This window comes from Microtus oregoni, unplaced genomic scaffold (assembly GCF_018167655.1).
Source record: "Microtus oregoni isolate MIOR12 unplaced genomic scaffold, Mior012 000050F_000, whole genome shotgun sequence".
NCBI classification, from domain to species: Eukaryota; Metazoa; Chordata; class Mammalia; order Rodentia; family Cricetidae; genus Microtus; species Microtus oregoni.
Window position 1 is genome coordinate 521,694 of NW_024543224.1, and position 57,064 is coordinate 578,757.

A 57,064-nucleotide genomic window follows, 5' to 3' on the forward strand; every position below is an offset into this window, starting at 1 on the left:
CATTCCCTCCCCCATCCCCTCACCCTACCCCCTATCCAAACCTCAGAGAGGGTAAGGCACACTGCTTTGAGGAAGGACCAATGTCCTACATACTATATCTAGGCTGAGCAAAGATCCTTCCAAACAGAATAAGATCCCTAAAAGCCAGTACAAGCAGTAGGGATAAATCCTGGTGCCACTGCCAGTGACCCTGCAGTCTGCCCCAGTCATACAACTATCAAACACATTCAGAAGGACTAGCTTGGACTTATGCTGGTTCCTTCATTGTCTAGCTGGATTTGGTTAGCCCCCATTAGCTCAGGTAAGCAGGCAGAATGGCTAAGATAAAAAACATCAATGACAGCTTCTACTGGAGAGGATATGGAGTAAGGGGAACACTCCTACAATGCAAACTTGTACAACCACTCTGGAAATTAGTATGATGGTTTCTCAGAAAATTGGGAGTCAACCTACCTCAGGATCCAGCAATACCACTCTTGGGAAAATACCCAAGAGATGCCCAATCATACTCCAAAAACATTTGTTCAACTATGTTTATAGCAGCATTATTTGTAATAGCCAGAAACTGGAAACAACCTAGATGCCCCTCAACTAAGAATGGATAAAGAATATGTGGCACATTCACACATTAGAGTACTACTCAGAGGTTAAAAAAAATAATGACATCTTGAAATTTGCATGCAAATGGATGGAACTAGAAAAAATCCATCCTGAGTGAGGTAAGCCAGACCCAGAAAAATGAACATGGTATGTACTCACTCAAAAGTGGATACTAGCTGTAAAGTGAAGGATATTAAGATGGTAAATATTATGTTATGTGTGTTTTACAACTGAAAACAAAAGTAAAAATAAAGTTGAGTGAAACCATCAAAGTCAGCCACACATCTCATAACTACTTATTTCAAACACATTTACATGTTAATTTATTTTTTTTTATTTTTTAAATTTATTTATTTATTAAGGATTTCTGCCTCGTCCCCACAACCGCTTCCCATTTCCCTCCCCCTCCCCCGATCAAGTCCCCCCCCCTCATCTGCTCGAAGAGCAATCAGGGTTCCCTGACCTGTGGGATACATGTTAATTTATAGTAAAAAGCATATGAAACAAAAAATGAACTCTGAATGAGCTGGTGAGGCCACTCATTTTCATAAGTAGCTCTATAATTTTAAGTACTAATTTCATTCATAGCTTTCAAGGTATTTTATTGTTATATATTAATTCATGTCCTCCAAAAAGATGTTATCTTATTTATAGTATAGTCTTTAATAGATACGCAAGTTAAATGAAGGTATTAGGGTAGAGCCATCCAGTATTCTGAATGCCCTTTAAAAAAAACTATTAGATACAAGCATACATGCAGAGAAGACAATATAAAGAGACACAGGGAGAAGGTGGCCATCTACAGGCCAAGAAATACCTAGGAAAGACTTCTAGAACAGATCCTTCCCTAGGATCTTCAAAAGAAGCTAATCAACACTCTTATAAAATTCTTGTTGCTCAATCTATAAGTTAATCTAAAATAATTTTAAATTTTTCTCTAGAAAAAATGAGGCAAGTTGTAAACTCAGGAGAAAGTATTCAGAATACCAAAAAATAATATGTAGAATATATAAACAATTATTACAATTAAATAAGACAAAACCCAATTAAATGCAAATATATAAGTAGATGCTTTCTCCAAATAAACATATACAAATGGCATGTATGAACATAAAAATATACCCAGTATCATTACATTTAAAATGCAATTAAAACCACAATTAGGAGCTGGCAAAATGGTTCAGTCATCAAATATACTTGTTACCAAACCTGACAATCAGAATTTTATCCCTAGAACCCACATAGTAGAAAGGAAGAACCAACTCCTGATTGTTGTCCTTTGACTGCACATACACATACACTGTGGCACACAGACAAACACACACAAATGTAAAAAAAATTTTGCAATAAGCCTATTAGAATGACTAAAATTAAAAATAATTGATTATTCAAGATGTTAGTGAGGACTTAGAGTAATTGCACTACCAGTCAAAATATTAAATGCTATAACCGCTTTAAGAAAAGGTGTGGCAATTTCTTAGAAGTTAATCTTATACTGATTATGTATAACCAGAAATTCCTCTTATAGATGTTTGATCAAGAGAAATAAAAACTAATTCCCAAGGACATTTATGAAACATCAGAACCAACCCCATGCTCATATTACTTCATTGAAAACCCCAAGCACTACACAACTCAAATGTCCATTAAAACATGGATGTGGAAGTTCACAAGGCCTCAACACCACACAAAAATCTATAGACAACTAAGGAATGCTAAGAATGGGAGAAAAAGTCTTTCCCAGGGAAGAACATCACAACAATTATGTTATGCAATTGCAAATAATCAGCCCTGAAAGCACAAATGTACAATTAACATTATACAGACTCAACAAGTTGTATTATGCATTTAATAATGTACATGAATATATATTTTTAAATTTTTATTTATTTATTTTTCCATTAAAATATTTACACTTCCTCCCATCCTCTCAATTCCCTCCCGCTCCCCAACTCCCCCTCCTTCCTCCCCCTCCCTCCTTGAGAGGGGAGGGAACCCTGCCCTGTGGGAAGTCCAAGGCCCTCCCCCTTACATCCAGGCCTAGGAAGCTTTGCATCCAAATAGACTAGGGTCCCAAAAAGCCAGTACATGCAGTAGAAACAAGTCCCAGTGAAGGCGAAGGCGTAAGTCAAAAACAATCTCACACCAGTTTAGAATTATGATTAATAGAATGGTTATTTATTTAAAGGGGAAAAAACTTACAGATCACAGTCCCAGACAACAGCCCTCTGCGTAATCAGGAAGGGAGTCTAGTTGCCGAAAGCGGAGTAGGAAGTAAGAGAGAGCAAGAAGGGAAGTGGCCACATTTTTAAAGGGAGAGAGACAACACTCCAATGGGCTGGTATCTCAGCGGCTATTGGCTGGAGGAGCGGAAGGACCTCCTGTAACATCCCAGTGCCTTTATCAATGGCTTCTCAGTCAGCCGCCATTGTCAGCCACATTCTGAGAGTCTGTTTTGATCACATGCTCATTCAGTCCCAGTCCAGCTGGATTTAGAGAGCTCCCATTAGATCAGGCACACTGTCTCAGTGGGTGGACACACCCCTCGCAGTCCAGACTTCCTTGCTCATCTTCTCCCTCCTTCTGCTCTTCAACTGGACCTTGGGAGCTCAGTCCATTGTTTTGATGAAGAGTCCAAAAAACTCTTCCAAAAAACTCCTACAGCTGATAAATACCTTCAGTGATGTGGCACGATACAAGATCAACTCAAAAAAATCAGTAGCCCTTCTATACACAAAGTATGGAGAAGCAGAGAGGGAAATCAGAGAAACTTCACCTTTCGCGATAGCCACAAATAGCATAAGGTGTCTTGGGGTTACACTAACAAGGAAGTGAAAGATCTGTTTGACAAGAACTTTATGTCTTTGAAGAAAGAAATTGAAGAGGACACTAAAAAATGGAAAGACCTCCCATGCTCTTGGATGGGTAGGATCAACATATTAAAAATGGCAATTCTACCAAAAGCAATCTATAAATTCAATGCAATCCCTATCAAAATCCCAACAAAATTCTTCACAGATCTTGAGAGAACAATAATCAACTTTATATGGAAAAACAATAAAACCCAGGATAGCCAAAACAATCCTATACAATAAAGGAACTTCTGGAGGCATTACCATACCTGACTTCAAACTCTATTACAGAGCTATAGTAATGAAAACAGCTTGTTACTGGCATAAAAACAGAGACTTTGACCAATGGAATCAAATCAAAGACCCGGATATGAATACATATTAAATACATTTGTTAATATATATAATACACATATATGTATGCAACAACAATTAATCAAAAGAGAGGCCATGAATTTGAAAGAAAACAAGGAAGTTATATGAGAGTGTTTGGACGGAAGAACTATAAGGGGGAAATTATGTAATTATATCATAATCTTAAAGAAATAATTTTTAAAAAGATGAGTGAATAAGCAAACTCATACATCTAAAAATTGAGAACTACTCAGAAATAAAGGGGCATGTTATTGATATACACTATAATTTTGCATATTTAAAAATAATTAGACTATGTCAGAAAATATAGACAGAATAATGTATATACTATGTGAATTTATTAATATTAAATTATACAAAAGACTGAGCAATGGTGACAGAAAGATACCAAAGGTTGCTTCTGACCAAAGAGAGATATCTGTGGTATTGATTGTGAATAGGCAGGAGGAAACTTTGTGTGATAATTGATGATTAATCATTGTCATTCTCAATTCTGATAATGATTACCTATACAAAATTAGAAAATTTTGAACTTAAAATGTGTTCACTTCATTTTCTGTAAAATTATATTTCAAGAAAATTACCTTTCAAAGTAAGTAATAAAGGACAATATTATCTGTTATTGAATTTAATAATACAGGTATCCTTTGGTATTATTGTTGATCTGTAGAAGGTCAGTTTTGATAAACTGGTAAGAACAAAGTTGTAAATGATATGGAGTAAAGATGAATAAATAAATAAATAAATAAATAAACAAATAAATAAATAAATAAGTGGATATTCTGAATACAATTATTTCAGAACAAAGAGATAAATAACAGAATAATAGGGCCGATAAATGTTTTGAGATTTTATTTAATTACATTTCTCTGGTGTGGGAGTTCAACCCATCTAGCAAATGACATTTGGGCAATTCAACATGTCAAAAAGAAAACTCACCCCATAAGGGTTGGGGACAGGGTTCTGTTTTTTGTGGTTTTTGTTTTGTTTGTTTGGTTGTTGTTGTTGTTGTTTTGTCTTTACAGCTAAATAGAAATACCCATCTTCAAGAAGTCAAAAGACCTTGGACATCTAAAGAAGAAAGGAAAACTATTGCCAAGCAAAGAAAACTCTGACCTAGTGGTACCAATATTCCCTATAGGTTAAAATCTCACAACCTAAAAATTAATATCTCTTAAATTTTTTGAAAAGGTTGAAGTCACAACTCAATTAAAAATTAAAGCTGGCTTTAGAGTTAGAGTGTAGATCTTTTTTTCTTTAAATCCAAACAGGTTGTTAAAAGAAAAATTCAGAGTCTTTTTCTCATAACAGAAGAGCCACCTGGTACAGACAGAAGAAAAACCAAAATCTAGGAATTATTGTCCCAAATCGCTTTCTCCACATACTTATTTTTGACTCTTTTAGAAACTTTCTTTAGATATATTGCTATCTTAAAATTTAAACTTTCTGCTTTGATATTAATAATGTTTAAATTTTACACAGTGAACAATAAAGTTTCCTAACAGTGATCTCTGACATCTCCAGAAAGATGATGGGACCCCACAACAAAGAATCTACCTGGTATATATAATGCCATTGAGCCAATAAACACCACACAAAAATCAGTTTTGGACCACAAACTGCTCAGGACAATTCCAAGTTGGCTAGTTGATAGGGTTCACCTTTTTACACAACTCTAGCCAAAACTTCAGATAAGCCTTACCCATTACTCTGAGACTGGCTACATATGTTACAGCTAGTCCTCATGAGACTTAACCATTGTTTTAGTTTTTTACAGGAATACATAGAGATACTGTTACCCCCTAGACATCAGGAATCAATTCCAAGAACATGGCACCCTCTCTTCCAATATGTGGGATGGATGTTTTTTTTTTTTATTTTTCTCAAGGTTATGAATAATTGTCATCTGTAAGGGGTTGTTTATAAGCTGTTATAGGGTTGGGGCAGAGCAATAAAGATTAATCTTATTTAAAATAGAAAAATGGGGTATAGGTAAGATAGAATAATAAGGTAGATTATTGTATTTTCTTGTAAAATAAAATAGCAATAATCAGTTTTAGATAATTTGGATTGGTATGGATTCTTGTATATTGGTACAGAAGTAAAATTATTTTTCTATACCTGTTTAAGGTAATTTGTATATTAATACAAATTCAAAATTATATTTGCTATATTCTGCACATGCATCTATTTCTGTTTAAAATATTTTTGTATATTGTCACAAATATAAAATTAATTTTATCATTCTGTATGTATGTTTCTACTTCTGTTTAGGATGTTTTGTGTATTGATGCAAAATAAGGATTTTTTGATATATTACACTATACATTTATGCATCAATTAAGATATTTTTGTATATTGTTACAACTTCGAGGTAATTGTCTTTATATTGTACATCGGTTTACAGATCATTTATTTTTATAATTTGAAGCTTTAGTCTTTAAGCTATATTGGTTATTAATAATTACAGGTTAATAGTCACCCATATTTGTCATACTTATGTTAGTTAGATTTTCTAGATACACAAAGATATGTTCCTTATAGATAGGTAATTTTCAAACACTTCAAAGACCTACAGAATATGACGTTCAAATGTTTTAATAACTTAGAATTCTGTTAACATGGGAGAAAACTGCTTCTGGAAGCAGCAATCTACTCCTGAGAGGATGATGAACACTGAGGACACTCCATATGGAGTCTGTTTTCTTCCTGGTGAAATTGGCCTATTAGGCAAAGAACTGTGCTTGCATCTACTGCTGACAGTAGGCATGCTGTCAAATCTGGACAATCAGAATACAAGGAAAAGTGGCTGCTTAATCTTGCCAAGACAGGTTAGGACAGTCTTTCAAATTTTCCTGCTTCTGAAAGTGATCTGTCAGATAATCTAGGCCTATAGTCAAAATTGGATGTCCCAATGTTACAGAGAAACTTTGGCTGACTGTCCAAAAAGCCAGTGGTTTCTGTCATTTCTTGCGTCTTTTAGAAGTCACTTGCTTGCCCTTCCTTCTTACTCAGGTAATATCATTTTCTTTCTCAGATCTTTGATGGGGTTGAAGACTGGATAGTTAAAACTACAGTCATCTCATATCTTAGCTGAGGGCATATTAGGTACAAGACTTAAGACTCTTCCGCATAGAACAGCTATTGGAAAGGCTGGAGAGATGGCTCAGAGGTTAAGAGCATTACCTACTCTTCCAAAGGTCCTGAGTTCAATTCCCAGCAACCACATGGTGGCTCACAACCATCTGTAATGGGGTCTGGTGCCCTCTTCTGGCCTGTAGGCATACACACAGACAGAATATTGTATAAAATTAATTAATTAATTAATAAAAAACAAACACACATACTTAAAAAAAAAGAACAGCTATTGGAGTAATCTCTGAAATTTTCCAATTTCCTATGATCTGCACATTTAAAATGTGTTTCTTGCTTGATGGTGTTCTTGTTGTTTTTAGTTTCATTTTTGTTTGTGCTATTACCTTTTTTATCTTCTGGAAAATACTTGATAGTTGTTTTTATTGTATATAGTTTTATGTTAGGATCAGAACCTTCTTAATTAGAAAAAAAGGTGAAATATTGTGGGAGCTCAATCAATTTAGCTAATGACATAGATATCTGCTTGTCTCTGCCTCCTGAGTACTGTGAACAAAGGTGTTTCCCACCGCACCTGGCCTGATTTTAAACACAAAACTTATATAGTACCTTTACTGAAACTTGAACTTGAGACTTCTTAAATCAAAAAAGCTTGAGATCAAAATTGCTCCTACCTAAAAAGTTCTGGTTATGTGCCAGAAATGTGCATTTTAAAAAGTGAATGTCTTGTTCCATCTCATCCTTTCTAGTTTTAATCTACAAGGGTCAAACCATTGTTTTTCAACAGAATTTCAGGGAAGGTAAGTGACTATTAGTGACAGAAACTATTACTTAAAAAAGTACCAATTTGAAAGAATACCCTTATTTCCTTAACATTGCTCTTCCACTATTAGACAATACATTCAATAAGAGTGAAGAACAGGAAAGGTCAGGAACATGACAGTAGTCAATATCACACTCATTTATTCAAGTATTCCTTGCAAGCAAAATATAGGATAGACGTTGCTTGGGCATTAGCTACATTTATCATCTCACACAATGATTAGAATGGAACAGTAAAAAAAAGACAATCTGAATATCATATGGTAGGAATGTGAGTCATGTAACATACATTGATTGGAAATAGGACAGACTGTCTTAATCCCAAGTGCCTCTGATCTTTTTTTCTTGAATATGGCCTGAAGTTTAGTTGGTTCACTGAGGATTCTAAAGTCTTTCCTCACAAAACTCTTTCCTATAATTTTCACTGTGTCAATTCATAAAGCTTCCCTGCTTGTCATGGTGAGTCCTCATTTGTGTATATATTTTAAGTACTTTGATGTGTTATGTTTCTGGAAAAGTTACATGTAAAACTCCCTGTGAGTTCGAGGCCAACCTGGACTACAAGAGTTAGTTCAAAACAGGCTCCAAAGCTACAGAAAAACCCTGTCATGAAAAACCAAAAAAAAAAAAACCTTCAAGATATGATTACTATAAAAATGTAGTATAGAAAAGACTGTTGTCTGCAAGATCAATATTTAGTGACTGGTTATGATACAAATGACCTATTGATCTAATTTTTACTCTGGGCATTCCTAATTCTTTACATCTAATAGTTTGCTAATGATTACATAAGCCGTGGGCAATGAAGAGAACATATATTCAACAAATGTACATGCTAACATATTTATTCAAGGTCACTGGTAACTGAAACATTGTTTTAAAAACAAGCATTGCTTTTGAAGAATTGTTTCTTATTTTGTAACTTCAAAATTGGTGGTCTTCTTTCAAGAAAATCAATATGTACACAGAAAATCCAATTTACCTATTTATGTTCATTTTATTAACATCACAAGTTTTTAGAAAAATAACAGCGAGTCCATTACTCATCCTTAAGTTAATAGAACTCACATTCCTAATACTTATAGACAGACAGAGCTACTATAATCATAATTATAAAAAATTGATTCCATTTATTCAGTGAAGTAAAAAGAACAAAAATTTATATAAAACTAATATAACACTAACACACACACACACAGAGAGATGGTGGATAGAAAGAGTCCTCCCTCTTCTGAATCCAAAATGCACTGCTTCATCCTTTCATATAAAAAGTATATAATTTGAAAAATTTTAAATAAAACTGTTGAATTTTTGTTGCTATATTTTTATCCAAATACTCTTTCCTCACGCTATATTCACTCTTCCCTTTCCAAAACTAATATAGAAAATGCAAAAATATTTCTTGTGTGCTGTTTCATTTTGCTTCATTTTTACTAAGTAGTAATTGTGGAAATTAGATTCCAACTTCTTTAGTCTCTTCAATGTAGATGCACACCAGTAACTCTATGGGGTGCTTCCAGACCTTTAGCCTGAAGTATGGTTGATATACTCAGTGAGACTTGATTAGAGAAAACTCATTTTTTCCAAGTATGTATAAATTACAAATAGCTTTTTTATTAGAGGTGGGACTTTGTATCCACTCTCCCTTACTAGTGATGGGATTTTTGTCTAATTTAAACTTGTGTAGATCTTGTGCATGCTGGGCACCTCCATAGTACAATAAAGAAAATAAAAGGGGAAATCTAAAGAAAAGCTAGATAATGGAGGGTCTTTGTATTTCCAATGAGATACTATAGGTAATGTTATCCTCTGACTAGAATTATTATTCACTAATCATTAGCAATCTCCGAAAAAGAATGAGAAAATCAAAGTTGTGTGAAATGAAATAGTGAGTAGTTGAATATGGATTGATATTTAGCTATGAGTTTTGAGGAAATATATGCATTCAAAGTCACACCTAGCATTCTGGAGTGAACAACTGATTGGTTGTCCATTCACTGACAACCAATTTCTGAGTGTGACATTCACTGAGATAGGATTTAGAGGAGAGAGACAAACAGGTTAGGGAACAGGGGAAGTAAAATCTATTAGGTAGATTGGGAACTATTATTAAGTTTTACGTACCCAAGATGTCCAGTTGATACCGGGACTCAGGAGTATTGTCTGGGCTTACTGTATTATACATGAGAATCATCAAGATATGAATGACAGCAGTGTAATGGGGATAGCTGATAACACCAAGAAGTGTGTGAAGGATAAGAAAACAAAGTGCAGACCATAGGCCTATGCAACGTGTACACTCCAAAAGTAAATGAGCTGGCATAGAGGTGGGAAGCAAACCTGGTGAATGTAGTATCTTTGAAAGAATAGATTTTAGAAAAAAAAGGGTTAAAGGAGAGAATATTCAGAGTATGTGTCTTGCAGAGTTGAATTTTAGCAAAGGCTGAAAAGTACTTAGTAACATTGTTGAGAACTTTGTATGAAATGGAGAGATGGAGAATGATCATTCACTTAAGTCTGTGTGTGATGAGGAGGTTGGAAGTGTGGGGTTGAAAAGGGTGCTTTTTGGTCTCTAAATGATGGTAATAAAGAGTCAGGAAGCAGGGACCTTGTCGGGGCAGTGGCAGAGGTGGTGGTGGTGATGAGTAAGACGAGTTCATCAAAGGAGAAAAAGGATATAGCATAGTATATTCAAATCACAGGAAACTATCTGCTGCTGCTGCTGCTGCTACTGCTGTTATTTTTGCTGCCAAAGTATGGGGAAAATGATTGGTGAAGAACACAAGGAAGCTACATCTTTTTTTCTTTTTTTTAAATCTATTTATTTATTAAAGATTTCTGCCTCCTCCCCTCCACCGCCTCCCATATCCCTCCCCCTCCCCCAATCAAGTCCCCCTCCCTCGTCAGCCCAAAGAGCAGTCCGGGTTCCCTGCCTTGTGGGAAGTCCAAGGACCTCCCACCTCCTTCCAGGTCTAGTAAGGTGAGCATCCAAACTGCCTAGGCTCCTACAAAGCCCATACGTGCAGTTTTGATCCTACTACATCTTTTTTTCATAGCTAAGGCAAAAGGGGTGCCTGCCAGAGGAATTCTGTTTTGTCTATAACTGGCGACTTTAACTCCTGAGACTCAGTTGGGAGATGGTGGGGGAAGTTCAACTCCTCATTTATCCTGCTGATTATACTGACAGATTACTTGTGATGTCTTGCATCCTCTCGTTTTCTGGGATTATATAGTACGGCGTTAGATGTTTACCAGCTGTTGAGCCTACCTAGGGCAGACGTGACGACATCGTAGTCGGAACTACCACTCCCAGAGTGCAGTATAAGTCCTGGGAAATGCGGAGGGTAGGAAACGTCTCAGATCCCGCCCTCTAGCTTGCTCCCATTGGAGGAGAGATCAGGTTCCCAGGAGGCCACGCGTAGGCGGGGCCCTTTACACGGAAGCTTGGGGCGTCAGGTCCTGTCCTTCTTTCGTTTCCGGCAGTGGGCGACACTGGGAGGATCTGCTCCCCTTGGCCAGGAGGCCGAGTTTCCGCTAGAGGGTACCCGGACAGGTAAATGGAGTGGGACATTTTTGTGGGAGGTGAGGGCACACTTCGGAGAGAGAGCGGAGGGGTGGTGTAAACTAGACGGTGCTAGGTTGGAGCAAAAGGCAGGGCAAGTGTGACTTGAATTTTTCTGTTGTCTTCAGTTCTAATTGTTGAGCAGGTCCAGTTTGGGCAAAGTATGTTTTACACTGCTGAAGAGGTCTCAGGTTAGTGTCAGAACGCGCCATTTAAGTTGTAATTACAGGGTGGAAAATATTAAGTCTCTCTCAATTCGCGTTCTGCAGACTTTTCTATAGCCATAAAAACTCTTTCACCCATGTTCACCGACATCACTTTCTGCTTCGTGTTTTTCTCCTATTCATGCTTCCTTGTGAGTTCCTAGCATCCCCCTAACCCCCGTACACTCGTAACGGTATTGACATTGCACTTTCTCGTTTCCAGTAGGCAGTAGATCCCCACTGAAAACTATTGTTTGAGCGTATTACTGTTATTTTTATTGATGACCAATATTTACCAAATTGATCATGTACTTGACTCGTTGGTTACTATGACTCTGACTCTCATAACCAATGAATTATCAAGTCTTTTTCTTGGGATTTTATTAATCACACTATGACATATATCACCATTCTCTTTTGAAAATTCTTTTCCTTTGAATAGCTATGTCTTGAAGCAGTGTACTTAACATATATTTATTAAAAGGTGAATACATATTAAATACTCCTTTAAGTGCATGGGATGCATGGTAGTAAACAAGACATAGGAGGTGACTACTATAGGAACTTGCATGTTTGGGGAACAGGGATAAGTAGGAATAGTAAATCAGTATGGTCGTGTGTGTGGATAAATGTAAAACTTTAAAGGTAGTTGGTTTGACAGAATAAAATTCTATCCTGAGAAAGTGATAGGGATTGAGTTGGACTTCAAATCATTTTCGAGAAACAATAGTTGTGATAGCAACAGGAGTAATCTTTATCTGTTACTTGACTTTTTGTAAACACCCCTTCTTTTTAGTTGTCTAGCTTGACAGTGTTCTTTCTTTGCTATCTGTTGCAAGGTTATCCTACAAATTGCAATATACAACAACTTGTGGTTTATCTGCCATTGACTTATTTCTTGCTATGTCTCATACTGAAGAGTTGGTGACTGGATTACTATCAACAAACTGTCTACCTGAATTACGGAGGGAGTTTGGTAGTAAAAAAAAATTACTCTTCTTGCCTGTTTCTATAGAATATAAAGTTATCTGTTAGTTGGAATAATTTAAGTACACCCAGTGTTGACTTAACTGTTCAATAAATATTCTGTGCAAGGATTTTCTGAGAATTGGATAGATAAGGTAAAACAAACACTTTGACCTCTCTTTTAAGGAAAAAAATGTTAACAGTATATGAGGAAAATGCTGATACATAGATTTGTAACTAGTCATTCTTTGTCAGATTAGAATCACATAATTACATAATCTTGTTTTGAACAGTTTAAACAATTGTGGTTATTCTTAGGTTATTCATTCTCTACATCTTATTGTATTTATTTATGTCTGTCTCGCTCTGTATTATGATTCCTTTTATAGTATAGGAGTCCTTTTTACCTCGGTTTCATAACTCCGTTATCTACTGCTTTGACTGTCACATCCAGGCTGGCCTTGAACTCACTATATTGCTGAGACTTACCCTGAACTCTTCTTGATAGTCCTACCTCTACTTCCCAAGTGCTACGATCAGAGGTATGCACAACCACATCCAGCTACAACATGCTTTTCTAAGTCCAAACTATAGTAGATTGCCTCATAGCTATAAGGACAGGTCTCTAAAATCACTGAGGAAAAAGATGAGGTAGTTGGTTTTAGAAGTAGAAGAGGCAATTTGGAAGAATGTAAATTATATGGAAAATGGAGAATAGGATTGATTTGAGAACACAGAATACTGTTAATTGTGTCTTCCATAAAGCTATGTTGAAGTCCTGACTTTTGACACCTGTGCATGGTACCTTACTGCATATAGGATTTTGTAAATAAAGATGCCATGTTGGAGTATAGTAGACACTTGACTAATATGATTGGTCTCAAAGGATAGAAGGAACACAGAAACAATGTTATCTGAAGACAAGAGAGCACTATGTGACTAGATTGGCAAAGATTAAACTGCAAGCCAAAGAAGAATGCTAGCTAATTGCTAGAAACTAGAAGAACCTAAAGATTCTTCCCTACAGATTTTGTAGGGAGCATGGTCCTACCAATGTCTTGATTTTCACCCTCTGGCCTTTTAAGCTTTGAGGTGATAAAATTTTTGTCAGTGGTAATCCACCTGGTTTTTGATAATTTTTATGACTGCCACAGAAAACTAATTTAGAATTTTTAGCAAGATGTAAGTAGAATTGGGATAATGGCTATTGGCCTAAGTGATAAATGTCTAAGAAAATTAGGAGAAGCAGCACTGAGGAAAATCTGGTATTTCTATTATTTTGCCTCTCTATCTGGCTTATTTGATGCTTTTTCTTTCTGAATGCTACTTTATACAGCATTTCTTGGTTTGTTAAATAGTCACATAGTGCTTATAATTAGTCAATCTAGGTTTCCTTATTTCAAATACAGTGAGTGTTCTTTCTGCTATGTTGTTTATGTTATCTCAACACTCATCAATATGTTAACACATTCAATTGCAAAAGAGTTATAATGTGGTTGGGCAAGATTTGACTGTACGTGAAGTTTTTTTTAGTAATATATGACATCATTTTAAAAATTCCTATTAGTGACATCTGGAAAGAAAATAAGGTTTTTGTTGGTATATATGCAATGTTTAACAATGTAATTTTAATTTGGAACTACTTTTATTGTGGGAAAAATTTCTATTTTATACTATTTATTGCACTACTTCTCTGTAGCTTATATTCATTATTCCCAGTTTTACTCTCAAAAGTGTGCTCTTTATTCCAATACATATACACTTTATATAAATCTAAAAGATGTTTTACATTCCTTTTCTTTTTAAACTATCTTTTGTTTTTTAAGTCATCCCCTTTATAACATAATTTCCAAATTTCTCACATGTAGTCTCTCCCTTCTGTACAGTCGAGATACCTAGAACGAAATTCAGTGTTCTCTGTAAAGTATAACTAACATAGCATGGAATAATAGTAGGACTTAGAGCCAATTACCCCATTTCCTAATATAATGTAAGATTATTTAAGCATTTTAAACAGTTACCTCATGCCCTTGGTTCATAATTAGTCTTTTTTTATGTTGTTGCAAATCTTGTTTTTTTTTTTTTTCTTGAAGTTGCAGAGTGACCAAAGCTGCCACTTTCATCTCTCTGTCTGGATACCATATGAATTCTTATCTCTATATCTCTGTGCTTTCATTTGTTCAACTATTTGTCTCTTTGGCCCTAGCTTCCTTCCTTTTGAAATTGAAGTCAATATTTTCTAGTCTTCATTCTTTGTATGAGGCAATACATCCAACCACTAAAACTTGTTCCTTTTCATTTTTTCTTTCCCTTTTGGACACATTTACCCACTTGGTTCTCTTGAGTTTTTTTTTTTTTTTTTTGTGGGTCTCTACTCTTATATTTCCTTTAATTGTTGGTTATGTCTTGTGTTTTTCATTGACCCTATTTTTTGTATCTTTTATGAATTATATTTTAAATGTCAAATTCACATGAACTCATCTTTGATAAAAGGGTATAGAATCAGCCCCTTAAAGAATTCACCATTTAGTGGTGAGTTAGGGGTTGAAAAAGTCACCAAGAAGAAAGCCAGAGAAGTCAAATACATAGGAAAGTTTCAAGAATGACAATCAGTTAGCATGTTGGTAGTTCTTGAGAAATGAATTAAGGTGAATATAGAAAAATGATTATTATTTTATAGCATAGAAGGAGGCTGTTTGTGATTTTAGGAATTATTATATTTTGGATTTTTAAGGGCAAAAGCCAGAGTTTAGTAAGTTGAGTTAAAAGGATGTAGAGAAACAAAGAATATATAGCCAAAAGTCTGAGAAATAGAATGATAAATGCAGAGTGGTGATACATGGTCAAGGGAGGCTTTTAGATCAAGGGAGATAAAAGTATGAGACAGTTTGGAAAGTGTAACTTCCTACATATTTGTTCAGAGGAGTCTGGAAAGAAGACTGCTAAAGACATAACTCTAGGGAACAAATTTATTTAGGCATTAGGAATGAACATGAGATTCTACTAGAAGTTCAGCTTAAAAGATAGATGAATGAATACCTTTTGCTCTGTGTACTGTCCTTCAGTGCTGAGATTCTAATCAGTGCTCAGCAGATTCCCTGACCCTAAGTAGTTCATAGTTTTCTTCTTTATGTACTGAAGTATGGCTATGTTAAATATTTTCTTCTAGGCCAGATTATTTAACTACATTTTTCAGAATCTAACCTCTGACTTAAAAATCAGATTTTAAGAGATTATGTCAAGTCATTCATTCTGCTACCCAACATGATTTATAGTCTCATTATAGTTTGAGAACCACTGATACACTTGGTAAAAATAGTCGTGTTAAATTATATTACTTTGAAGGGTTAATTTTAATTTTTATAGCTTAAACCATGAATCAGAGAAATCTGGCCTAATGTAGGAAGAAAAATGAGCATATTCATATCCAAATATCAGGAAAGTTATTTTCAACTCATGCCATATTGTTTTGGTGATAGTTTGTTTATGAAAGTCCTACCATAAATTATAAAATCATTATTCTTTTGTGGAAGATTTGTGTTAATTTCATTTGGTTGCTTTTATGAATAATGCTTTTCTACTAGAGGTAATTCTCATATAGTCATAAATTCTATAATGTACATATTATTGGCTATATACAGCCATGTGGGTTCTAGAATCACAGTGTCTGGGTTTAAGTCATCCTATCACTGTAGCCTTGTAATCTTGAGAAAAATAGTTATGGTGTCAATGCCTCAGTTTCCTTATCTATAATAGCATCATAACTATATATAATCCCATTGAGTTATGCAAATTAAATGAGCTGATATCTGTTCCAAGGTGAATACTCAATAAATATGGGTTGTTGTTATCATTGTTAATCTAGAATCTAGTTTCTGCTAAACTATTTCCCTAAGATAAATTTTAAGGATGGGATTATTTCATTAAACTGTGATGACGTGGACATCATGTCACTTTGCTGTCTATTACCATTACTTTTCAAAACAGTATCAAGTTTCTGCTATATAATTTATAAATACAGCCTGTGTATGCACCATACATAGCTATAAGCAGTATAAATCATAAGCTTGTAGAAAACCTTAAGGTTGTTCTCTCTCTTTTTTCTTATTGCTGAGGATCAAGCCCAGGGTTACAGGCATACTAAGCATATTTTATACCACTGAGCTGTGTTCCAGTTCCTATTAACTTTCATTGATTTTTATACTATAGTGGCTTGTTCAATACTATCTGTAGATGAATGTAGATAAATGATAAGTTTAGTTTTGAAAGCTTATGCCTTGGTGCTGTGGGAGAATGATCTTGTACCCTGTAAAGATTTGTTACTTGTATTGGTTTAATAAAATGCTGATTGGCCAGTAGCCAGGTAGACAGTATAGTTGTGGCAATCAGAACAGGAGAATTCTGGAAAGAAGAAAGGCTCAGTCTCAAGTCATCACCGAGATGCAAAGGAATCAAAATGAGAATGTCTCACTGATAAATGTACCAAGCCATGTGGCTGACACAGATAAGAATTATGGGTTAATGTAAGATGTAAGAGTTAGTTAATAAGAAAGCCTGAGCTAATAGGCCAAAGAGTTTATAATTAATGTAGACCTCTGTGTATTTCTTTGGGACTGAATGGCTGCGGGACTGGGTGGGAGAGAAACCTTCTGCCAACACCTAAGTAATATTCTAAATCTGTGTCCTTTTTTTACTTTTAATAGATTGAAGTCATGGCCATTCTTTTTGCTGTTGTTGCCAGGGGAACCACTATCCTTGCCAAACATGCTTGGTGTGGAGGAAACTTCCTGGAGGTGACAGAGCAGATTCTGGCTAAGATACCTTCTGAAAATAATAAACTAACTTACTCACATGGCAAGTGAGTTCTGATCTGCATGTGGTAGAGGGAAGGAAGGAATTTTATTGTAGTAAAAACAGTAGAAAATAAGTTTTTAGGTAGATTATTTGACAAAACAATAATTTGACTAGCTTAGACAATTTGTGGTACTAAGCTAGGCATGGTGGTAACTCATGCCTCTAATCCTACTACTTGCTCCCATTGTGAGTTCAAACCAGTCTAAACCACAGGATGAAACTCTACCTCAGAACAGTAAAAAAAAAATCTGGTTTTGTTATTTATTAACTTATGGTTATTTTATTTTATCATTGAAATTATATATTAAAAAATTTATGGCAATGTTATATATAAAAATAGCTTTTCTATCAAGTTCTAAGATATGTGAGATGATACAGATAATATAAAAAGTATTTGTTTTCATTCTTTTAGTAAATATTAACACAGTACTTAACTATTGATAGATACTTTACCTGTTGAAAGTGATATAACAAGAAATTTAGTATTTACCTTCATAAAGATTATAGCTTAATGATGAAATCTGTAGATAAGTATAGTAGAGACTGCAAAATGGTGGCATTTAAGTTAGAAGGAACAGCGTTATACAGAGTATTTATGAAATAGTCATTCTCTGTGACTAGTACTCAGCATGATGATGATGATAAAACTAAAGTGATGGGTAGGAGAAAGTTATGCATGGCTTCATAGGGCATGTTAAGAGTTTATGCTTACCAGTAGGCAGTGGAAAGGTACTGAAGGTTTTTAAGGTATGACAGGTTTTGCTGTAGAAATATCACTATGGTGTTGTATTAAAGAGGACATAGATGGGAAATCATAGTAATCATGTTAAAAAGTGCATTAACTTTCCTCATTGATGCGTAAAATATTTTATTTAATCCTTATTTCCTTAGGTTCTTTTTCCTTAGGTTTTAATGTCAGGAAATCCTTATTACTTTTTAGAATTAAGCCCCTTTACAGGTTACTTAAAGCTACTATGAAAAGACACCATGATACAATTTGACATATATGAAAATAGTCCTGAGATGAGTGGTTCAGAGCCATCACTGTTGAAAAAATACGGAATTCTTTTATTTGGAGGAAAGGATTATATCTTCCAGTAATATTATTAGAACCAGAATTTAGAAACATACCCACATCTAGCTATAAGGCAGCCTAAGAATTTAACTACAATGTAAGTTTTAGAAGAAGAAAATACTTTATACATGCTGCGATTTCTACCCAAATCTTCACTGCTTTTCCCATGTTTGTTGGATGAAGTTTAATCACTGACTTTTTAAAAAAAACTTATGGCCTGGTTTTAGTCATATAATGTTAGTTATCTCAATAAGGTAACTTTTACTAAATTGAATACTTTCACTAGATCTTCAGCTAGCTAAGCCTAAAACTTCAGAATCATATTTCACTTCTTCACCAAATATTTACCTTTCTTCTACAAGTTTGTCAGCCCATTTCTTCTCTATTTCCATTTTTCTTCAGTGACCTTGTCTTCTACTACTTTAGTCCTCATTTTTGTTTTCTACCTACACTTAACATGTTACTATTCAATGCTAATTTCTTCGTTTCTTCATAACATTTGTGATAATTCTCTTTATTTATTGGTGTATGGTCACCATACTTATGTTTGTAAAAATCTGTTCAGGAAGACAAAAGCAGGTTTAAAAAGGTTAAGTATGACAGACAGTAGCATATGCAGGACTGGAGCTCAGGTGGTGGGTTACATACTGAGTTTTGGTATCATCAAATGTAATAATGCTACCTTCCCCAGGCAAAAATGTTTTGAATATTTTCATTGTTCTCAAAGCAGTATGCAATGCAGTTTATAAAATCTTGTATAATCTATTATGTACCTATTTTTGTACTGTCATCTGTCCAGGCAATTACACTTTCCCCTGCATATTCTATCCTTTTGTCATGTGAACTGATCTTACTCTCCTATATCTGTATCTATCATGTGCTCTTTTTATCTTCACATCCTTACACTGCCTAATTCTGTACTTTTGTCTAGTCTTTGCTTACTCTTTGCATTCCTATTACTTATTCTTTAGAATTCAGATCACATATCACTTTTACCCATTGGTAAATCTCCATTACCTCATTACTCTATACTACCCTCAACTTTGTTATTATCTTGTTTGCCATGCTGCTTTATTAGTCTTTATAATCCCTAAAAAAGCAGGGACTGATGGTTTTATATTCTGTATCTTTATTATCCTGCAGATTAACTTCATTAAAATAGATCCTCAATTGTTATTGTTGAGAATTTGGTAGCAAAGGTGTTTGTATTTGTCATACCAGGAAAAAGCTAAACAAAAACAAAAATTCTGTGGCTCACTGGAGATAAATTTTAATTGTGTGTCCCTTCTAAGATACCATCTCTTCTTTAGGCCTTAAGAATCCAATTATGCATTTAATAATTCTTTTATTCTTTTATTTTTTGAGACAGGATCTCACTATGTATGCTAACTGGTCTGGAACTTGCGATATAGATCAGGCTGACCTTGAACTCAAGCACTAGGATTAAAGGCTTATGCCACCACACCCATCAGTATTTAGTAATTCTAAATTACTAGGATATTTATAGCAAAGACTCTTCACTTTATCCATACCCTGCCTCCCACACCAAGTCAGCATTTTTTCTTGACAAGAACACTTTTAGTTCTTTTTGTAGTCAATGACTAGTTCAAATTTCTCTGGAAAAGAAATAAAAGATACTACATGTGGTAAAAAAATCCAATTATGCTTTGTAGCTAACATTTTAATGGTTAATGCATATGTTACTATATTTAGGAAAGAGAACTTATTTTCATATTTTATTCATTTTTGTCAGTTTAACTAGAGATAGAAATGTATTGGGAAGGGGAGGATGAGAATGTGTTGTATTTGTATCAGTATAGTGAAATTGGACATACTGAACTGGCTTATATATAGATAGAACTTAGAAGTGAAATAGATGATGCTTAAAACCACAATATGTTTTATATCTTTTATTCTACAGTTACTTGTTTCATTACATCTGCCAAGACAGGATTGTGTATCTTTGTATCACTGATGATGTAAGTACCTTGAAGATGTATTGCTATTTAACTGTGTCTACTAATACAGTCAATTATTAATTATCTTTACCTATAATGGGTTAAGGTGATAAAAAAAATTTATACCTAGAAATGTTTTCTACATGTTGTATTTGTTATAAAAAGCACCTTATGACAAAGTTTGATGCTTAAATATGTATTATTCAGCTCAGTTTTGATACTTTCTGCTTAATATCTCTAAACATTTATTACTATACAGTATGTTGAAATTGGTATTTGTGATTATGATTGTTGTTTGGTTTTGTTTTAACTCATTTTTTGTATTTTTAATTTTTTTGTTTTCAATATACCCTGACTGTAGTTTCCCCTCCGTCTACTACTCCCAGACCCCTAACTCCTCCCTGCCCCCACCATCTCCTCTCTTTTCCAGATCTACTCTTGCTCCATTTCTCTTTAGAAAAGAGCAGGCCTGCCAGGGCTATCCACTGAACATGGCATAATAAGATACAATAAGACTAGGTACAACCCCTCATATAAAGGCTGGTAAAGGCAATCCAGTAGAAAGACAGGCCCCAAGAAAGGATAAAAGAGTCAGTGTCACCCCCATTCCCACTGTTAGGAGTCCCACAAAAACACCAAGCTAATAACCATAATGTATATGCAGAGGACCTATTGTGAACCCATGCAGACTCTAATTGCTGCTCCAGTCTCTATTAGCCCCAATGAGCCCAACTTAGTTAATATCTGTGGGCTATGTTCACCTGGTATCCTTGACCCCTCTGGCACCTACATATAATTCTTTCCCCCTTCTTTTCATAGGGTTCCCCAAACTCCAAGGGGAGAGACCCAATGAAGATATCCATTTTGGCCTCTCTCTTCCTAAAGATTATTATTGTTATTAAAGCTTATCAAAATGTTGAAATTGAATATTAATTAATTCCTTCAGTCAATATTAATGAAGTTTTTATGTATTTATACTTTAGAAAAACAGTATCATAGTACATATGTTATGATCAACTATGTAAATGTGTAGTTTCCATTAATTAGGTTGTTTTCTGAGTATGCTACAAGTCCTGAATGTTCAGTAACTTAATGTCATCAAGAAACATTCTCTCATTTTCATTACTCATTGTCAGTTTCTTGCAAGTTCCCTTTATGGTGGCATGTAGCTGCATGGCTGTTTATTTATGTATAAAGAAGAGAAACTGTGTTCTTTGATCTCTTATCATAGGAATGAGGAAACTATGCCCCTCTCTTTTCTTTTGATGTTAACTTCTTTTTATGTCATACTGGCCATGTGCTTATTTTTAAGCAGGTGTCTGACAGTCATGGAATTAACATGATTTCTATAAATCAATGTTTGTAACTTTCTTGTTAAATGTATGAAGTAGAATACACAGAAGTCTAAACAAAATCAATTTTACTTAATATAACACTCAATATATTTTAAAGGATATACTAATGAATATACTTCTTTATAACATCATTGATAACAGCTGGCCATCAGACTAATAATAATACTTTTGAAATGTTGATGCATATAGACCATTCAAAATACCTGTTACTATGATAGCATATTAATAAATAATTTCTGGAGATGACTAAGCTTTGTTTTGTTAGCTCATATTCAAAATTGAAATTTAACCTAAAGAATGATGAAAATAACTCTGTAATATTTCTATGTATCCTAATACAAGTGCCTCTAGAATTCTGACCATTGATCCCAGTTCAAGAATCCTTGGGGGCTGGAGTGATGACTCAGTGGTTAAGAGTACTGTCTAGTCTTTCAGAAGACCCAGGTTTGATCCTTCACACCCACATGGCAGCTCACAAGCTTCCATAACTGTGGCCTCAGGAGATCTATCACCCTCTTGTGGTCTCTGAGGCAATCCACACACATGGTGCGTAGGTAAAAACACCCCCGCACATAAAACAATAAAGAATCCTTGGTTGAAGCTAAGTTGGAATGACATCAAATTACATTGATCATCACAATGATATTACCTCTGGTTTCACAATAAATTCTATCTGTTATCTAAAAGGACTATGTGAAATACTTAAAATAGATAAGAGCTGCTAATGCTGCGTCAGGAAGCCTTCTCTTAAAGGAACCATGCCTCTGCTCACTGCCAGCAAACAGCCTATCTGAAAAATACAGCTACCAAGAAGCTGCACTTGGCTCCCATTTTTGTGGGTCTAGAAGACCCCCTTTTTAAAAAAAATGGAGACTATTTGTTCATTTCCCAGCTGCCCAGACCCAAATAACCACACAGAAACTATATTAATTACAACACTGTTTGATGACTCAGGTGTATTTCTAGCTTACATCTTAAATTAACCCATTTCTATTATTCTGTGTATCACCACAAGGTTGTGAAAGTCTTCCAGTGTCTTTCTCCTTTGGCAGCTACATGGTGTCTCCTCACTCTGCCTACTCTCTCTCTCTATCTCTTTCTGCCTGGTTATATTCTGCCCTGCCATAGGCCAAAGCAGCTTTATTCATTAACCAATAAGAGCAACACATATAGACGGACATCCCACATTAAGATTTTTTCTTCTAACTCTTACATTCTGTTGGTTATGCTTGCATCTGTAATTCCTGATCTTTTACCCAGGTTTTCCATTTACAGAATTCCCTATATTTGTGTTTTCTATTGTCTCTATTTCAGTTTTTTCAAGTCTTGATCTGTTTCCTTCACCTGTTTGTTTTTTCTCTTGGCTTTCTTTGTGGAATTTGTTGATTTTTTTTTCCCCACATACAATTGTTTTTAGTTTGGATTTTGTTCTCAGCTTTTTAATTTATTTGCTGTATGACAAATGGCAAGTTAGTTGTCTTTTGGAAGCTTTTGTTCCTTATCTATGAAACAGGGTCACTTCTAGTTATTCCTAATGGAGTCATGAATCAGTAAACAGTATTGTTGTTTTTGCTAATCTGCCACATATCTTTGTTTGCTTTGTAAATATGAGTACAATGTGGGTCACTTTACAGGATTTTGAGCGTTCTCGAGCCTTCAGTTTTCTGAATGAAGTAAAGAAGAGGTTCCAAACTACTTATGGTTCCAGAGCACAGACTGCACTTCCATATGCTATGAATAGTGAGTTCTCGAGTGTTTTGGCTGCACAGCTGGTAAGATTTTTCTCAGGATATAGTGTTTTGATGTATATTTTCTTCTTTATTACCTTTAAACACCATGGATATAGGGGCCCTGGACTATAGAACACTTTTATGATTGCGTTACTATAAGCCAACATAATAAAGTTTCCCTATTAAAAATATAAAGGGGTCATTTTAGTGTAGAAAGCTGATTGGTGACATTCTCTATTACTAATAGTCAGCATAGCTCAGGATTTGGAAGAATGTTAAAGATAGACTGGTTTGACTACTCATTTAATGTTTAGATCCACTAAACATGTGAACTGGCATTTTATCCCATGCATAAACCCTTTCCTTATCCACGATATGTTTGATATTTGAATAGTTCAAATTAGACATGTTAAAATTTGTTCATCTGCCTAACTCCCTCATTCTCAACTGAATTGATGATGATGATGTGTGTGCACATCTGAAATGCCACCCTAGTCAAGATTTAAAAAAAAAATCTTTCCATTAACCCTAAACTTTCCCCCATTCCCCTTCTTAGTAAGACATCTACCCAATACTCTGTCCCAGCAAATTATTGATCTATTTTTCGTTTCTATAGATTAGTTTTTTCTAGAATTTTGTATAAATGCACTCATAAAGTAAGTATTCTGATGTGTCTTATTTGTTTTCCTCATTATAATACTTCTAGCCCTCATCCATCTTAAATAAGTCAGCAGCATATTTTTGTTTTCTGTTGACCAATACTGTATACATACTGTTTTACTCATTTATCTGTTGCTCAATGTTTGGGTTGCTGTTTGTTTTTAACTGTTACAAGTAAAGCTGCTGTGAATCTCTACATGTCTTTGTGTGGAAATATGTTTTTATTTCTCTGGTAAATAAATACCTAGGAATGGAATTCCTGGGTCATATGGTAATATTTAATTTAAAAATCTATCACCTTATTTTTCCAAAGTGAATGTACCATTTTTAAATTCTCATTGGCAATTCCAGTGTTTTACATCTTTGTCAACATTTATTGTCTGTCATTTTAGCTATTCTAGTGGATATGCACTGGTATCTCATAGTGTTTTTAATCTGCATTTTCATGATATGAATGATGGCAAGTACCTTTCAAAATGCTTTCTTTTTATCTGTAAAAGTATCTGGGTACAAAGACATATGGAAACTATACATTTTAATCAGTTTTCACTTTTTCTATTTTAAAAAATACTTTGAGTAGCAGCAAATTAACAACTGTTTTGTTATTAGCTCCAGATTTGTGTGTGATCCATTGAATTACTAATTTCTTCCCTATAGCAAATAGAAATAATGAAAATATCTACATCATAGAGTTTTATAGGGAATTAATTAATATATTTTCTGAATTACTTTCCATACTGAAATATCTGTAATATTGTGCATTAAGTACTTTATAGTTGTTCGTCTTGAGTGATAATTTCAAAATGTATACTATCATCAGTCTATTATATTCTAGATCTTGAGAGAAGCCAATGAAAGTAAGATACATATTGTAATCCCAGCAGCTAGATGGGCAGATATTAAACGAACTGAGTGTGCCCCTATTCTGTCATATTCAAGAAATAAGAAAAATCAAGAGTACTTTTATCCTATCCTGCCTCTCCCCATCCCAACTATAGTCATTTTTAATTTGTTCCTTTCTTCCTGTATAAGCACAGATTACATATCCTCTCACCTCTGCCCTAAGAGTCTCATATATTTCAAATATTGTAATACATTCACTGAATTTTACTTAAAATAAGATGTTTTATACTAAAGTGCATTCCATATGAGAGCAGTTTTTATACTGCCAATAATTTTCTTTTTTTGTTTGTTTTTTTTAATTTATTTTTTTTATTGATAAAAAGGGAAAAAAAAGTTTCCGCCTCCTCCCAGCCTCCCATTTCCCTCCCCCTCCATTTTCCTCCCCCTCCCCCCACTCCTCTCCCCCTCCCTCTCCAGTCCAAAGAGCAGTCAGGGTTCCCTGCCCTGTGGAAAGTCCAAGGTCCTCCCCCCTCCATCCATGTCTAGGAAGGTGAACATCCAAACTGGCTAGGTTCCCACAAAGCCAGAACATGAAGTAGGATCAAAACCCGGTGCCATTGTCCTTGGCTTCTCATCATCCCTCATTGTTCACCATGTTCAGAGAGTCCGGTTTTATCCCATGCTTTTTCAGTCACAGTCCAGCTGGTCTTGGTGAGCTCCCAATAGATCAGCCCCACTGTCTCAGTGGGTGGGTGCACTCTTCGTGGTCCTGACTTCCTTGCCAATAATTTTCTAAATGTAAACATTTTTCAGGTATATGTATCTTTTATATAATAGAACCATGATTCTATAGCATTCCTCAGTATAGGTTGTTACACTTTCGTTTTTTAATTATGTCTTAATATTGTAAGTTAAAACTTAATATCTTGTAGAAGCATCATTCCGAAAATAAAGGGCAAGACAGAATGATGGAGACTCAAGCCCAAGTGGATGAACTAAAAGGAATCATGGTCAGAAACATAGGTACGTTTCAGTGGCATAGTTTCATTCATATGAACACAAATAACACTGGTTTATTTGATTGGAGACAGACTATTGTAGGGAGGCAGAAACAGCATTTTCTTGTTTTCACCATCTAGATTAGTGATTTTTAACTTTCCTAATGCTGTGACCCTTTAATACAGTTCCTCATGTTGTAGTGACCCCCAACCATAAAATTATTTTCATTGCTTCTTCATAAATGTAATTTTGCTTCTGTTATGAATTGTAATGTAAATATATGATATGCAAGATATCTGATATGCAACCCTTGTGAGGGTTGAGAGCCACTGATCTAGGTGTTGATACCTGGTCTTGCCTTTGTTGGGTGGGTGTTTTGTTCCTTGGTTTCTATTGCCCACTTTGCTTCTTAGGTGGGTGTTGTGATTGTGTATTGCTTGATAGGGAATGCTTCTGGGATCCTGCTAAGTATGGACAAGGGGCTTCCTGGTTCAGTGCATTTCTAGGTACTGGGAACTGATACTTAGAAATGGGAATGAGCTAGAAGAGAGGCTGGGTGGCTCCACAGGAAGGAGGAGAAGAAGGTGTTCTACCATAATCTGTTTAGTTCCCTAGGAATGGAGGCAAATAATCAGGAGAGGCCACAGAAGGTAGTTTGCTGTGGATCTGGGGATGAAACTTGGGTATTGATTTTGGAGGAAAGGATAGGGAGTAAAGATCTGAAGCTCACCTACCTTCTTCACTGGCTTACTTGGTTCTCTGAATGGCTTTACTGGTAGCTTCCCAGGGGAATGCCTGCTAGAGTTGGGTTCTGAGACAAAGGTATGAATGTGGAAGAATGTTGGAGAAGATCTATATAATCCTCTGGAAATGGTGACTAAAAGGGAGGGCAGGCTGTAGCAGGTTGTCTGTTATAGAGCTGGGGGTAAGACTAGCGGATGAGATTTGGAAGAAAGGGAACGTTGAAGATCTGCAATTAGTTTGCTTCCCTGGCCTGTATATCAGGCAGTATTTTGATTATGGCTACTAATGCTGCTATAAAACACCATGACAAAAAGAAACTTGGGGAGGAAAAGGTTTATTTGGCTTACACTTCTACATCATAGCCCATCAGTGAAGGAAGTCAGGACATGACTTCAAGCATGGCTGCAACCTTGAAAGCAAGAACCGATACAGAGGCCATGGAAGGGTGCTGCTTATGGCTTGCTCTCTGTAGCTTGTTCTTCTTATAGAACCAGGACCACCAGCCTCTGTGTGTGTGTGTGTGTGTGTGTGTGTGTGTGTGTGTGTGTGTGTATGTGTATATGTGTGTGTGTATGTGTGTGTGTATGTATGTGTGTGTGAGTGTGTGTGTGTATGTGTGTGTGTATGTATGTGTGTGTGAGTGTGTGTGTGTGTATGTGTGTGTATGTGTTTGTATGTGTGTGTTTGTATGTGTGTGTGTGTATGTGTGTGTATGTGTGTGTGAGTGTGTGTGTGTGTATGTATGTGTTTGTATGTGTGTGTGTATTGGTGGTTGTTAGTCTATTTGTTTTCTCAATTTATGGTGTACATTTCTTTTGTGAGACAGTCTCATGTAAGACTGTGCTTAAACTTACTGTTTAGCTGATGATGACCTTAAAGTTCTGGTTTTCCTGTATTCTAGTATTCTTTCTATAATTTAAATAAAATATCCTGAGAAAAGCACTTAGAGAAGAAAAGGTTTGCAACTTAAAAAAGAAAAGGTTTTAGTTTGCAAAGCCATCATAGCAGGGAAGTCACAAGCTTGAAGTAGCCAGTTATATCACATCTACATTTAAGAATACAGAAAAATAAATGCATTCATGCTTAGTGCTCATCTATCTTACCATACGCTTAAATGTCGCAGGGCCAAAAACTAGGGTATAGTGCTATCGACATTTTGACTGAGTCTTACATCAATTAAGGTAAACAAGGCAAATTCCTACAGATAAGCCTACAGGCCAATCTGATCTAGATATTTCTTTTTTAATTTGTTTTTTGTTTTGTTTTCTTTTATTTATTTTTTTAAAGATTTATTTATTAATTATATATAAACACACCAGAAGAGGGCGCCAGATCTCATTACAGATGATTGTGAGCCACCATGCGGTTGCTGGGAATTTAAATCATGACTTCTGGAAGAGCTACCAGCACTTTTTTTTTTTAATTGAGAAAAGGAGAAAAAAGTTTCCCCCTCCTCCCAGCCTCCCATTTCCCTCCCCCTCCTCCCACCCTTCTCCCCCTCCCCCCATTCCTCTTCCCCTCCCTCTCTAGTTCAAAGAGCAGTCAGGGTTCCCTGCCCTGTGGAAAGTCCAAGGTCCTCCCCACTCCGTCCATGTCTAGGAAGGTGAACATCCAAACTGGCTAGGCTCCCACAAAGCCAGAACATGAAGTAGGATCAAAACCCCGTGCCATTGTCCTTGGCTTCTCATCATCCCTCATTCTTCGCCATGTTCAGAGAGTCCGGTTTTATCCCATGCTTTTTCAGTCATAGTCCAGCTGGCCTTGGTGAGCTCCCAATAGATCAGCCCCACTGTCTCAGTGGGTGGGTCCACCCCTCGTGGTCCCGACTTCCTTGCTCATGTTCTCCCTCCTTCTGCTCCTCATTGGGACCTTGGGAGCTCAGTCCAGTGTTCCAGTGTGGGTCTCTGTCTCTATCTCCATCCATCACCAGATGAAGGTTCTATGGTGATATGCAAGATATTCGTCAGTATTGCTATAGGATAGGATCATTTCAGGTTCCCTATCCTCAGCTGCCCAAGGAACTAACTGGGGACATCGCCTTGGGCTCCTGGGAGCCACTCTAGGTTCAAGTCTCTTGCCAGCCCTAAGGTGGCTCCCTTAACTAAGAATTGTGCTTCCGTGCTCCCCTATCCAGCCTTCCTTTATCCCAATCATCCTGTTTCCCCAAGTTACCCCCATCCTCCCCTACTCCCTTTTCTCTCCCCATCTCCCCTTTCCCCCATTCCACCCCACCCCCCAAGATCCCACTTTCCTCCCCGGCAATTTTGTCTACTTCCCATAGGCAAGAGGGTAACTATATGTTTTTCCTTGGGTTCACCTTCTTATTTAGCTTCTTTAGGTTCACCAATTGTAGACTCTGTGACCCTTATTTATGGCTAGAAACCAATTATGAGTGAGTACATCCCTTGTTCATCTTTTTGGGTCTGGGTTACCTCACTCAGTATAGTGTTTTCTATTTCCATCCATTTGCATGCAAAATTCGAGAAGTCGTTGTTTTTTACCGCAGCATAATACTCTAATGTGTATATATTCCACACTTTCTTCATCCATTCTTCCATTGAAGGGCATCTAGGTTGTTTCCAGGTTCTGGCTATTACAAATAATACTGCTATGAACATAGTTGAACAAATGTTCTTGTCATATGATCGGGCATCTCTTGGGTATATTCCCAAGAGTGGTATGGCTGGGTCCAGGGGTAGGTTGATCCCGAATTTCCTGAGAAACCGAAACACTGATTTCCAAAGTGGTTGCACAAGATTGCATTCCCACCAGCAATGGATGAGTGTACCCCTTCCTTGTTTGTTTCTTGAGACAGGTTTTCTCTGTGTAGGCTTGACTTTTCTGGAACTAGCTATATTGACCAGGATGGCCTCAAACTCAGAGAGAGCTGCATCTGCCTCCCAAGTGCTGGGATCAAAGGCATGTGCCACCACCACATCCATACTGTCTTCCCAAGTGATTCTAAGTTGTATCAAATTGTCAATTAAAACTAACGCTGATTTGACCTCCAAGGTATTAGTGTTGGCAGAGATTTCTGTCCTGCCCCGTCCCGCATCTGTTCAATACCCCAAAAATACACAGAGACCTACATTAATTATAAACTGGTTGGCCTAGTAGCTTAGCCTTCTTATTAACTCATAACTTATATTAGCCCATAATTCTTGTCTGTGTTAGCCACGTAACTTGGTACCTGTTATCAACGAGGCATTCTCATCTTGCTTTGTCTGTGTCTGGGTGATGGCTGCAGACTGACCTTTCTTCTTCCCAGAATTCTCCTGTTCTAGTTGTCCTGCCTATACTTCCTGCCTGGTCGCTCCACCTATACTTCCTGTCTGGCTATTGGCCAATCAGCGTTTTATTAAAAATAATACAAGTGACAGGATAAAAGACCATTATCCAACAGTATATTGGGATTATAGATGTGTTCCAGTTTATGTAGCGCTAATGATTAAATCCAGGATTTTTGCATGTTAGCAAAGAATTCTGCTAAGTGAGCCACATCTCCAGATCCTCTTGTGATGCCTTTGTTTGACTTTAATAACCAAGATAATAATGAACCCATTTAATATGTTGAGAAATATTTTTTTCTTTTGTCTTTTTCAAGAAGTTTGTGAAAGGTGGGCAGTGGTGGCACTTGTCTTTAATCCCAGCACTCGATAGGCAGAAGCAGGCAGATCTCTTTGAGTTCAAGGACAGCCTGATCTACAGAGTGAGTTCAGGACAGTCTCCAAAGCTACACAGAGAAACCCTGTTCAAAAAAAAACAGAAGTTTATGTTAAAGTAGTGTGTATTTTTCTTGAAATATTTTATATAGAATTCATCTTTTAATTTATCCAGGCATTGATTTTTTTATTCAAAGTTTTGAAATTGTTGGCTTAATCTCATATTGTTACATTCAGATTTTTATTTTTTAATTATTTGTGTATGGTAACTGGAATATGCCACTGTGTATGTGTGAATGGCAGAGGACAACTCGATTGAACCTATTTTCTCCTATGTATATGTGGGTTCTGGAGATTGGACTCATATTATCAGGCTTGACAAAAAACACCCTTACCTTTCTGGATTGTTTTGCTAACCTCAAACTTGCATATTTATTGTAAGGATATGTAATGATTAAGTTTATAGGAAGAAATAAAAAAAGATGAGAAGTTAGATGACCTCAAACATCTAGAGAGGGCTTTTTTTTTTTTTTTTTGCTGGAGAGGTGCCATCCTGAGTACTAGCCTCACCATGATCAGGGCAAAAGACCCAGTCACTCAGTGACCATAGTTCCAAGGGCACAGTTCATATTCTCCAAGATGGGAGTTTTGTAATGATAGTGAAATGGGAAAGCATTCATTAGTGGCAGAATAGGGAGGTTAGCTGTTTTCCTTAAATAAGCTGTTTTTGAAAATATAGTCTGTTGTTTCTATGCAACTATCTGTTGTCTTGAATTGAGGTCAGCTGCTTTTCTTCTGAAGTCAAATAGTTAACTTCATGGAACTTTGAACTCAGTTTTAGGGCTTTTGGCTTTGGTGAGTGGGTCCCTTTATTTCTAATATAAAACATCATTTCTATTTGTAAAAATATTTCCAGATTTGGTTGCTCAACGTGGAGAAAGATTGGAATTACTGATAGACAAAACAGAAAACCTTGTGGATTCAGTAAGTATAGAATATGATATTTCTTTCCAGGGTTTTAAAACAACTGCACTTATGTCTAAGAAAATATGGAAATGCCTTAAATCTTAGGCTGAGGTATTTTGTTTCTCTGTTTCATTTCTCATATCTATTATGTCATTATTTTGTGATAAGAAGGGTAAAAGTGAGACATACAAAACAATCTCTCAGCAGCCATCAATGAAGCTTTTTTTGCCGGTTATGGTGGCGCACGCCGGTAGGATTTGCTGAAGGAGGCAGAGGCAGGAGGATCACGAGTTCGAGGCCAGCCTGGGCTACACATTTGCCGGGCGGTGGTGGCGCACGCCTTTAATCCCAGCACTCGGGAGGCAGAGGCAGGCGGATCTCTGTGAGTTCGAGACCAGCCTGGTCTACAGAGCTAGTTCCAGGACAGGCTCCAAAGCCACAGAGAAACCCTGTCTCGAAAAACCAAAAAAAAAATATATATATATATATACTCAATGTTTAGAATTAATTTCCTAAAAGTTTGGATTGAGGCAAAGTTTTTCAATTGATAAATAATTCATTATGTACTTTTGCTGTAAGTTTCAGCTTGGTGTGTGTGACTCATTGTGAATCCTGAAACTATGCAATTCCTTTTGGTGTTTATAGTGTTAACTTGATTTTTTTCCTTATATCAAGCCAAAGGTATAAGTTGAAATGTGCCATTAATCCTTAACTGAGATAAGTATGTCCCTGTGTGTTACTTGTTCTATTCTCACATATTTCTTTATATTTTTCACTCTTCTCTCATATATTACATCCCTCCCTCCCCTTCCCCATGCTTCCCCCACCTCCCTTGTCCCCTAGTTCCATCCCCCTTCTGTTTCCCTTCAGAAAAGAGCAGACCTCCCAAGGCCATCAATCAAACATGGCTTAATATGCTACAATAAGACCATGCACATACCATCATATCAAAGCTGAACAAGGTGACCCAGTAGGAGGAAAAGGGTCAGAGACAGCCCCCACTCCACTCTTAGGAATCCTACAAGAACACCAGGCTACTCTGCCATAACATATTGTAGAGGATCTAGGTCAGACCCGTACAGGATCCCTGATCTCTGTAAGCCCCCATGAGTCCCAGTCAGTTGATTCTATGGGTTGTGTTCTTGTGGTGTCCTTGTCCTCTCTGGTTACTCCTATCCTTCCTTCCCCTCCTCCTCAAGTCCCCCTGATCTCTGCCTAATGTTTAACTGCTCCAGTCAATTACTGGTTATAGTCTCTCTGGTCTCTTTAATGATGATTCTGCTAGGCTCTGGTCCCAGAATACCCTGCAGGCAGGACAAGCTATACATTGAAGATTTTGTGGCTGGGTTGCTACCTCAATCCCTCCACTTGAGGCCTTGTCTGGCTATAAAAGATGAACGAGTCAGACTCTGTGTCCCCCATTATTAGGAGTCTTTGCTATGGTTACTCTTGTAAATTCCATCGAATTTCCATTGAACTGTTTTCACTTCACCCCCCCCCCAAATGCTCCTCCCAATTCCCAGTATTTTCTCCCACATTCTGACTTGATCTCTCCTGTTTCCAACCCCACTCGCCCTCAGTCCATCCTCAAAAGCTGTTCTATTACTTCTTCCCAGGGAGATCCTTGTGTTCCCCCCTTAAGCCTGCCTTGTTTCTTAGACTCTCTGGGTCTGTGGACCTTAGTATGATTATCTTTTACTTTAAAGCTAATATCCATGCCTTGTTAGTCTTTCTGTGTCTGGGTTACCTCACTCAGGATGATATTTTTCAAGTTCCATCCATTTGCCTGCAAATTTCATTATGTCATTGTTTTTAACAGCTAAGTAATAAATACTCTGTTATGTAAATGTGCCACATTTTCTTTATCCATTCTTCAGTTGAGAGACATCTAGGTTGCTTCCAGGTTCTAGTTATTACTAATAAACATGCTATGAACATAGTTGAGCAAGTGTCCTGTGGTTGAGCATCGTTTGGGTATATGCGCAAGAGTAGTATGGCTGGTTCTTGACATAGATCAATTCCCAATTTTCAGATGAACTGCAATATTGATTTCCAAAGTGGCTTTACAAGTTTACACTCCCACCAGCAGTGGAGGGAATGTTCCCCCTTCTTCTACATCCTCTCCAGCATGAACTGTCATTTGTGTTTTTTATCTTACCCATTCTAATAAGCATAATATGGAGTCTTGGAGTCTTTTTGATTTTCATTTCCCTGATGGCTAATGATATTGAACATTTCTTTGTTTCTTGACCATTTTGGTTTTCTCTGTTAAATTCTGTTTAGATCTGTAGTCCAGCAGGACAGTGGTGGCACGTGCCTTTAACCCTAGCTCTCAGGAGGCAAAGGTAAGAGGCAGGAGGATCTCTGTAAGTTCAAGGCCAGCCTGGTCTATAGAGCTAGTTCCAGGACAACTAGTGTTGTTACATAGAGAAATACTTTCTCAACAAAACAAAACAAAATAGGTCTGTTCTCCATTTTTAATATTGGTTTGTCGATGTCTAGTTTCTTGAGTTCTTTATATATTTTGGATATTAGCCCTCTGTCAGATGTGAAGCTGGTGATAATCTTTTCTGTTCTGTGGGCTGTCGTTTTGTCCTATTGATGGTATCCTTTGCTATATAGAAGTTTTTCAGTTTCATGAGATTCCATTTATTAATTGTTGATCTTAGTACCTACACTCTTGGTGTTCTGTTCAGGAAGTTGTCTTCTGTGCCAATAGTTCAAGGCTATTCCCCACTTTCTCTTCTATCAGGTTCAGTGTATCTGGTCTTATGATGAGGTCTTTGATTCATTTGGAGTTAATTTTTTGTGCAAGATGGTAAGTATGGATCTGTTTGCTTTCTTCAACATACCAGCATCCAGTTGGACCAGTGCCATGTGTTGAAGATGCCTTCCTTTTTCTATTATATATTTCTGTCTTATTTATCAAAAATTAGGTGTCCATAGATATGTGTATTTATGTCTGGGTCTTTGATTCAATTCCATTGATCAACATGTCTGTTTTTATGGCAGTACCATGTGGTTTATTTTACTACAGCTCTGTAGTATAGCTTGAAATCATGGATGGTGATACCTCCAGAAGTTCTTTTATTATATAGGGTTGTTTTAGCTATCCTTGGTCTTTTATTTCATATGAAGTTGAGCATTAATTCTTTCAAGATCTATAAAGAATTGTGTTAGAATTTTGATGGAGATTGTGTTTAATCTGTAGATTGCTTTTGGTAGGATGGCTGTTTTTAGTATGTTAATCCTACCAATCCATGAGCATGGGAAACTTTTGCATCATCTGATATCTCCTTCAATTTCTTCTTTGAAGACTTTAAGTATTTATTATAAAGTCTTTCACTTGTTTGGTTATAGTTAACCCCAGGATATTTTATACTTTTGTGGCTATTGTAAAGGGTATTGTTTCCCTGAATTCTTTCTCATCCTGTTTGTCATTTGTATATAGGTGTGCTACTAATTTTTTAGTTAACTGTATATCCAGCCACATTGCTGAAGATATTTATCAGTTGTAGGAGTCCCCTGGTAAAAAGTTTGGTATCACTTATGTGATAATTATCTTATCATCTGCAAATAGCAACACTTTGACTTCTTCCTTTCCAACTTATATCCCCTTAATCTCCTTTTGTTGTCTTATTGCTCTAGCTAGAACGTTGAATACTATATTGAATACATATGGAGAGAGTGGACAGCCTTATCTTGTTCCTGATTTTAGTGAAATTGCATTGAATTTCTCTCAGTTAATTTGATGTTGGCTGTAGGCTTGCTGTATACTGCCTTAATTATGTTTAGGTATGTTCCTTGTATCCCTGATCTCTCCAAGACCTTTATCATGAAGGAATGTTAGATTTAGTCAAAGGTATCTTCAGTATATAAAGAGATGATCATGTGGTTTTTTTCTTTCACCTTGTTTATATGGTAAATTACATTGACAGGTTTTCGTATGTTGAACCATGCCTGCATCTCTACAATGAAGCCTACTTATCATGGTGTATGATCTTTTTGATGTGTTTTTGAATTTGATTTGTGAGTATTTTATTGAGTATTTTTGCATAAATTTTTATGAGATTGGTCTGTAATTCTCTTCCTTTGTTGAATCTTTGTGTGGTTGGAAGTTTTTATTTTCTTTTTTCTTGATTTCTGCCTTGACACAGTAGTTGATTTATATGGAGTTGTTCAGTTTCCAATGAGTTTGTAGGATGTTTGCAGTTTCTGTTGTTGTTGATATCCAGATTTAATCTGTGGTGGTCTATTCTTCTGCCTGGTATGGCCTACACCTGAACAGGGATGTCTGCTGGCTTTGTAGGGGTAGGGTCAGTGGTATCTATCTTTACATTTTCTGTGCAGTTCATTGTAAAAGTGTTTTGAAAACAATGATAAACATATAGAGATATATTACAGGGTAAAATTTTACACATTTAAAAAAAGAGGGTGTTCATGACAACCTTTCAGGGGTGCGTGGTCTATCAAACCATATTTGTCTGGAAGTATTCCACAGGTTCTCATCTTATGTGGAAACAATAGAAGAGCCTCCTTTCTAAAAGCAACATATCCTTAGACTCAAATTTTGGAATTAAGATGCTTTTTTTTTCCATTTTTTTATTGAGAAAAGGAGAAAAAAAAACAAGTTTCCACCTCCTCCCAGCCTCCCATTTCCCTCCCCCTCCTCCCACCCTTCTCCCCCTCCTCCCACCCTTCTCCCCCTCCCCCCACTCCTCTCCCCCCTCCCTCTCCAGTCCAAAGAGCAGTCAGGGTTCCGTGCCCTGTGGTAAGTCCTAGGTCCTCCCCTCTCCGTCCATTTCTAGGAAGGTGAACATCCAAACTGGCTAGGCTCCCACAAAGCCAGCACATTACGTAGGTTCAAAACCCCGTGCCATTGTCCTTGGCTTCTCATCAGCCCTCATTGTTCGCCATGCTCAGAGAGTCCAGTTTTATCCCATGCTTTTTCAGTCACAGTCCAGCTGGCCTTGGTGAGCTCCCAATAGATCAGCTCCACTGTCTCAGTGGGTGGGTGCACCCCTCGTGGTGCCGACTTCTTTGCTCATGTTCTCCCTCCTTCTGCTCCTCATTGGGACCTTGGGAACTCAGTCCAGTGCTCCAGTGTGGGTCTCTGTCTCTATCTCCATCCATCACCAGATGAAGGTTCTATGATGATATGCAAGATATTCGTCAGTATTGCTATAGGATAGGATCATTGCAGGTTCCCTATCCTCAGCTGCCCAAGGAACTAACTGGGGACCTTGGCTTGGGCATCTGGGAGCCATTCTAGGTTCAAGTCTCTTGCCAACTCTAACGTGGCTCCCTTAACTAAGAATTGTGCCTCCGTGCTCCCCTATCCAACCTTCCTTTATCCCAATCCTCCTTTTTCCCCAAGTTCCCCCCATTCTCCCCTTCTCCCTTTTCTCTCCCCATCTCCCCTTACCCCCATCCCACCCCACCCCCAAGATCTCAATTTTCTCCCAGGCCATTTTGTCTACTTCCCATAGCCAAGAGGACAACTATATGTTTTTCCTTTGGTTCACCTTCTTACTTAGCTTCTTTGGGATCACCAATTGTAGTCTCCGTGACCCTTGTTTATGGCTAGAAACCAAAACATATGTGTTGGTTTAGCTTAGCAGCCCATACAATGAAATGTCTCTCTGTACTTAGCTCCTTCACAGTCAAAAAATTCAAGGAAACACAATAATATACATAATCCAGACTCTCTGTGAACTTTTCGTCTTTACATGGCTTGTTTTTACTCTATTACTTTTTAATGTTTATTTTTTTATTTTTACTCCTTTAATCTGACTGTCTGTACTCTGTGTCTTTAAAGATGTTATCTTTTTTAAAGCATTAACTTTATTTTATGACTCTCTATACTCTTTTTCTTCTCTCTTCCAAGCCTACGTACATTTATCCAACACTATGACCCATTTAGAGGTCTTTTATGTCTGAATCTGTCCTACTATGTTTCTGTAATATTTTACTGTCTAGGAGCACTTCATAAAATGCTAAGCATTTCTTAAAAACTTAAGCTGTGTTATTGCTCTGGTAATATGTCAGTGCCTGCTTGCCCTGCCCAGTCCAGCATGGTGAAGCCACTTGTCCCTCTGAGCCATGCGCACCGACCCACTTCTAGGCACATTGCCAGTCCACGACACCATTAAGCAAGCTACAGCACTTTGCTCACAAACCCCATCCAAATGCTCTGTCTCCCGCAAGAGCCAGAGGTCTCGCTGGCAGCATAGCACAGAAAGCCTGCATTTCAAAATGGTATGGCTTTTATCTGCTGCTGCTGCTGCTGCTGAGTCAGGAAAATCTCTCTTAAAGGAGCTGCGGCATGCCGCCAGCAAACAGCAAAAAGCTGTGTTAAACCTTTATAATATCCATGCTGGTTTAGCTTGGCAGCCCATATAATGAGATGTCTCTCTGTACTTAGCTCCTTCACAGTCAAAAAATTTAAAGAAAACACAATAATACACAGAATTCAGGCTTTCTGTGAATTTTCCATTTTTATGTCGCTTATTTTTCTTTATTTCTTTTAATCTATAATTATCTGTACTCTATCTCTTTAAAGACTTTACCCTTTTTAAAAAACATTAACTTTATTTTATACTCTATCTTTTCTCTTCTAAGCCTATGTATATTTATTTAACAGTGTGACCCATTTAGAGGTCTTTTATGTCTGAATCTGTCCTATTGTGGATCTGTAATTCTTTACTGTCCAAGAGCAGTTTTGTTTTGCAGTTTTAAATTGCTAAGGGCTTAAGAATCTAAGCTGTGACATTCCTAGGTCAAAAACAGGTACTGTGGGCTTGCCCCGCCCAGTCCAGCATGGCGGAGCTGCTTATGCCTCTGAGCTGTGTGCACCACTAGCATAGCAGAGCTGCTTGTGCCTTGGAGTCAGTTGTGCCTCTGAGCCGCACGTAATGCTCCCCTTTTAGGCACACAGCGAATTCAGAGGCCATCAAATGAACCATAGCACTTTACTCACAAACCCCATGGAAATGCTCTGTCTCCCACAAGAGACAGAGGTCACTCTGGCAGCACAGCCCAGAAATTGGTATTTTAAAACCGCCACTTTCTAGTAGACCTGATCCTGCTGCCTACCCAGGCAGGGAGCGCCAAGCCATGCCAAACCACAGGCATGGTCTCACTTGCTTTGATCCCGACCCCAAGTGGGCACACAAACATCCGGGGCGACAAATGCTCCATAACTGGAGATTGTACCGGTGGTAGGGCCCAAGAAGCCTTGTTTTAAAATGGTGCAGCTGTTTTTCTGCTGCTATTGCTGAGTCAGGAAATCTCTGTGGCACACCTGGGAAAGATTCCAACCAGCATCAGTCTCAGGCAGGAGAATCATGGTATCTGCCACACTTCCCTTACCAGCATTCTATTTTGTCTACTTCACCTATCTAAATTCTGCCTTATCAAAAGGCCAAGGCAGTCTCTTTATTCAACCAATGAAAGCAACACACAAACAGAAGAACCTCCTACACCATAAACCTATGCTGTGACCTAGGTAATTGACAGAATCTCCTCTTTCTATTTTTTTTTTGTTCAAACATTTTTTTTATTTTTTATTTTTTTTGTCATTTTTTTATTGAGAAAAGGAAAAAAAACAAGTTTCCGCCTCCTCCCAGCCTCCCATTTTCCTCCCCCTTCTCCCACCCTTCTCCCCCTCCTCCCACCCTTCTTCCCCTCCCCCCACTCCTCTCCCCCTCCTTCTCCAGTCCAAAGAGCAATCAGGGTTCCCTGCCCTGTGGTAAGTCCTAGGTCCTCCCCCCTCCGTCCATATCTAGGAAGGTGAACATCCAAACTGGCTAGGCTCCCACAAAGCCAGCACATTAAGTAGGATCGAAACCTAGTGCCATTGTCCTTGGCTTCTCATCATCCCTCATTGTTCGCCATGATCAGAGAGTCCAGTTTTATCCCATGCTTTTTCAGTCACAGTCCAGCTGGTCTTGGTGAGCTCCCAATAGATCAGCTCCACTGTCTCAGTGGGTGGGTGCACCCCTCGTGGTCCCGACTTCTTTGCTCATGTTCTCCCTCCTTCTGCTCCTCATTGGGACCTTGGGAGCTCAGTCCAGTGTTCCAGTGTGGGTCTCTGTCTCTATCTCCATCCATCACCAGATGAAGGTTCTATGGTGATATGCAAGATATTCGTCAGTATTGCTATAGGATAGGATCATTTCAGGTTCCCTATCCTCAGCTGCCCAAGGAACTAACTGGGGACATCGCCTTGGGCTCCTGGGAGCCACTCTAGGTTCAAGTCTCTTGCCAGCCCTAAGGTGGCTCCCTTAACTAAGAATTGTGCTTCCGTGCTCCCCTATCCAGCCTTCCTTTATCCCAATCATCCTGTTTCCCCAAGTTACCCCCATCCTCCCCTACTCCCTTTTCTCTCCCCATCTCCCCTTTCCCCCATCCCACCCCACCCCCCAAGATCCCACTTTCCTCCCCGGCAATTTTGTCTACTTCCCATAGGCAAGAGGGTAACTATATGTTTTTCCTTGGGTTCACCTTCTTATTTAGCTTCTTTAGGTTCACCAATTGTAGACTCTGTGACCCTTATTTATGGCTAGAAACGAATTATGAGTGAGTACATCCCATGTTCATCTTTTTGGGTCTGGGTTACCTCACTCAGTATAGTGTTTTCTATTTCCATCCATTTGCATGCAAAATTCGAAAAGTCATTGTTTTTTAACGCAGTGTAGTACTCTAATGTATATATATTCCATACTTTCTTCATCCATTCTTCCATTGAAGGGCATCTAGGTTGTTTCCAGGTTCTGGCTATTACAAATAATACTGCTATGAACATAGTTGAACAAATGCTCTTGTCATATGATCGGGCATCTCTTGGGTATATTCCCAGGAGTGGTATTGCTGGGTCCAGGGGTAGGTTGATTCCGAATTTCCTGAGAAACCGAAACACTGATTTCCAAAGTGGTTGCACAAGATTGCATTCCCACCAGCAATGGATGAGTGTACCCCTTCCTCCACAGCCTCTCCAGCAAAGGCTATCATTGGAGTTTTTGATTTTAGCCATTCTGACAGGTGTAAGATGATATCTCAAAGTTGTTTTGATTTGCATTTCCCTGATTGCTAAGGAGGTTGAGCATGACCTTAAGTGTCTTTTGGCCATTTGAACTTCTTCTGTTGAGAATTCTCTGTTCAGTTCAGTGCCCCATTTTTTAATTGGGTTAATTAGCATTTTAAAGTCTAGTTTCCTGAGTTCTCTATATATTTTGGAGATCAGACCTTTGTCTGTTGCGGGGTTGGTGAAGATCTTCTCCCAGTCAGTAGGTTGCCGTTTTGTCTTAGTGACAGTGTCCTTTGCTTTACAGAAGCTTCTCAGTTTTAGTATGTCCCATTTATTCAATGTTGCCCTTAATGTCTTGCTGCTGGGGTTACACATAGGAAGCGATCTCCTGTGCCCATCTGTTGTAGGGTACTTCCCACTTTCTCCTCTATCAGGTTCAGTGTGTTCGGGCTGATATTGAGGTCTTTAATCCATTTGGACTTGAGTTTTGTGCATGGTGATAGATATGGGTCTATTTTCATTCTTCTACAGGTTGACATCCAGTTGTGCCAGCACCATTTGTTGAAGATGCTTTCTTTCTTCCATTGTATACTTTTAGCTCCTTTATCGAAAATGAGGTGTTCATAGGTTTGTGGGTTAAAAATTCGGGTCTTCTATACGATTCCATTGGTCGACTTCTCTGTTTTTATGCCAGTACCACACTGTTTTCATCACTGTAGCTCTGTAATAGAGTTTGAAGTCAGGGATGGTAATGCCTCCAGACAATCCTTTATTGTATAGGATTGTTTTGGCTATCCTGGGTTTTTTGTTTTTCCATATAAAGTTGATTATTGTCCTCTCAAGATCGGTGAAGAATTTTCCTGGGATTTTGATGGGGATTGAGTTGAATCTATAAATTGCCCACGGTAGAATTGCCATTTTTACTATGTTGATCCTCCCAATCCAAGAGCAAGGGAGGTCCTTCCATTTTCTGGTATCCCCCTCAATTTCTTTCTTCAATGCCTTAAAGTTCTTGTCAAATAGATCTTTCACTTCCTTGGTTAGAGTTATCCCAAGATATTTTATGCTGTTTGTGGCTATCGTGAAAGGTGAAGCTTCTCTGATTTCCCTCTCTGCTTCCATATCCTTTGTGTATAAGAGGGCGACTGATTTTTTGGAGTTGATCTTGTATCCTGCCACATTACTAAAGGTGTTTATCAGCTGTAAAAGTTCTTTGGTGGAGTTTTGGGGGTCGCTTATGTACACTATCATATCATCTGCAAATAACGAAAGTTTCACTTCTTCCTTTCCAATTCGAATCCCCTTGATCCCCTTATGTTGTCTTATTGCTATTGCTAGAACTTCAAGCACTATATTGAAGAGGTATGGTGAGAGTGGACAGCCTTGTCATGTTCCTGAGTTTAGTGGGATGGCTTTGAGTTTCTCTCCGTTTAATTTGATGTTAGCTGTCGGCTTGCTGTATATAGCTTTTATTATATTTAGGTATAACCCTTGTATCCCTAATCTCTCCAATACTTTTATCATAAAGGGATGTTGAATTTTGACAAATGCTCTTTCAGCATCTAATGAAATGATCATATGGTGTTTTTCTTTCAGTTTATTTATATGATGGATTACATTGGTAGATTTTCATATGTTGAACCAGCCCTGCATCTCTGGGATGAAGCCTACTTGATCATAATGGATAATTTTTCTAATGTGTTCTTGGATTTGGTTTGCCAGTGTTTTGTTGAGGATTTTTGCGTCGATGTTCATGAGTGAGATTGGCCTATAATTCTCTTTCTTGGTTGAGTCTTTGTGTGGTTTTGGTATCAGAGTAACTGTAGCTTCATAAAAGGAATTTGGCAATGCCTCTTCTGTTTCTATATTGTGAAATACATTAAGGAGTATAGGTATTAGCTCTTCTTGGAAGTTCTGGTAGAATTCCTCATTGAAACCGTCTGGTCCTGGGCTTTTTTTGGTAGGGAGGTTTTTGATAGCCTCTTCTAATTGTTCGCGACTAACAGGTCTATTTAGATTGTTCACCTGGTCCTGGTTTAACTTTGGTCTATGGTATTTATCCAAAAAAGTGTCCATTTCCTTTACATTTTCCAGTTTTGTGGCATATAGGCTTTTGTAGTAAGATCTAATGATTCTCTGAATTTCCTCTGTGTCTGTGGTTATGTCCCCCTTTTCATTTCTGATCTTATTAATTTGCAAATTCTCTCTCTGCCGTTTGATTAGTTTGGATAGGGGTTTGTCAATCTTGTTGATTTTCTCCAGGAACCAGCTTTTTGTTTCATTGATTCTTTGTATTGTTTTCTGTGTTTCTATTTTGTTGATTTCAGCCCTCAGTTTGATTATTTCCAGTCTTCTACTCCTCCTAGGTGAGTCTGCTTCTTTTTTTTCTAGAGCTTTCAGGTGTGCTGTTAAGTCTCCAATGTGAGCGTTCTCTGTTTTCTTTAAGTGGGCACTTAATGCTATGAACTTTCCTCTTAGGACTGCTTTCATATTGTCCCGTAAGTTTGAGTATGTTGTTTCTTTATTTTCATTCAGTTCCAGGAAGACTTTAATTTCTTTCTTAATTTCTTCCTTAATCGAGGTATGGTTCAGTAGTTGACTGTTCAGTTTCCATGAATTTGTAGGCTTTCTGGGGGTAGCATTGTTGTTGAATTCTAACTTTAATCCATGGTGATCTGATAAGACACAGGTGGTTACTAATATTTTTTTGTAACTGTGGATGTTTGCTTTGTTACCGACTATGTGGTCGATTTTTGAGAAGGTTCCATGAGCTGCAGAGAAGAACATATATTCTTCCCTATTTGGGTGGAATGTTCTATAGATGTCTGTTAAGTCCATTTGCTTCATTACCTCCATTAATTCTCTTATTTCTCTGTTAGGTTTCTGTCTGATTGACCTGTCCATTGGTGATAGAGGAGTGTTGAAGTCTCCTACTATTAGTGTGTGCGGTTTGATGGCTGCCTTGAGTTTTAGCAATGTTTCTTTTACGTACGTGGGTGCTTTTATATTAGGGGCATAGATGTTCAGGAATGAGACTTCATCCTGATGAACTGTTCCTGTTATGAGTATAAAATGGCCCTCTCCATCTCTTCTGATTGATTTAAGTTTGAAGTCAACTTTGTTAGAAATTAGTATGGCCACACCTGCTTGTTTCTTAGGTCCATTTGCTTGATAAGCCTTTTCCCAGCCCTTTACTCTGAGTAGGTGCCTGTCTTTGTGGTTGAGGTGTGTTTCTTGTAAACAGCAGAATGTTGTATCCTCTTTTCTTATCCAATCTCTTAGCCTGTGCCTTTTTATAGGTGAGTTGAGTCCATTGACATTAAGTGATATTAATGACCAGTGGTTGTTAACTCTGGTCACTTTTTTAGTCGTAGAGTTTGTGTGTTTCCCTTCTTTGAGTTGTGTTGATGAAGGGTCTCTAGATGTCTGAGTTATTGTGGTCATTGTTGGACTCCTTGGTTAGTGATTTTCCTTCTATTACTTTCTGTAAGCCTGGATTTGTGGCTGCGTATTGATTAAATTTGTTTTTATCCTGGAAAATTTTATTTTCTCCATTTATAGTGAACGAAAGCTTGGCTGGGTATAGTAGTATGGGCTTGCATCCATGGTCTCTCAGTTTCTGCATTACATCTATCCAGGACCTTCTGGCTTTCATGGTTTCCATGGAGAAGTCAGGTGTAAGTCTGATAGGTTTACCTTTATAAGTGACTTGGCCTTTTTCCTTTGCAGCTTTTAAAATTCTTTCCTTATTCTGTATGCTTTGTGTTTTGATTATTTTATGGCGAGGGGATTTTTTTTTTTTTTGATCCAGCCTATTCGGTGTTCTGTATGCTTCTTGAACCTTCATAAGTATATCTTTCTTTGCATTGGGAAACTTTTCTTCTATAATTTTATTAAATATATTTTCTGGACCATTGAGCTGCACTTCTTCTCCTTCTTCTACTCCTATTATTCTTAGGTTTGGTCTTTTTATTGTGTCCCAGATTTCCTGAATGTTTTGTGATGAGAGTTTGTTGGACTTGCTGTTTTCTTTGATCAGTGTGTTTATTTTCTCTATGGTATCTTCAGAATCTGAGATTCTTTCTTCTAACTCTTGTATTCTGTTTGTTATGCTTGTTTCTGTAGACTCTGTTTGTTTACTTAAATTTTCCATGTCCAGCCGGCCCTCTGTTTGTGTTTTCTTCTTTGCCTCCAGTTCAGTTTTCAAGTCTTGAACTGTTTCCATTATCTGTTTGATTGTTTTTCCTTGGTTTTCTAGGGTATCATTCACTGATTTATTCAATTCTTCTAACTTTCTGTTATATTTCTCATCCATTTCTATAAGGGCATTTTTTACATGCTGTTTAAGGGCGTCAATCACTTTCATGCAGTCAATCTTTTCGGCAGTGGGGCCGAAGTGGGGAGGGTTCTTGATGCAAGCTGGGTGGGCTAGGAAGAAAGAGGTAGTATGCAGGGAGTAGAGGCCCTGCAGAGAGCCCAAGAAGAATAGGGGGTTGAGGAACCTCTGAGTTCCCTGTCCAGGGCTGGCGCCGCGGGGTCAGAAACTCACCCCAATGTTGGCTCTCCTGGCACCAAGAGATCAGGTCTCCGTGCTGGTTGGGTAGCTCGCAAACAAAGCGCCTACCTTGCTTTGTGTAGGCAGGCTATAGAAACAAAGGAACTCCCGCCCGCTTGGGTGCCCTGAGGATTAGGACCCAGTGCCCAGACAGGCTGGGCTGGGTGAGTTATGTGCCAAAAGAGGGCCGTGGGGCCGAAGTGGGGAGGCTTCTGGATGCAAGCTGGGTGGGATAGGAAGAAAGAGGCAGCATGCAGGGAGTAGAGGCCCTGCAGAGAGCCCAAGAAGGATAGGGGGCTGAGGAACCCCTGAGTTCCCTGTCCCGGGCTGGCACTGCGGGGTCAGAAACTCACCCCAATTCCTCTTTCTATTTTTTTTCAAGAGCAATTTGTAATCCCCATTTAGGCAAAACTTTCTTTACTTCAAACATTCTTTCTAAGGTATCTGCATTTGAATCAAATAGCAAAATGTCATCCATGTAATGGTAAATTATAGATTTAGGAAATTGTTTACATATTATTTCCACTGGCTGACTCACAAAGCATTGCCTAAGGGAGGATAGTCCTGTGAAGGCAATTTTTCTCTGCCCTTTTCTTATAGGTATAGTGAGGAAATAATCTTTTAAATCAATAACTATAAGAGACCATCCTTTAGGTAATAGAGAAGGCAAAATAATTCTAGATTGTAGAAGGCCCATAAGGTGAATTACCTTATTGACAGCTCTTAGATCTGTCACCATTCTCCATTTGCCAGATTTCTTTTTAACAACAAATAGAGGAGAATTCCAAGGGCTGGTTCATTCTTCAATATAGTGGGCATCTAGTTGCTTCTGTAACAGCTGTTCTAAAGCCTGCAGTTTTTCTTCTGTTAAAGGCTATTGTTTAACCCATATTGGTTTCTTAGTTAACCATTTTAAAGGTAGAGCCATTGGTACCTCTAAAGGTTTGCTAGTTGCTTTGTGTTCTTCTAGTAATAATTATAATATTATTTATACACACTCTTAGATTTGGTCTTTGATCATTTATAGAAGTCTGCCAACATATATACTTCCTATTGGAATTTTTGATTCATCCTCCATGTCTATTTCATCATCCAGAACAGTATGGTTTTTTACAGCAGGCAATGGATATTTTAATTTTCCTGGTGAGATATGTCCTCCATGGTGACTGGGAATGACTGGACCACTTTTGGCTTGGGGACCCATGAGAGGCCCCTCGAGGAGTTTCCCCATGGTATTGGGTTGCCTTGTCTGTCTTTTGTTGATCTACATTCATTGGTTCAATGTCGGCCTTTACCACATCTTCTACATAATCTAGAAGGTGGAGACCTTCTATTTTTGCCATTCCCAGAGGAGACACTATTTCTAGGAATTCCTTGTCTACAGTCCCTTCTCAGATGTCTTATTCTACCACAATTGAAACATTTGCCATTTTTATGTCTCCTCATACCTTTGGAAATTGCTTCTCCTACCCAAGCCTCAGTATTAGAGTCAAATGTCTCAGCGTTCATTATTCCTACAGCACATTATGGTGAGGAGGCATGGATGCAAGTAATAGTCATAGTGGCAGGAGCCGGAAACAGATTACATTATGAATCAGAGAGCGAACTGAAAGTGTCGGGCAAGGCTGTATACTCTCAAAGTTTACCTCCAGTGATATACTTCCTCTAGCAATGCTGCAACTCCTAAATATTCCTAAGCAGTGTCACCAGTTGGGAATCAAGTGTTCAAATGCCATAGCCTATTTTGGACATTTCTCAGTCAAAGTATCACATCCATTTAGTCCCACATAAAGTCTGGTTTATCACTAAAATGTCACCCTGATATTAGTTCTGTCAGAAGGGGTACATCTTTAAAAATTAATGGATGGTAGCATGTTGTTGTCAGTACAAGCTCTGCTGGCAGCTACAGAACTAAATGATCCATAAGATGCAGTAGTAGCAAATCAGTACAAACAAAATTAGGAAATACATCAGCAGACAGCTTAGTTTTGGGCATATGTGATTGCTTGAAAACCATTTTGCTAAGAGAACCAACATCCAGCAGGTCAGAGAAACAAGTCAGTCAGTCTCTTCATCTGTATCTTTACTTTTCTCTTATCCCTTTTATATCGCCTAAGACAAAAATTTCTACACAAGAAAAGATTATGTCACAATCACAAGTTACATTTTTTTTCAAAATCAAATTAGTCTTCACACTGAATGAAATCACATTATGATCACAAATTACATGTTTTTCTTAGAAGTCCATAAGCACTTAAACTTTTTTTGTATTAATATTCCTACCATAACATCTTCACCCCAAAGCAATGATCCTTAACAAAGATTTAAACAAGCCAAGTATATTTCAGCTTGTTCCTTTTGTACTAGCAGGCAGCTATTTACAGTTTCAGTGTAGCAGATTTCTATCCTATTTCTCTTCTACAAAACTTTACTCAAGTGGTCTAGCTAGCCATCTGTTTTTCTTTATACACAATAGGGTCATTTAATTTCCTTTCACAACTTTGTTTTTTCAAGGTGTATACTTGGGCCTGTGATTAATTCTGTAAGCTGCATGACCAAGAAACTCAGGCCTAACCTTGGGTGTAGGTATAAATTGCTTTCTTTGATCATCAGCCTGTTTTTCCAGAGGCATAATTCATGGAGCTATAATGCATGAAACTTCTTTGTTCTTATTTTCCATTCTCTGCAAATCTAAGAAAGGGGAAAGTGACTTCTAGCCTAATTTTCCCTTATTTGTATCTCTTGTTGGAGCAATAATTGGCAGAATTACCTATAACAGTTCCCTAATCATTTTTATTAACTGTCCTAACCACATGAATCTTTAAATTATTGATCTAACTAATCATCATTGCTCTTATAAAAATCATCTTCATTATTATCTTCAACTAAATTTCCCAGTGAGGAGTGGGATTTTCCCATGAAACCATCACTATACTAGACACAGTGGGATCCTTTCTCATAGTAATCACACCATGCCAAATACCAAAGGAACATGAGGTAGCAAGTAGGAGAAAGTACAGTAGAAGCAAGGGGTACCTGGGGACGACTTCCCCAGGGCTTTGTCCCTCCAGGTACTCACATCCTAGCTTTGCTCTCTGGTTGGCTGTATTCCTTAAGCTCCATTACTGATGACAGCTCCTCTGTCATGACCTCTGACAACATTTTCTAGTGCAGAATTACAAAGATATATATCCCCCAAAACCTATGTTTTGAACATAAAACATTTGATAGAAATGTAGTAATAGATGTGACCCCTCTTCCAGGGCTCCCAAGCCAGGGAAGCTGCACCCCCTCTTCAATGGCTGGCCTCCCCATGGCAGGCCCTGGGGTTCCAGGCTTGGGCACATGTGCACCCCTCTTCCACAGCCAGCCTCCAAGAGCTGGGCAGACTCCGGGGACTAAGGGTAGAGAAGCTGTGCCCTCCACTTCCACGGCCGGCCTCCCCAGGTCCAGCCAGGACAGACCCTGGGGAGGCAGGCTGGGGAAAATGTGCATTGCTCTTCCATGACATGCATGCCCTGGGGAGCTAGGCCAGAGAAGAAACACCCCCTCTTCCACCCAGCATCCTGAGGGCTGGCTAGGTCAAGAAAGATGTGCCCCCTCTACTACAGCTTCCTTTCCCGGGCAGGGCAGGCCCTGGAGTGTCAGGCTGAGAAGCTTTGCCCATACTTCCATGGCTGCCAGGCAGGGGAGTTGCACCCCCTCTTCCAAAGCTGACACCCCTGGGCTGTCAAGGCCTTGGGGTACCAGACCAGGGAAGATGTCCCCCCCTCTTCCAGTCAGCCTTCCCAGGGTCAGCCTGTCCCTGGAGTCCTAGTCGGGGTAGATACACCCCCTCTTCCACGGCAGACAGGCCCTATTGAGCCAGGCCAGGGAAAACGCATCTCCTCTTCCATGACTGGCCTTCCTGGGCAGGCCAGGCACTGGAGTCCCAGGCCGGGGAAGATGTGCACCCTCTTACATGGCCAGCCTCCCCAGGCAGGCCAGTCCCTGTAGTGCCAGGCCAGGGAAGCTGTGCCTCCTCTTCCACAGCTGGCTTCCCCAGGGCAGATCAGGCCCTGGGTTGCAGGGCTTGGAAGCTGTGCCTCCTCATCCTCGACTGGCCTCCCTAGATTACGCCAAGCCCTGGTGTGCCAGGACAGGGAAGCTGCTCCCCATCATCCACAGCTGGCCTCCATAGGGCAGTCCAGTCCTTGGGGTGCCAGGCCTGGGAAGCTGTGCCCTCTTTCCACAGCCTGCCTCCCCAGGGCAAGCCAGTCCCTGTGGTGACATGCTGAGGAAGTTGGGCCTACTCATCCACGGTTGGCCTCCCCAGGGCAGGACAGGCTGTGTTGTGCCAGGCCTGGGAAGATGCGCACCTCATCCAGGGCTTTCAGGTCCAAAGATGCCAGGCTGGGGAAGCAGTGCCCTTTCCTCCACGGCTGAACTCCCCAGGATAGGTTCTGGCGTGCCAGGTGAGGGATGCTGTGCCACCACATCCATGGTTGCCAGGCTAGGTAAACTGTACCCCCTCTTCCACGGATGTCCTCCCCAGACCAGGCCTGGGCCTTGGGTGCCATGATGAAATTACTGTGTCCCCTCTTCCACGGATGCCAGCCTGTGGAAGCAATGTCTTCTCTTCCACATCCACCAGGCTGGGGAAACTGCACTTCTACTTCCACAGTTGGCCTCCCCAAGACATGCCAGGCCCTTGGGTAACAGGCTCGGGAATCTGTGCACCCTCATCCAGGGATGCCAAGCCAGGGACACTGTACCCCCTCTTCAATGGCTGGCCTCCCCATGGGAGAACCTGGGGTCCAGGCTTGGGAAATGTAATGGGAGCCTTAAAGTTCTAGCCTTCAAGACTTTCGTGCAGGGTTCAATTAAAGACACCACGATAAGCTAAAAGGGGACTAAAAATCTGAGGGTAAAGAACTCGATTCACAATGGGAATCATCTGCCCATGTTTATTCTTCTCTCTTTCTCTCTTTATTCTTGTTCTGCCTTGTTCTACCTGTTACCAATGTTCACAGTCATATATAACTTTTAAAGCAGCAATTCTCCAGCCCTAGCAGGCTTCAGGACCAAAATTCTTTTGCACCATAGAAATCAGATAAGGGTTTTTATACACACACACACACATACACAGAGAGAGAGAGAGAGACAGAGACAGAGACAAAGACAGAGACAGAGAGATCCATGGGAGTGACTAGTGCACATCTAGTGAACACCTTAATGGAGAAAGTTAAGAAAGGAATTAAATCATCAGGGAATTCTAAGAGGGGAAGGTTACTGTGCTACGCTACATTTATAGGTGGTTAGTAAAGGGCTGAAAGGTTTATTTTCAGTAAAATTATGAGTAGGGCTGGGGAAGTTGTACCCACTCTTCCACAGTTGGCCTTCCCAGGGCTACCAAGGACCCTGGGATGCCAGGCCAGGGGAGATACACTCCCTCTTCCATGGTAGGGGAAGATGCGCTTCCTCTTCCAAGGCTGGACTCCCCTGGGCCAGTCAAGCCTTGGTGTTCCAGGCAGGAAGATGTGCCCCCTCTTCCATGACCAGCCTCCCTAGATCCAGCCAAGCCTTGGGGATTTAGGCCTCCGAACCTGTGACTCCCTGTCTTCTCCCTAGAGTTAGGGACAGCCTCCTGAGGGCCTACGAGGCCCAGGGTGCCAAGCTGGTGAAGCTGTGTCCTCCTTCATGGTCTGTATCCCCAGGGTTAGACAAGCCCTGGGGTGCCAGGCCAGGATGATGCACCCTTTCTTCCACATCGGCCTCTCTAGGTCCAGCCAAGTCCTGGAGTGCCAGGCCAGGGAAGATGACCAGCCTTCCCAGACAGGCCACGCGCTCAAGTACTAGGCTCGGGAAGCTTCACCCATTCTTCAACAGCTCCCAGGCAGCAGAAATGTGACCTCTCTTCCACGGCTGACCTCCCCTTGGCCGGCCAGGTGCTGGGGTGCCAAGCCAGGGAAACTGAGCCCCACTCTTCCAGTCTGGCCTACCTAGGGCCAGACAGGCCCTGGAGGTCAGGCTGGTAAACTATGTCCCCCTCTTCCACAGCTGGCCTCCCCAAGGCCAGATAGGCCCTAGGTAGCCAAGCGGAAAAGCTGCACCCACTCTTCCATGGCTGCCAAATATTACCAGATTAAAATATGGTAACCTACTTTTTACGTAGACAAATAGGGAAACTTATTCTTTACCTGTTACCATGAACATCTAAGATTCTAATGTAAATTTCTATTTGGTGGTAGAAATGTGCTCCAGAACAATTTCCCTTGCTCTGTTTCAGGTCATCAGTTTGGAATGTTTTGTTATAGTTCTTCACTCTTAAGCTTTCCTATGTAGGGCTGGAGAGATGGCTCAACAGTTAAGAGTACTTACTGCTATTGTAGAGGACCTGGGTTCAGTTCTCAGCACCCATATAGTGGCTCACAGCTGTCTCGCCATGTAGCCCTGGCTGGTCGCCTGAAATTGACCATATAGACCAGGCTGGCTTCAAACCCAGAGATCCATCTGCCACTGTGACTTAAATGCTGGAATTAAAGGCATGTGCAAGGAAGTATACATCAATGGTGATGGTTCTTGAGGTTGTCTTATCATTAGACCTCTCCCGTCTCCCTTTCCCTACTTGGACCATGAGGTAAATATTCTTTACCACACATTACCATCACCATACTGTTCTGGCAAAGCAAAGGGCTAAGTTACTGGACTGAGCTCTCTGGAATCATGTGCCGAAAAACTATTTCTAACCTTTAGTATGATCTTGGATATGTGCACACATTGTTGCACAAGTCTGACTGATATAATTATTAAGAGTCATTATGTTCTTATAAACTGTATTAACTTTTTTCAGTTAAGAACCATTTTCTCTGAAAAAAAAAACATAAACAAAAAAAAAGAACCATTTTCTCTGATCATTTACATATGGTACTTTTGTAATCCCTTCTAATATGCCTTAGTCAGTGCACATATTTCTGGCATGAATGTTTAGGGCTTAATGTACTTACTTTGGGCATGTAGTATATACTCATGTATCAGTTGAGTTTATGCGTGGCATCCTTTTCATTCTGCACTAAATGAAACCCAGGCTGATACTTTGTTACCTGCAGCACTATAGAGACTTTGTAGAGAAAGCAGTTAATTAAAATGTAGCAGCCATATTGAAAAGTATATTAACTGTAAGTATACAACTTGTAATTATTTACTAATGCATGTAAATACATTCATTGAGCCAACATGCAGATTAAATTTAGAGTATTATCAAAACTCAGAGGTGCCTTTCTACCCTCTTCTATTGACTGCACTCTTTGGAGTATCCCATATATTAAAAAGCTATTGGACTGGGGCTGTAGCTCAATTGGTAGAGTGCTTCTTGGTGTGCGTAAAGCCCTGGGCTTAATCTCCATCGCTTCTATCTTAGGTTTACTATTGCTGTGATGAAACACCATGACCACAATCAACTTGGGAAGGAAAGGATTTATTTTGCCTTACAATGGAACTTCACTGTTTATTGAAGGATTTCAGGGCAGGAACTCAAACAGGGCAAAAATCTTGAAGCAGGACCTGATACATAGGCCATGAAGGAGTGCTGTCTACTGACTTGCTTCTTACAGCTTGCTCACCCTGCTTTCTTATAGAACCTAGCACCACTAGCCAAGAAGTAGCACTACCTTCAATCGTATTGGCCCTCTTACATTAATCACTCATTTTAAAAATGCCCTAAAGGCTTGCCTACAGCCCAATCTTATGGAGGCATTTTCTCAATTGAGGTTCCCTCTTCTCAGATATCTTTGGCTTGTATCAAGTTGACATAAAAAGTAGCCATCGCAGTCACCTAAACCAGGCAAGGTGGTACATACCTATAATCCTAGCACTTTGGAAGTATAGCCAGGAAGATCAGGACTTTAATGTCCCTACCTTCATAGCAAGTTCAAGACTAGTCAGTACTGCATATAACCATGTCTCCAAAAAATATAAAAAGAAGCTGTAACATTTACTCTGTTTTTCTTTATGACAAAATTGTGACATTAATCCATGATATGTAGATTGACTACATAAATATATTAGTAAGCTGTTTTAATTACTGTATATTTGATTGTGGTTTACTGATATTTTAATACTTTCCAGTTTTAGGTATGAATAATAACCCAAACATTTTTTGAACTTTCACATATATCTCTTTTGTATAATAATAGCTGAGTATTTAGTACATGTTGATATTTGCTTACCTATTTGTTTTAAATTGCTTGTGTTCTGGTGAAAATGCTTTAATATCTCCTGAGAAGATTACAATGCAAAAGAAAATGGATAACTGAAGAAATGTGATCCTGTGGGGTTTTGACACTTAACAAGTAAATACATATGTTTCTAGGAAAATCAAACACATTTATATATATTGTTCAAAGCCAATTGGAAATTGTTTTTTCCTAAATAATCACTTGTTCATTCAACACTATGTACATTGCTACATAGAGAAGGAAAAGAAGTGAAGCCTTGCCAGTGAGTTCATATTGCTTAATATTGGTTTCAATGAACTCTGTTTTGGCTAACTACTGATTCTGAATGACCAGTCTCTCTTTGAAAAGAGAAGGAAGAAAAAAAGGACATTTGAATTTAAACAAAATTAGTGTAAGTATGGCTCAGTAGTAGAGTACTTGTCTACCATGATCTAGGCCCCGGGTTCCATTCTTAGAACCAAAATGTAAGATAATTGACTAAAAAAAAGCTTGCAGGTTTTTACTACGAATAATTCATATAGCCAATGCCAAGAATAAAACAACTTATGATTGTGTTCTAGTCTGTAACTTTCAAAACTACCAGCAGAAATCTTGCTCGAGCCATGTGTATGAAGAATATCAAGCTTACTGTCATCATCATCATCGTATCGATTGTAAGTTTTTTCTCTTTAGTATATGAGCTTATTTTTCACTCTTTAAGGTTATGGGATTCTTATTTATTGATATTCTGAAATGGGCTACATTCACATTTTAATTGTAAAACACATGACTGGGAAATATCTTTTCTTGTGAAATCAGCATTAAGTATCATCTCCATTTAAACTCCTGTTTTCCTATAGAGAAGTTTTGTACAAAATGTGATAAGCAAAACTGTGGTTGAAGACATGGCTTAATGTTTAAAAGCACTTTTTCTATAAGCAAGAGGACCTGGGTCCAAATCTCCAACAGCCACCTAAAAGGCTAGGCATAGTCGTGCATGCCTGTAGCCCCAGCGTGTGTAGTGTGTACATGTAGTTCCTGGTAGCTTGTTGGCTAAGCAGCCTAACTGAAAAAGTGAACTTCTAATATGCTTGCATAGTGAGAGATCTGATCTCAAATAATAAATAGGAAAGCAGTAGAGGAAGACACTGGAGGTACTCTGGCTTTTGTATATACATTCACAAGTGTGCATACCCATGTACTACACACACACACAAAACACTTTTGTTATATAAAACTTTCAACTAATTTCATCTATACACAGAATTATATAGGAATTAATATGTAATTTCATCTATTCTACAAACATTTGTTAGCTAGGCGGTATGTGTTTTAGCATTGATCCAGTCTCATGATTGAAGCCCAGTGTGTTCATACACTTGTGTGAAAGTTATTATGTAATTCTGAAACTGTACACATCCCACCATATATTTTGAAGCCAGCATCTTTATAACAGAAAATAATAAAATCTTTCCTCACAAGCAATCTTAGTTTTGCTATAGTTTCACTATTGGTTACGGTAGTGAAGAGCATTACTCTTCTAATAGCAGTAGAGTTTCTTTGATGTGTTCCTTGAACCTTGTGATAGAGTCATGTAAGTAAAATTGCCTTCTTTCTTCTTCCAGGTGTTCATCTATGTCATTGTGTCACCTCTCTGTGGAGGGTTTACATGGCCAACCTGTGTAAAGAAATAAAAAAGAAAACATTACCATTAACCAAGCATATAAGAGTGAAAGGAGAGAAAGGCAATCCATGTGACTCAGGCTTTTCACTATTTTTCGGAAATTATCTGCCAGTTCCTTTAATCTTCCTTTTGCTTTTTCTTGTCGTAATAGTATTATATGCATCTAGATTTATCTTTGTCTTCTCATATTGTTTAACAAACTTTACGTTGAACCATTATTTACAGGAATATCTTTGAAATGATATTTGTTTCTTTTGTTAAGTATAAACTTCTACTTAGAAAGACATTTTTTGTTTTTAACACACAAAGCTTTTGCCAAGGTGGAAACCACCAATCTTATAATTTGTCTGCTAAAACTGTCTAGGAATTTTCTGTGCTCACACAAAATTATTGGGAGATTGATTGTATTGCTAACATATCATTTTAGTCTCTTTCGTTATGGGAGAGTTTTAGGTGCTTCAAAGTCATATAGAATATTTTGGGAATTGTAATGAATTGTTGGTGCTGCTTATATCCAGGAGCCCATACAAGTGATGTATTTAGTGTTTTTATTTTAATAAGGTGGGAAACATTTTGCTAGCCGATTAGAAGCACAAGAATTATCCTTGTCCTCCCAGCATTTACTTTCTTAAATAAAGTTTAGTGCATTATTCATTCATACTGCAGATAGTTTAATATCTTCTGCTTCTCCATTACAAAGTCGAACTGAGAAAATGAATTAAATAAGTTGAGAATTGTGGGTTTTAGATATTATTTTTCTTCTGTGCATAATTGGGACAAACATATTTTTAATAAAATTCATAACAGAGGAAACGGGAGGCAGATATTTCTAACTCATCAAAGAAAAAGAAGGGAACCACAATAAAAGGGCAAGCATTGTAGCCTCACAAAATGCAGTCATGTGGGAAGTTTTTTTTTTCCATTCTGGGAAAAGCCCAAAATGAATACAATCAGAAGTCAACTCCAGGATTTGGATTTAACTTCTGTTGAATAATAGTTTGATCTTTCTTTGTGGTTTAACAAATTCTTTAATCTAATTTTGAATAGTTGTAAAGCTGAAAGAGAATAGACAGTACAATGATATAGTACAAAATATCTTAACATAAATCTATTATAGAATAAGAAAGTCTGAATGTTATGATGCTTCATCTACTCTGGCATCAGTAATTTAGTAGTTGGTATCTATCTGAAATGAAAACATTTTTGCCCGAGATGTAATTGCATTTATTTATCCATAGGTGAAATTAAATAGAAGTGATATTGCATTTTACTCTTTTCTCAATGAAACAATGAACTAGTGTTTTGGACTCATCCAACTGTTTAGCCTAGTCATGTGCCTTGAATATGTATGTATGTGTCCTATAATCAGACCCTTGGTACCTCTTCTTCTATTTTCATGCTATTTGTTTGATTTATTTGATACACCTAATGCACATAGGAAATCTTTGGTTCATCATGCATAACACAATTTTTCCAGACATTTTTATGAGCACTAATTCATAGTAATTATATAATTATTTCCTATTAGGAAATACATTCATTCTCCAAAAAAATTTGACATTCCCAAGTAATAACTTAAAGGCTTAAAATTTATTTCCTTTTCTTATACACACTAGAATAAAATTAATGTGCATGTTATAGGGATTAATTACTTAAGCGTTCCTTGCTCTATTTATGTATAAGGATGCTTTTTTCGGCATATTTCTCATTGTAAATGATGCACAAATTGAAAACATTAATAAAAGTTAATACATTGAGTTTCTTGTTTTAGAAGTTCTTACTTTAGTTATATGTAAAGACATTTAAACATGGTGTTTGGAGAAAAATAATTTTATTTATGTTGAAATACTGAGTGTAGCATGAATAATAAAAACCCAGAGACAGAAATTGGGGTTCAGCTTGAAGGTCAGAAAAGCAAAACAGCCAGCCACTGGCTCTTACCTCTACCTCAGTCCAAAATGGTGATCCTGCCTCCAAGAATCTCAGAATGAGACTGTGTCTGTGAGCTGTCCCATCCCATTTTATAATCCTCCCTAGGGCTATGATTAATGTTGTGTACCATTGGGATTAAAGGCATGCATTGCCTGATTTCTTTGGCAAACTGGTGTGGCTTCTGGGATTCAAGGTATGTGTTACCACTGCCTGGTCTATAAGACTGACCAGTGGGGCTGTTTTACTCTCTGATCTTCAGGTAGACTTTATTTATCAAAATAAAAATGAAATATCACTACAACTGAAAAGTGTGACCTAATTCTTCTCTGTGAAGATTTAAAGCATAGAGTT

General features: G+C 38.2%; 1 protein-coding gene across 7 annotated transcripts; it reads left to right on the plus strand.

Annotated features, from left to right (window-relative positions):
• The first annotated feature begins 11,149 nt into the window (after window positions 1-11,149).
• On the plus strand, window positions 11,150-56,538 carry LOC121436645 (vesicle-associated membrane protein 7). Of its 7 annotated transcripts, none has more exons than XM_041636656.1 (9): window positions 11,173-11,295; window positions 12,928-13,015; window positions 17,177-17,331; window positions 20,324-20,381; window positions 23,350-23,487; window positions 25,881-25,971; window positions 31,270-31,337; window positions 53,679-53,771; window positions 54,723-56,538. In XM_041636656.1, the coding sequence occupies exons 3-9, from the start codon at window positions 17,186-17,188 to the stop codon at window positions 54,789-54,791; spliced, it is 663 nt and encodes a 220-aa protein (XP_041492590.1). In that variant the 5' UTR covers window positions 11,173-11,295; window positions 12,928-13,015; window positions 17,177-17,185; the 3' UTR covers window positions 54,792-56,538. The 7 variants fall into 7 exon arrangements, with proteins under 7 accessions (XP_041492589.1, XP_041492593.1, XP_041492590.1 ...); XM_041636657.1 differs by having other exon boundaries at window positions 11,249-11,295; window positions 12,863-13,015; XM_041636655.1 differs by lacking the exon at window positions 12,928-13,015 and having other exon boundaries at window positions 11,150-11,295.
• The last annotated feature ends 526 nt before the right edge of the window (window positions 56,539-57,064 follow it).

What these genes read in the sequence shown, in the direction of transcription:
- LOC121436645 (XM_041636655.1), top strand. Translation starts at nt 17,186, where the DNA reads ATGGCCATTCTTTTTGCTGTTGTTGCCAGGGGAACCACTATCCTTGCC. An exon ending in CTAACTTACTCACATGGCAA is followed by an intron (nt 17,332 to 20,323) that starts GTGAGTTCTGAT and finishes TTTATTCTACAG; the next exon opens with TTACTTGTTTCATTACATCT. An exon ending in GTGTTTTGGCTGCACAGCTG is followed by an intron (nt 23,488 to 25,880) that starts GTAAGATTTTTC and finishes AATATCTTGTAG; the next exon opens with AAGCATCATTCCGAAAATAA.